Source organism: Miscanthus floridulus, chromosome 6 (genome assembly GCF_019320115.1).
Source record: "Miscanthus floridulus cultivar M001 chromosome 6, ASM1932011v1, whole genome shotgun sequence".
Classification (NCBI taxonomy): domain Eukaryota; kingdom Viridiplantae; phylum Streptophyta; class Magnoliopsida; order Poales; family Poaceae; genus Miscanthus; species Miscanthus floridulus.
The window spans coordinates 127,792,496-127,864,026 of NC_089585.1; the positions used below are offsets into that span (position 1 = coordinate 127,792,496).

Here is a 71,531-nt window from a genome sequence, read left to right on the forward strand (position 1 = left end):
GAAAGCCACTGCGCTGGTGTCCAGAGGACGGACAGCGGGGTCCCCGGGCCTTGCCATCGCCGTTGCGCGCAGGGGCGGGAAGTTGGTGTCGTCGAGCGGTGGCGGGGCAGTCTTGGGCGTGGAAGCTTGCTTTCTGGAGGATGAGTGCCTGCTCTTGCACATAAAGCTTTTATGTCCCCAGCGGCCACAGGAGAAACATCGCACCGGGTCTCTGCAATCCGCCGCAGCGTGGCCAGAGGAAAGACAGCGGAAACATTTACCTCTCATACGCCGCTGTAGATCATCTCTGTGGAGGTGGCGCGCCGATGTGATGTGAGTGGTTGAAGGAGTTGAATGCTCCAAGCTCTTGAACTCCGGGAGACGCCACCAACGTCTCGGGAGCACCAAAGACCATCCGTCCTCGTCTTGTGACGCGAAGCGCGCGCTTGAATGCGCCCCACCGGCCAGCCGCCGCCGCCCGGTGACGGTAGAGCCAGGCGCGGCGGACTGGAGCACTGGACTCCGCACAGCAGCGGATCTGAGGCAGGATTTGGTAGGTGTAGCAGCAATGGAGCAATAGCTTCTGACCGGGTGGTTGCAGAGAGGCGAGGTGAAACTGACTCGCTTGCCCGATGTGCTTCCCGTCGTGTCGAACCCACTGGCGGTGGCCGCACTGGTCACGACGAGGCGGGGCTCCGGCCCCACGACGACCGCGGGAACAGGGGACGCGCCGCGAGCGGCGACCGACGCAGCCGCGGGCGCGCGGAACCGGAGATCCGGCTCCACAGTGGCCGAATTGATGGCCGCCTGGGGTGGGGAGCGCCGGGGGGGCGGACTCGATCTGTGGCCGGGAGCCACCGTACGCCTTGCGCTTGGGGTGAGGGCAGGGTGGGGGGTCCGCAGTTCGGTGGCTGCGGCCGGCGGCGGTGGAACTGGGCAGGTGGGCGGCGTACGGGGGCGGGGGGCGAGCGCGGGGGGGCAAGCTCGATCTGTGGCAGGGGACCATCGTACGTCTTGCGAGTGGGTTGAGGAGGACGAGCGCAGGGCGGGGATTTCGCAGGCGCGCTCGGCGTATGGGGGCCGCGGCCGGCGGCGGCGGATCTGGGCTGGGGGGGCGGCGTACGGGTGCGGGGGCGGGGGAGCGGGGGAGCGGGGGTTGCGTGACGGTTCCATTGGGGATGATAGCATTTGGAAGTGATCGAGTGATATCCGTCAATTTATGTAGACGCTCTATTTTTCGATAAAAAAAACTTTGAGATGTGAGCTTTCTGATGTTGGACTGAATAGAGACAGCAACAGTTGATTGATGCTAGTAACAATTCTGAAAAGAAAAAAAGAAAATATTTTTGTTTCCTCATACTCTGTAAAGACGTTGCTGTAGGAAAAAGTGTAAAGTGTCAATTTTTTCTTTGCTGGCTTGCTGCAATGTCATCAGCCTTATCCTTTCCTTCACAGGTCAGTGGATAGCAGAGAGCAATCATGTGTCTGGGTCCTGCTTATGTATGCAGAGTAATCCAACATTGGCTAGTGTTTATAGTACGCAAAAGGAGTTTAAGACATGGATAGGAGCTGAACACACCCTGGCTAGGCTATCTTATCTGTACCAACTACTAAAGGCAGCCTTCCGAAATGCACTTTCAACGTTTGAAAAAACTTGAGACAAAATCTGGTTGTCAGTTGATATATATTTTTTTCCCAAAAGGAGGCAGAGTTTAAAATTTTGATTGCATAAAGCATTCCAAATTTACTGAAAGAGAATCAGTAAGTTTACAATTGATGCATTTGGGCATACTATCAAACACATTCATACAGACAACCTGTTCGGGAGGTCGTAAACGAATGTGAATTATTTACTGCTGGCTGGTTTGGTGTGAGAGAAAAATACTATTCCTGACTGGAAATTTACGATCGTTTACGAGTAAGCGAACAGGCTTAGAGTCTGCAGAAGAGAAGTAACAGGTAAGCCATGCAGAAACAAACGCACTTATGCGGCCAGGATTATCCGTGAAACCCATGCCACGTGCCAGAACTGGGAGAAATGATTCCGTTAGCTGAGATGTCGCCTGCTTGTGATGTAGCTGTCAAGGCGTCAACGTGACAGCCCAAGACAACACCGGCTCAAATAAAATCGGAGCAACTCTGATAAGGAACTAGGAAGAGACATGCAGCAATGCGCAACCAAGACTGAACTGCAAATTTGCACTGCAGTCCACAAAAATCGCGAGCATTCATATCGCCAGAGCGACTAGGGCCTCGTTTAGATCGTGAAAAAAAGTGAACCTGATGAACAGTACCACTTTCGTCTTATTTAGTAAATATTGTCCAATCGTAGACCAACTAGGCTCAAAAGATTCATCTCGTAATTTTCAACTAAACTGTATAATTAGTTATTTTTTTTTACCTACATTTAATACTCCATGCAGGCGGCTAAAAATTGATGTGATGGAGAGAGAGTGAAAAAATTTGGAATTTGGAATGCATCTAAACGAGGCCTAGTTTAAGAGCTGAATGAACATTTACTACTGCACACTCCGAGTCTCCGATGTTCGTACAGCACGGACGGCTCTAGAGGAAAGCTACGGCAAAAGGGCCACTACGCAGGAGGTTTCGTCTCCCTCAACCTACAGTCCCACACTGTAACCATGGTGGTATCACAGTGGGAGGCTCATTTGTGTCCCCCAATAGTGAAGAAACGACAAGCCATCTTTCCGATCTAGTAGAATTTATGCATAGCCCTGCATCGCTGTCATTGGCTAATCCCCAGAAAACTCATGACGCGACGCAACGTGAAGAGCACGGTAGACCCAAACCCAAAATAGATATCCGAATACCTATAGCCTCCAACAGAGTATCTATATAGAAGACGGTGTCAGATAAGGTATAACCAAAATCTGAGTATCCTCTCTCCTAAAGACTCATTTGTAGAAAAAATTCTCTTATAGGTCTTGTTGTCGGAGAAGATCAAAGATAGGTATTGAACCTTTTGCTCGTAGCGCTACTCAAATGTAAAATGGATTTTGTATTTTGGGTAACCGTTGTTGGAGATATTTAGTGCGATCTGATATCCATAATAACAAAGGGGATGCCAATTCTGAACAGTTCGCGTGCATCGAATCTCCATGCGTCATGGCAGGTTCGTTCACGGTTCTCAATCAAACAGTTCACATAGAGATCCCAAAACATGATGCATTTGCTAGCGCAGATGATCAGTATCAATCGCTATCTTTAACTGTCACCTTTCAGGACTCAGCTATGGATCACTGTTCAGCAACAACTTTCAAGTTTCAGAAAAGCGAAAGCTCGTGGAACATAACCTTAGCTCAGGTAGATATTTAAATCCAGGTTACAATAATATGTCATGCAACAAGCACTACAATTTTGAAATTTTGATGGGCACAGTTGTAGTGGAGCCTGGTATGCACACAGAGATACTTAGTAGGCCACTAAGAACAGTCCGCTTCGATGGCGAGTGTTTTGGTGACTCCAGGGCATAAATCCTCCCCGAAGCTCTCGTCTGACAGGGAGACTGTACAGCTATTGGTGTTCAGACAGGCCTGCCAAGAAAAGAGCTGTTACTGTTACGAAGCTTGACATGGGATATGGTCAACGGTAGTATGTGGATCTCAATGTAGTCATAGTTGATAAACTATTATCAGACAACTCATATAAACCTAATATTTACTTTGAATATAGAATTACCCTTGTATATCTTCAACCCACCCCCCACCCCAAATGGCCCTAAAAGGAAAACCTGATGGTATCGAACTGTAAACCATACTTTAATCCCAGTTGCAACAACACTGCATAGTACGAACTCAGGACTGACACTGATCGAATTCCAAGACTAAGTTCATGTGCATCGATCCAAGTCCACATGCATCAACAAATCTCAAAAAGTCAGAACTAATATCTGGTCCATTGGTTATCTGATACTGAAATCTACTTCATGTGAGTATTTGTGTCAGGAATCGAGAATTTTGTTCGAATTTTACCTTCTCAACAACAGATAAGGAGTTCGGGTGGTGGCAGCTCCCCTTTTGGTATGATCTACAAGTTCCACTAGGGGTTCCCAAGCTCGCAAACTTTACGGAAGATATATTTTTACCCTCGGGGCAAGACAGCTGTGCTTTGGCTGGGGATGTGCCTTCGTTTGTGGCACTTTCATCCCAGGACTAGTCTATGGAAGGAAAGTGCTCTGACACAAAGGAGCACACGCTTGTCACAGCTCTTCTTGAGAATGTGATCCTCGTGGGATCCCCACCCTTTTCCTCAAAGACCACAAGGATGTTCCCTGAGGGATGAAACCATGACCGTGGGATATGGTACCTAGACCAAGCAAAGCAGATTGTGAAATACAAGATAATATAATAAAAAAAAATTACCACCATGAACTTTGCCAAATTCAGTTTCAATTACCATCTCTGAGTTGGTTGTCCACAACCTGTCCTGCACTTGTTTGGATTAAATTCTCCCCTGTAGTTACAACTGGGAGTGCACCTATCATCAATAGAACTAGTCCTGGGCCAATACCTCCCGATGGCATTTCCGTTCAACCAAACCAAGCCTTTCCCCATAGACTGCATGTCTATCCCAACTGGGTCATCTCCTTTTGGAACATCAACATTTAACTAAAAGCATGTTTCATTAGTAACTAAAAGTAGCAGGTTGTGGAGAAGTTCATCTCAAGAATGAAAATCATAGAAGCTTACCTCGTACCATGTCAAAGGTTGGTTTTTCGGTGGCTCAGATTGCGGTATCCACCGTTGGTTACTTCTCTGATCGGGCTTGAATAAACCATAATGTTCCCCTTCCAGTCCAATCTATAAATTAAAAAGAAAAAACACACTTTCATCTCAGTTTCAGGATATATCAGCAGGGGCAAGAGAAATACCATACTCTGTAAATAAAGATGGATCAATTATATCGAATTCATCATGTAATTTCAGATAAATTCTAGAATATAAATTTGCCTAAAAAATTTGAGGAATATCGGTGACAATACCTTGTATGCCCAATTATTTGAAGATAAGTCTATGGTTCCATTTCTCACACCAGAGATGTTCACATTTGTAAAGCCCGCTCCTATCCATTCATAAGAGAATCCTGCATTCTTATAGAGTGCATAAAGTCTTAATCAATATGGTCACTTTGTACTTAAAGAAGGTCTATGTTTCTCCCCTTTTTTCACAGGAGTGCGTCTCACTATAGGTGAATTTGCATCCACAAAGAATCAGTGATTCAGTGTGCAAAGATTTTTCACACAGATAACTCAATGATAATAATGTTTAGTAGCAAGTGCTTACTTGTAAACCAACAGTCATACTTAGAAGGGCAAGTTCATTCTTCCCAGTCCTCAAGTTGATAGGCAATTTCACACTGAAACTTGATTGTGAGCCATTACCATATGCACTACCTGGAGGAAAGAGATATCCACAGCTAGTAATGATGGCAGAGCTTAACAATTAGGAGATAATAACTGTGAAACTAACGAGCTAGTATCTAAAAGTCAAGAGGCACGACAGAAATTAACGGTTGAGCAGTAATCAGTGATGCTGGTAGAAACATGAACTCTACTTCTCAAGGATACCTTTTCACCACATGGGAATATATGGATACTCTGAAAGTTCATATGGGCTAACTAGGACCTAAGGAAACCTCCCAGTGAAAACCAACTCAAAGATTTATGCTACATGGTATTTTTAGCTAGAAAGTAACAATAAAGAACAAACCTATAAGCTCATTATTCAGGAAAGCATGGACACCATGGCCTTTGGAGTCGATATTGAGGACAACATGGCTCCCTTTCGAGGAGTAACTTTCATCCACACTAAAACTGCAGATGACATAAAAAACGAACTTAGTCACAGGCAGGACTGGAAAGTGCAAAGGACGGTTCAAAGCAAAATCAACTTATAGGATTAATGGTTTCGGGGAAAAAAAACCTTATAGGATTAATGGATACCCAGGTATCTCCTATCTGGTCAGTACCTTGGTATTCATTCACTAGGCAGTCGCAGTAAACTTAAATGAAAGAGGCTGAAGTAAACCAACCTTGTTGTGTACCATAGGTAGTCAGTGGAGTCCTTTGTTGTATTAATATGGTCCACAAATCCATTTAGGACAAAGTCATTTTTACCCCAAATCCCAGTTCTCTCCCTGAAAATGCTCCATCGCTCAGGTTTTGATGCTTGCAAACTTTCTGGGACCATGGCCACCATCGAACTTTGAGATTGCACCTAAATATCATAAATCATCAAGAACCAAAAGTTGCGGGCCTTATTTCTTGTGAAGAAAAAAACGCAACTACAGTGTTTCTCCATAAACTCATTACCGTTAAAGTATGTAAACTGGTTACGAGCCTGCAATCCTTTGTCTCTTTTTAGTTATCCAGTTATTCATTATTTATTTACCTGAGAAGAATGTTATCTATTTTATCTAACAAGGCTGAATTTGTTCCTATTCTGAAAAGCGAAGAGCACTAAAAGATCAAATACCTTTGCAGTGTTGAACACCACATTCCTGCAGTCAGGAAGAATACTAACTGACCAAGCAGGAAGATCATATTGCCTGCTACGGAAAGTGACAACTTTGTCATTGGCTGAATCAATGTTTGCCAGGAATGCAACACATCCTCCAGACTGGTCACTGTAAATATCAGCCTGTAAATGAAGATTAACTATTAATCTCAATAGTCAGTAGGATTATGAAAATGTGGGATTTAGGGAAATGGAATTGGGGCTCTTGGTGGGTTTTAACTCTAGCCTACCCCAACTTGCTTGGGACTGAAAGGCTATGTTGTTGTTGTAGGGAAATGGAATTGTAATGTGCAGTAACACATTGCTGAATTACAGTATGCTGAGATTAAACAGATGGCTTCATACCGATCTAATATAGCAGCATTAATCAAGTATATATTAGATACCATATACAACACTAACAATTAAAAATTTAGAAATGTTTAACTTATTTTGATATGTAACTGGGCTAAACATGTTGCATTTAACTGGATTACACTATTAGCACGCAAGTTATAACACCAGGAGAATAAAACTTGCCTCTTGTTTAGGCCCCAGGGAAAGAAACGTTGTGTTTCCATAAAGCAGGGTGTGCTCACACAATCTTATAGATTTGTGAAGATCCCTCAGATGTGCCCACTTTGGAAATCTCCTGAGGCCTGAGTTTCAGATCAATTAACAACATTAATATGGCTTAAGCACAAAGATCATTGATTGGATCCATAGGAGAGCAATAGAGCCAAACCATATTCATCAATTGGTGCATCATAGTCATAGCTAGTTGTAATGAATGGCCCCCCAGTAGTGCGACCAAAATTTGTGCCACCATGATACTTCAAAAGGATAATGGAAAATTATCAGCCTTTGGTAAGTTAAAATTTTGAAACAGGTAGGAGTACTGACTATTTATGATTTGATTATTCCAGATGAACGACCATGGCTAACAGCTAATAGTGTCTTTGACAACTCAGAAACTGGCCAGCTGAGGTGGCATTTGTAGAATGACAGAGAAATGGGAAACACCACACACCCAACATGGGAGGGTGACATTCATATATATAGCCAATATGGCAGGGTATAACAGGCATGTACATGCTTTACATAGCAGGTGCTAATCACACTGATTTGTGCCGTTGCCTATTATATACTTGGCTAATATACACTTGCCTAATATATCTATCAGCCGCCCGCAGTCGAAGCGTCAGGATTCCGGATGCAGAGACTGGACCGAAATTCTTCAAACAGCTGAACCGGCAACCCCTTTGTCATGATGTCAGCGAACTGAAAACGTGACGGCACATGGAGAACTCGAACCTCGCCGAGAGCCACCTTCTCACGGACGAAGTGGATGTCAATCTCGATGTGCTTGGTACGGCGGTGGTGGACCGGGTTGGCTGTCATGTAGACAGCGCTGACGTTGTCACAGTAGACAACTGTGGCAACCTTCAAGGGAACATGAAGTTCCTGAAGGAGTTGTCGAAGCCAACAGCACTCGGCAACCACGTGAGCAACAGCCCGGTACTCGGCCTCCGCACTGGACCGGGACACCGTGGTCTGCCGTTTTGAAGACCAGGACACCAGACTGTCGCCAAGGAAGACGCAGAAGCCTGATGTAGAGCGGCGGGAGTCTGGGCACCCGGCCCAGTCAGCATCGGAGTATGCAATCAGCTTGTCGACTGGCCCAGTGCCGATGTGGAGACCAGCCGACAGTGTGCCCTTCACATATCGAAGGATGCGCTTGATCAGCGCGAGGTGAGCTTCGCGCGGGTCATGCATGAAGAGGCACACTTGCTGTACAGCATAGGCCAGGTCGGGGCGAGTAAGCGTCAGGTACTGGAGAGAGCCGGCGAGACTCCGGTACGCGGCGGGATCAGCGACAGGAGCGCCCGCCGAGGCAGAGAGCTTGGCACGAGAGTCAACAGGTGTCGATGTCGAGTGACACTCGGCCATGCCCGCCTTCTGGAGGAGGTCCACGGCGTACTGCCGCTGGCTGAGGAAGAGGCCGTCGGAGGAGCGAGTGACGGATATACCCAGGAAGTGATGTAGTTCCCCGAGGTCCGTCATGGCGAACTCAGAGTGAAGGCGGGCGATGATACGTCGAAGCAGAGCGGCCGAGGAAGCCGTGAGGACGATGTCGTCGACGTACAGCAACAAGTAGGCGGAGGAGCTGCCCTCGGAGTAGATGAAGAGGGAGGCATCGGTGGCAGAGGCGACGAAGCCGAGCTGTCGGAGAAACGTGGCGAAGCGTTGGTGCCACGCTCGAGGGGCCTGCTTGAGGCCGTAGAGGGAGCGCTGGAGGAGGCAGACGGCTTCGGGTCGTGCTGGGTCGACGAAGCCGGGGGGCTGCTGACAGTAGACCGTCTCATGCAGGTGGCCATGAAGAAAAGCGTTCTTCACATCCAACTGATGGATAGGCCATTGGCGAGATGCGGCGATGCTGAGGACGACCCGAATAGTGGCCGGCTTGACGACGGGGCTGAAAGTCTCGTCGTAGTCGACGCCGTGACGCTGGGTGAAGCCGCGGACGACCCAGCGAGCTTTATGCCGAGCCAAGGTGCCATCGGAGTGGAATTTGTGCCGGAAAATCCACTTGCCGGTGACCACATTGGCGCCAGGAGGACGAGGAACGAGGCGCCAGGTGTTGTTGTCGACAAGGGCCTTGTACTCCTCAGCCATGGCTGCACGCCACTGGGAATCAGCAAGACCCCCCCTGTAGTCGCGCGGAATGGGCGAGGCAGTGGAGCCGGTGGCGACGTGAGCTGCTGGAGGGAACCCGTACCGATCGACAGGCCTGAGGGAACCTGTCTGGAGGCGCGTCACAGGTCGGTTCGGAGGCAGTGGTGGTGGCAGTGGCGGAGCAGCCACCACAGCCGGAGCAGCTGCCATGGCTGGAACAGCTGCCACGGCTGGAGCCGGGGCCGGCTGTTCGGAAACAGCTGGTGCCGTGCGGCGCCGGGTGTAGACCCGAAGGGGTGGGGGAGCGACCGGTGCAGGTGGAAGAACCGGGCCAATCTGGAGGATGGCCGGGTCCTCAGCGAGCTCCTCCAGATGAGCTCGATGACGCGGCTGCGCAGCGTCGGGTTGCGACGGAGCGACCGCTGCTGCGCGTGGCACCGGCGCTGGTGTTCCTGCAAGAAAATCCAGAGAGCTTGGCAGCGCACTGGTGGAGTCAGATTGAAATGGAAATGTCGTCTCGGCGAAAACAACATGACGGGAAAGGATGATCCGTCGTGTCGTTAGGTCGAGACACCGGTAGCCCTTATGGGAAGAGGGATAACCAAGGAAGACACAAGCGGTGGAGCGGGGGGCCAACTTGTGTTTGGAGGTAGCGGTGAGGTTAGGATAGCATAGACAACCGAATACACGAAGAATAGTGTAATCTGGTGGCTGCTGGTAGAGTTGCTCATAGGGGACTTTATGGTGAATGGCTGAGCTGGGGCGCCTGTTGAGGAGATAGGTGGCTGTGGTGAGCGCCTCGGCCCAGTATTTGGGTGGCATGTGAGCGTGGATGAGGAGGGTGCGGCATATATCGTTCAGAGAACGGATGATGCGTTCAGCCTTCCCGTTTTGAGGGGAGGTGTAAGGGCAAGAGAGGCGTAGGTGAATACCGCTGGAGGCAAAGAAGGTGGTGAGGGCAGTATTGATGAACTCAGTGCCATTATCAGCTTGTACAGCTTTGACAGGAAGGCTAAACTGTGTGTGTGCGTAGGCGCAAAAATTAATGATGTGAGTGGCTACCTCAGATTTGCGGACGAGGGGGAACGTCCAGCAATAATGTGTGAAATCATCTAGGATGACAAGATAGTACTGCGCACCAGAAATGCTAGCGACCGGGGACGTCCAAACATCACAGTGTACAAGCTCAAAGGGGAGAGATGAAACTGAACTGGAATTACCAAAGGGCAGCCGCACATGCTTGCCAAGTTGACATGGATGACATAAAGTAGGAGCTGATTTATTACAGGAAATGGAATTATTGTTCCTAAGCAAATCTAGAGTGGCAGCCCCTGGATGACCAAGACGATGGTGCCATAGGTCAGTGGAGGTGGCGAGGTTGGCCTGTGGCGTGGCGGGGACGGTGTAGAGGCCGTCGGAGCTATTGGAGCGAATAATCACGCGTCGGGTCTGCAGGTCCTTAACAGAGAAACCAAACGCGTCAAATTCGATAGTGCAATGGTTGTCACGAGTGAATTGGCGAACTGAAAGTAAGTTGCGCACTAAGGAGGGGACAACAAGAACATTGCGAAGAGAGAAGGGGGAGGTGCGGCCAGGTAAAGTGGAGTGACCAGAACAGGACACAGGCAACTGATGCCCGTTGCCGACAGTGATGGAAGAAGAGGAGGAGGGATGACGAGATAGAAGTATACCATCCGAGTTGTGCATGTGGGAGGTGGCGCCGGAGTCCATGACCCAGCCAGAGTTCTGGAGCGCCATTTGGTTCAAGGCGGTAATGAGGCCGGCTTGATCCCACATCGGTGTTGGTGGAGGTGCAGCGAAGTGCGCCTGCGGGTTGGTGCCCATGAGCCCCTGGTGACGCCCGCCCTGGGCATTGGGGTGTTGCAAGCCAGGGCGAGGGCCCTGCAGCCAGTCGCCATGTGGAGGAGGACCGCCCTGGGGGGCCCAGGGGGTGTAGCAGAACCAGGGCACCATGGGGCGGTTGCCCCCGTGTTGCTGACCGCCACCGCCGCCCTGCTGCCAGGCAGCGCCGCCGCCCTGCTGCCAGCCACCCTGGCCGCGCCAGGGACCCTTCTTGCCGCCCTTGCCTTTCTTGCCGCCCCCTGGACCCTTGGAAGGGGCAGAGGGAGCGCTGGAAGTGGAGGAATGGCACTCGGCAGAGGTGCAGCTAGAGCCGGAGGCGGCTACCATAGCGGAGGCCGCCGTGGTCTTCTCATCGTTGGCGAGGCGCAGTTCCTTGAGGGAGAGCATCTCGCGCGCCCTGGGAAAGGAGGGCAGCACGGTGCCGTTGGCGATGTCGTCGGCGGTGGCGCTGAAGCGCGGATTGAGGCCGCGGAGGAGACTGAGGACGAGCTGCTTGTCGTCGATGGTTTCGCCGACATCCCGGAGGGCAGCGGCCTTGACCTTGATCTTCTGGCAGTACTCGTCGATCGTCGAGTCGCCCTGCTTGAGGGAGTGAAACTCCTCAAGCAGGAAGACGGCCCGGGGTGCGCGGTTGGAGCGGAACAGGGCTTCAATTTCCACCCACAGCTCGCGGGCGGTTTGGTTCTCGTCGGTGATGGCGAGATCAAGAACCGAGTCGTCGACGGTGTTGAGGATCCAACCGCGGACAGTGCACTCAGCAATGGGCCACGATGGATCGTTGGCGGGGGGGGTCAGCAGACTCACTGATGTGTGGGAGGAGACCGAATTTCCCACACAGAGACTTGAAGAAGGAAGCCCACTTGGTGAAGTTGGGATTCTTCATCTCCAGAACCACCGGGATGTGAGTCTTCACATTGACGGCGGTGTAGGGGTGGACGAGCACAGCCGGCGGTGAGCCGTCGGCGGTGACAGACATGGTGTGGACGGCGGCTGCAGAGGTCAGCCGGCGGGAAAGGTGGAGAGGAGAAAGGGGCGGAAGCAGAAGGTCCGGGATCAGATTGATCACGCGGGCTCTGATGCCATGTAGAGATGACAGAGAAATGGGAAACACCACACACCCAACATGGGAGGGTGACATTCATATATATAGCCAATATGGCAGGGTATAACAGGCATGTACATGCTTTACATAGCAGGTGCTAATCACACTGATTTGTGCCGTTGCCTATTATATACTTGGCTAATATACACTTGCCTAATATATCTATCAGCATTGTTGGAGATGCCCTGATGCACATATCTTATCTTAGTCAAGTAATGTATGAGTAATGCAAAGGCATTACCACATAGTAATTCTGAACACTGCCACCTTTCTCGAAAAAACGTGCAACAGCGAATGCAACATCTTCAGGTGGTCTGTGGGGATTGCTTTCACCAAAAGTCTGGAACCTACACATAAATTAAAAGAGACAAAAAGTAGGATCATAAAACTTCAAGTTTGAAAGTGAGAAAATTCAAAAATTTGCACATAATTTGCTTCAAAAAATACTACATTGTCAACGGTGCAACATATCTGTTAGTAACAGAAGTACGCAAAATGCATTACCAGCCTGGCCAATTCTCAGTCCAAAGTTTTGGCTTGGTTGGTGAATTTGGCTGGAATCCATCGCAGTAGAAACCATTACAAGAGTTTATCTGTAAATATAAATTTACACGCATGAACGAATCTGCCAAAAAATGCATAGTAAAGAGTTAAATCGCTCAAGCACTAATCACATAGTTATGACGAAAATATCTGCGGAAGTATTCCTTTGTAGTCCCAACTGTCAAATAATTTTTTTTATGTGATGAATAGCAGAACTAAAACCTCAAGGACCAGAAATTTTCCTCCATTCAACCTTTTTTCCCTACCATAGTGTCTCATTTTTAAAAGTCGATTTCAGGGGCATGTCATCAAACGTAGATTTTTTTTTGAAAAACATGTCATCAAACATAATGTTATTAGCAAAGAAATATGTCACTTGTGTCAGTCCAAGAGCTTGCGACCACAGTTAGATTAATGAAGCAATTCGTGTTTTGACTGTTAGTCTGTTAATAAAACAGCCAGGCTTCGGGTGTAAAAAACTAACCACAGGATCAGGAGCATCAGACTCCTGGCACATAATCCAAGGGACACCAGTGTTTTGAGCAAGAGCCATACTAGCTGCCCACATCGCGTATGGCTTGCCGCCAGGTGCATATGCTTGTTCATAATAATCTCCATACTCATTCTCTATCTGCAATGTAAACTTGTCAACATACAATCTGAAAGCTTGTCTGTTGCTAAAAAAAATCAAAACTGAATGTAAAATACTACATCAACTATTATAACCTGAGCTAGGATAATGTTCCCTCCCTGAGAAGCGAAGAGCTGCTCTTTCTTCATCATATTCATAATGTATGTCGTGAAACTCTTCATATGGCTCTGCATCCAGAAAAATTACTACAGTTAGCACCAAACTAGAATAATTAGCAGAGGTGCACCGTGAAATTCATATGTCTACCGCACCTTGAATGGCTCATTGTTTGTCCTGAAAACCGTTCCTGGCACGTAGTGCAACCACACCGGCACGCCTCTGGAACTCCATAGACAATAGCCATATTAATCGCCAGGGAAACAAAAAAAAAACTCTTAAAAATTACAGCTAATCGCGTAATCTCTACCACTAAAAAGACCCAAATGACATCGTTTTTGCCCCGATAATCCCCGCTTAGCCGCACTAAACGCCCGCACCAGGCGGTTTCCACAAAGAAAAAAAAACCACGCGGCCTCTGCAGAAAAAAAAAGAAAAAGAAATACTCCGAGTCTCCGACACACAAGAACAATTACTCCCACGTCGCACGCCGCCTGCCTCCCGCCGCCCCTCGCCCCATCCGCTGCATGCCCTGGCCGTTTCCCCGCCCATCCACCGCAGCTCTCTCCTCTCATCCCCTCCTGCTCCCCCATACGCCACACCCTCGCTCTCCCCAACGCACGCGAGTCGACGGGGACCGGCAACTGCGCAGCAGTCCGACGCCGCCACTGACCACAAGGCGAGATGGGCAACAGCGACGCCGCATCGCACGCATCGGCGGCCGCCGCGCGCGACGCCAAGAAGAATAAGAGGGAGCTGTTCGCCTTTGGGGTGGAGTCAGGGCGATCTCTCTGGTTCGATTCCTGGTTTGATTTGATTTTGTTTGATTGCACAGCGTGCTGATCTGATCTGAGTTTTTCCTTTTTTGTGTGTGTGTTCTTCCTTTCAGGGGAACCGCTCGCAGCGAAGCTGAAACAGAGCAAGCGCGAGACACGGGCAGTTTCTGTCCAAGGGACAAGGTCTGATCTCATGCCTGGTCTGTACGATACATTAATCTTAATCCGTGTTCTCTTTTCTTGTCAATCTGCGATGATGAGTAAATAGCTCTACAGTGCTTGCTTGTGGTAGCTGATAACTGATATCGCCATGAAGTATCATGGACCTAGCAAACCCATGGAAGCATACTGAATAAAATCCATGTTTTGATTGTGGTAAAACTGAAATCGCATATTCACACTCTTATTTCAAAATAAGATCAGTGTTTGAAAATTTAACAATGGACATATTCTTTCGCTGCGGGTTCTTAATTATGGAAACTTACTGTAATAATCTAAAGATACTTCTCCTGTTGATACTGTTTGATGGATTTTTGTCAGAATAAAGTCCATATGTACACCCTTGTCCATGTGTACTACCAAGCATAAAAAAAAGGAAAATACCTATGAAGATACATATGCGCTGTCACGTACATGCAGCCAAAGAAGCTAGCAGGCTTCTTCATGAATTTAGAAGGAGAGAAGCTAATATGCCGCAGCGCCATGCATGCATGTATGCACCTCGACGTGCAGGCAAAGGAGCTAGCAAGCTAACAAATATGTATACGTTCAAATCAAAGAAGCTAGCAACCATTTGCACCGGCTTATACATAGCACAGTGCCATGCTGTGTGAGGTGCTCAAGATTCTGCATAGCTGATGGAAAACACCATGTGCAAGTGATGCAAGAGCCATATTATCGAGGAGGTGGCCTCAATCCTGCCATCCAGGACCAGGAGCATCTATTACGGGATTCAAGGTATGCGAACTCCACCAATTCTTTTGATCTTGTGATTGATTTTGTCGGACTTATGATCTTCTATTTTCTTGCATTATGCACATGTCAGGTACACTTCTATTTTAGCATACGGTTTTGCTAGGATTTTGATATGATTGAACTGTGGATTGTGGCATCCTATCCAACTGCTCATGAGAGCCACTAACTACCAACCATGTTGGCATGGTGTCCAGCAACACAGACAAACGATGTCTGTGTCATCTCAGCCTATCCAATTTTTTTACACTGAGTTTACTTCAGTTCCAAACATGGTTTTTCACTTGTTTTTATTCATAACAGTTTGGCTAGAAGCAATTTGTTCTGTTACTTGCAGTCAAGCAAAAAGACAATGATGTTACAGTTTATGGATGACAATGCGGGTATCGAAGAAAAAGTTTCTTATTACAATTTACTGCAGGTGCCACGACTAGCTAATCATGGATGAAGTTTCTCTCCATGTATAGAAAAGATTATTAGTATATCATAACCAGTAGTTATAATAATTATAATTGCAATTGCAAGTCATCTTAGAATACATGTAATTAGTTGTTGTATACTCTTTTTAGGTAATAATTATTAGACGGGCTATGTTTGGTTTGATGTAGCAGAACATGTTTAGAGTGTTCATTGGGTCTCTTTGTACAGTTACTATGATCTCAAGGATTCGGGCAACTGATGCTACATTTTTATTTGAACAAATACACACGTGTATGATGCTATACAACAACAAAAAAACCCAAAGTTTAATAAAAATTTCTGTTTGTATTGATTTTGTGTAGCATCAGCTGAATATATCCCCACGTATATATATGAGTGTTCTCCCGTCGCAACGCACGGGCACTCAGCCAGTAGCGAACAAAGAAAAGCTGACCCAAAATTCCACTCGGCGGCGACAAAGGGCCCGATGCGCAGGATCAAGAGCAGCCCAGCGTCTCTAACGACCTTCACGAACCGCACCAGGTCGAACCGGTCTTCGAAGTAATACTGCAATCCAGCGAAATTCATTCACCACGCATATAGAAAAGAAAACCCCATTCTTCAGAAGTATAAAATACTCGGCAGAACAACATTTTGTTGTGGAGCGGCCTGCGAAGTGCGAACCTGGCCTGGGGCGATCTCATGGCCGTTCCAGAAGACGTAGGTCTCGATGCAGTCGGCGCCGCCGTCCTTGGCTTCAGCCACCAGCTTGGGCCACATCTGCGGGCACACGGGATGGCGCAAAGTTAAGTTCAAGTGCTGCTGGTTAGCTGGTACAATGAGGACGCGCGTGCACGGAGGCTTGGTCTAGAGGTGCCGTACGTACCTCGGGGACGCTGCGGGGGTAGTGGATGGAGGTGGAGATGATGAGGCGGCGGCGGCCGGAGATGACGAGGGAGCGGTGGTCGTACGTCACATTGGAGGCGGCGTCGAGCGACGGCACCAGCAGCAAGAGTAGAAGGAACGGAAGGGCCGAGAAGGAGGCCGCGGCGGCGGCCATGGCCGGAGCGGAGCGGAGCGTGTACGGAGCACGATGGTGGCGGAGGTGGTCAGGGCGTCGTCGGGCGGCGGCGGTGGTATTAATAGCTGTACGCGGCGTGGAGTGAGAGCGAAGTGTGGAGATACTGACAGGGGCCTGGCTTTTGGGAAGCGACGACGCGTCCGGAGTGTTTCGGTGGGGAACAGCGATGGGCGGGCGAGGCAGAATTATATTGCATGGGACTGGGGGTTTTGGGCGTGCCGGGCCGGGCCGGGCCGTGGGATTGGCTGCGTCTTTCTCTCGGTGTGCCGTGCCAAGCGTGCGCGGCAGCGTCGTGGACCGCCACCCGCCGGCGCCGTTCGGCCAAAAGTGAGAACAGCCTGTTCCGTGACGACGCGGATTCCGTCACGAAGAGCAACCGCCCGGGCACGACGAGGTGGCCCTTGCCGGCGGGCCTGCTGCCGCCGGTTCCCGCGCCGAGCACACGACAGGATCGGCGGAACGGCCGATGCAGGCAGCCGTTTCAAGGAAAAGTCAGGGCGCGGCCGGCCACAGGCGTCGCGTTTGGTTTGGACGCGCGCAGCGGATGGGGGATGAGTGACACTGACACCGGCACGCCGCACACGGCACACGGCAAGGCATGTGACCTTGGTCTGGGCTAGTCAGAGCAAAGCGGACCCATATCCTGGCCCCAGTGCGCTGCGGCAGTGCCGGACAGCTTCGGCGGTAGTCCTCGTCCCGTCCACGCGTGGCGTGCCGTCACGGCCACACAATGAAGGAAAAAAACGACGCTGCCGTACACAGCCAGTAGGAGTGCTATAGTATACATACTACTGTTCCAAAAGATCGGCGGGCCTTGTTTAGATGCCATCCAAATTCCAAATTTTTTTACTCTCTCCATCACATCAATTTTTAGCTGTTTACATGGAGTATTAAATGTAGGTAAAAAAATAACTAATTACACAGTTTAGTTGGAAATCATGAGATGAATCTTTTGAGCCTAGTTGGTCCACGATTGGACAATATTTGCCAAATAAGACGAAAGTGGTACTATTCATCGGGTTCAAAAAATTTGCAAAGTGAACAAGGCCTAGATAAATTTTTTCACTCTCTCTTCATCACATCAAATCTTTGGACACATACATGGAGTATTAAATGTAGATAAAAAAATAACTAATTACACAATTTAATTATAAATTACGAGATGAATTTTTTGAGCCTAGTTAAACCATGATTAGACAATAATTATCAAATACAAACGAAAATGCTACAGTACCAAATACTGATTTCTAACCTCAATCTAAACGAGACCCTGTTCTTAACTTACCGGGCATCTCCGACGGTAGCCCATATCTCTTTTCCATTCATATTTTTTTTAAAAAGAGAAAAACTTATCTCTAAAATACCATGTATCCCTTTCCCATTTTTTGGCAAATGGCAAACCTTCCCCATTTTTGGCAACTGGCAAACCGGCTTCCTCCGTGAGTAAAAATAAACACATCCGTACTCGCGCGCATCGCCTTCCCTCGACCGATTTTTCCCGGGTGGCTCTCGCAGTGCACGTGCTGTTGGAGTCGGGCGTCGGGCCTAGGTCGCCGATGAGTCCCAGACGCAGCGGCACGTCCGGACCCGGCTCCGGCGGTGTCGTGAACCAGAACGTCCGCACCGTATTGCTGAACCCCATGGCGTAGTAGTACTTGGTGCCGTGGTCGAGGTTGCTGTCTTGCTGATCGAGCATGCAGTGGTGGATGTACCCGGACGTGTAGTTGTAGTATGTGTAGCGTGTGACGGTGACCTCGGCGGCGAGGTCGAGCCTCTTGTCCATGGCGCGGCCGTACAGGATGGTGCTGTCGTTGCCCTCGGCCTCCACGGTGACCCAGGACACCCCCGCCGCCGTCTGCTGGGCCGCGGCCGCGAGGAGCACTATGGCGGCGACTAGCAGCGCGACGGCGCCATGGCGTCGTCGCCGGATGCCATTGCCAGCCACCACCGTGTGCATGGTGGCCACCACGGGACACTAGTTGAGAGAGGAGCACTAGTGTGCATGGTGGCCACCACGGGACACTAGTTGATGCCATTGCCAGCCACCACCGTCTGCTGGGCCGCGGCCGCGAGGAGCACTATGGCGGCGACCAGCAGCGCGACGGCGCCATGGCGTCGTCGCCGGATGCCATTGCCAGCCACCACCGTGTGCATTGTGGCCACCACGGGACACTAGTTGAGAGAGGACACGTGCGTATGTACGTTCCTAGCAGGAAGTCGCGGCGGCGGCGTGGAAGGTTTCGCGCGGCCCTGCAATGCCGTGCGAAAAAAAATATTTGCGGCAAAAAAAAGGCTCGTGGGCTTAATATTTGATTTATGAGAAGTGATTTATAGGATACACTTGGAGATAGATTTCTTTTTTCTTTCAATATCTTTTTAGAAGTTGAAAAATATGGATTTTTTTTAAGAAAAATTTAGGATACTCTCGAAGCTCTTACCTCTTACCTTCTCATCCGTCAAGACTCAATCAAGATCATATTTTCCGATTTTCTGTTCCCCGTATCCGGTATTCCGGTCCGCGTATACAATCATAGTTCTGTTCTGGCATCCGGTGCGGTCCGTTAATTTCCGATGCAGAGAAGTCCGTCCATGTTCCGGTGTTGGTCCCCGTTCCACACCGTTCCCGTTATAATTTCTTCCGCATTTTGTTTTTTTCTATAAAAATATCATGGTCATTTGATTATTTATTGATACATTTCAATTAGGAACAAAACTTATTTTATTATAATCTTGTTCAGCGAGACTTGTTCATAGGCCAACCGACCCGATCATCTGAAAAAACTTGACCCAGTCCACCAGTACATTGAGTTGAGTTTTGAAATCTAGAACAGATTTGGTATTTAAACTAGTCTAAATAAATGTATCTCCATATTATATGCACGTGCCAGTGCAATCATCGATGGGGAATGCCATGTAAAAATATCAGTAGATCTTTTTATGATAATTGTCAGCGCGCGCACCAATCTTTGACACGGCAACTAACTCCATGTCAACTCTAATTAGATATTAGAATTACAAATTTTTATAGATCCACAAAGGAAGTTATCTGTAATAAAGCATGGATAGTATAAAATTATAATATGGTATATTTACAAGTAAATTATGTTGCTTGGAACGGGAGGAAAATATTTATGAAGATTATATTTTAAATTTAATACAAGCTTAATAGAACACTAGAATCATATCTATGTGTTGGATCGGGCAAAAAAAAACAGTACCATGATAATTAAAGTTTGACTATGTGTTATACTATTACCAAAAAGAATACTTTAAGCTAGATATTCGTAACATTTTGTCTCCAGGTAGAGCCGTCCTTATGATTCATATTCAATTAGAACATAATTCAAGTTTTAATGTGATCATGTGAAATCGAAACAATCTAGTTCATAGTGTAATAACCATGTTTATCACAACTATCTAAAGTGAACTTAAGGAAATTATTCTCTATTTAGGGCTACGGGATCCTAAGGTGAAATTCTTTTAGTTTGAGATAAAAACAACTAAATAATCTGATATGAATACGAGCATACAAAATTTTAAAAGTAAAATATTTCCACCAATTATCATACTAAAGCCAATTTATTTGATTTTTAGGAGGTTAGTTTGTTCCGTGAGTTATAACAGTAAGATAAATAATACAACGACAATGCAAGTATGATTGTGTTTTACTGTTAGAAAAGATACTTCGAACCTGACGCTTGTAACATCACTATTACATGAGTCTCTATAAAAGAATGGAGAATTCAAATATAACTGAACTTTTGTTGTGAAATAAAAAATATCTAGTTCGTTCATAAGAACCGTGTTCATTACACTCTGTTCCACCACTTCGTGTCTATGATATACTAAAATAATCTTGCAGTCATGTACGAATTAAAATTCTACAAGAATTTCCATCATAAGACAATAGTTGGATCACAAAGTTATTTCGTGGCCATCCTGATAAGGACGGCACTCCTTAGGATGCACCGGCTGATTCTCCAACCATTATGCAAGGTTTACTACCAGAACTCAAATGCAACAATTACATATAGAGGTCAACTTATGCTTAAGCGATCCTTTTCATATATAATTTTGAGAATTGCTTGCTACCTATTGATATTGTCTTTCCTAGGAATATTAGAGAGGGTCATTAAGTACTTGAAGAGAAGTGTGGAGACGGAGAAGACCAGCAAGAACGTCCAAGTCAAGTCGGAGGCCTAATCCAACACGACCAAGACACACACAGACCCAGTTTCAACGATCCACATATACATGGAAAGATAATTTCATAAGCTAATCAATGGCTTTGGTTTGACATCAAAATTTCACCGGAGTCAAAGGGAATGATTGAAACAAATTAGCATCCAGAATCTACCAGAGTGACGCGTCACCGTCTTTTGGTGCATTGGGTCGTGTACTGTCTTAGAGCCTGTTAGGGGGCGCGTCCAGTGGGTATCACGCTCCAAACACTTCATATTGGTTGAGGTCGCCAAAGTTAGGGTTTGGGGTTTTAATTTAGATCAATTTGTCATCGAACAATCGCTGTCATCGGTTGTGAACCCCCAACTTATTTAGATCAATTTGTCATCGAATAGTCGCCGCCATCAGTTGTGAACCCCCAACTTGAGTGCTTTGATAATACATCAGAAATCGCCACTTCAACTTAGTTCTTCTTTCGAGTCCGTACTCATGTTATTCGTTTCACGGGTAGGGATTAACATTCTCGGCGATATCAACCGGATTATGACATGGTTGATAACTAGAGGAGTCGTGGTGCTAAAATTATAGAGTTTGGGTCTTCTGATGTGAATCATGATCAGTGTGTCATGCTTCAACCAAAACGATAGTTATCTCCACTTAACGGACAATCGGAAACCCGTCCCCATCAGTAAGCGTGGAGGCAGGGCGTGCAATGTAGGTAGAAGAAGAGCGCGAGCAAGAAGGTGGTGGCTACGACAGCGCGTCAGGCGTTGTCCAGTGGAGGGCGACGACGCCCGCAAGGCGGTGCTCTTGCGTCCTCGCGACTCTCAAGTCTGAGTGAATAAAAGAGAGCAACTATCTTATCTTTTTTTAGTATGTTTGGTTGGGTGGCTTAGCTCCGAGATGCCTACCTAGATACTCCCTGTCTCCAATTAACTGTCGCCGTTGATTTCCATACCAAAAGTTTGACTCCATTTGTAGAAAGTACGTGCAACATCTGTATCTTCAAATATATTTTTTAAAACTAGATTCAAATATCTATCTAATGATATATAGAACTATTATCCTGTAGCTGGCTACAAAATAACTTATTCTGTAGCTACTTTGAGTTACGATAATTACTATGTTAATTTACGAGATTATAGTAACTCCTTACTAAGTGGTTTACTATAGCGTTATGGTAAATATCCCCATGTGTTATAGTAACCTAACTATCGTAAATATGTATTGACATTATCGTAAATTAGTATATAAAATTATCGTATATAGAGGTGACTATAGAATAACTTATTTTTATAGCCCACTACTGAATAGTCTCTCCCTCTCCCCCCCCCCCCTCTCTCTATATATATATATATATGGAAGCAAAAACGACAGATATTTATGGAGGGAGGTAGTATACTCTTGAGTCTTAACTTTGGTTGGCTGTTTAGGTGGCCTAAACACCCTTGATTTGGAGGCCTCCAAGCTGGCTCATCTCCCGCTGAGACAGTCTATTCATTATGCACCAAAGATTTTGTACCCGTAACTTTAATATCATTAAGATCGATAGCAGCTAAAGCTCTCTGAAAGGGTTCGACTCGATCCGATGGCCGACGAATCATCCGAGGTTCAACGCACGGCTACAATGCACCCCGCACCACCCCGCACGCCCTCCGCACCCGCACCCCCTCGGCGGCCGGGGATCGAATCCCGCTTCCCACCGTCCCACGCCCCAGCAGTTCTTTTGTTTCTGAAAAAAATCGAGAGGCCGGGCGTGCTCACAGCGCGGCAGTGGCGACTGCACGCGCTTCCTGCGCCGGCGGCAGCCCCTGCGTGCGCTCACCCATGGGCGGAGCGGCAGCGGCGTTGGGCGGTGGCCGGGCACGGCCGGCTGCGGCGGTCGGGACCCACGCTCCCGTGGACGGCGGAGGCGGTAGCGCCTGCGGCAGGCTAAAGCGGCCTAGATCCACTCGCCCTCGAGAGGTCGGCGGTTAGATCCGCGCTCCCGATGGTGGAGAAGATCGTGCTAGGGTCTATGCAGCTGCTCTTGGCACTCCTGCGGACTGTGGAGGAGCAGGCGTCGTCACGACTGTTGCCTCTGGGCATCCAGCTGCAGCTGGAGCAGCAAGGGCACCCCCCCAAAGATCTCTTCTGAAGTGCTGATTGTGGCTCATCTGATGGTCCTTTCGTTGGCAGTGCTAAAAATATTGTGTTTTGATGGATATTTGGTTGGCCTGTGCCTCCAGGTTCATGCACTTTGCGAGCACGCCAGAGGTCCTTGAGTGAACGCCAATGATTTTTGTGTTTTTGGCTACTGCAGCACTCTCGTTTGTATTTGACAATTAGTGTATAATTATGGATTAATTAGATTTGAAAGTTTTGTCTCGCGATTTCTCACCCATGCAATTAGTTTTTTTTTCCGTCTATATTTAGTACTCCATGCATATGCAGATTTGATGTAATAGGTACTACGCAAAAATTTTTGGGAACTAAACAGGCCCTTAGCTATGTCACAGCTAGAAAGATTTATGCGCATGGGGTAAGTGCCAAGCAATTGTTTCAGATACTCTTAGATTGTTTTTTAGCCTTTTGTTTCTTGGCGTGGCTGTTTCCTAAAAATTATGTATCTTTTCAGGGTAAGAGAGATGCTACCTTGGACCTTGCCTCCTTGGGTGCAGCGGCGGATCTAGGATTTTAGTACAGGATATGCCACATACAAAAAAAAAATTATGCAATTTGGTAAAACCATTTTTAAATCGTTAAGCCATATTCCAGTTTGGTAAAATAACATGCATTAATAACATGATAAGCCTTAAATTCAGCGATTAAGCTAGAACACTAGTACAGATTTTGAAATCACTGTCGGTTCAAAAAGGCCACCAGTGTCTGTTTTTAAACTGGCACAACTAAAGTGGCAGTGATGATGGCGCTTATCAGTGCCGGTTCTAAAAAACCGACAGTGATGTGGTTTCCAAAAAACCTAAAAAAATGGGCTGAAAATAGGGAATTATTTTTAAAAATACCAAGAGAGACCTCACCTGGCAGCCACACAGTCATGCGATTTTTCACGCGAAAAACATGCGCTTCGCGGCCACCAGCGCTAGAACGCTAAACCTCCTGCTTCGCATGCTCATCACCTAACCACTCCACCTGTAAGACGCTTGTGTACATTTGGGATATTCGTCCTCCCCATTTTATGTCACTTTGGTTCGAAATGAATATTTAGGCTCCTAAACGAATTCAAATGAAAATGTTGTCAACTAAATAACACGATAAATCTTAAATTTGAAGAGTAAATTGAAAACATTTACACATTATTATAGTTCAAACGCCAAACTTATAATTCAAAAATGTAAAATAGGCATAAAAAGAAAGTAAGAGACTTACAATACTATTTATCTTACAATAAATGTCTCGATTATACCATTTTTATCCACTACAAAGAAAATGTGTCGTTTATTGACTAGACAATCATTTAAAAGATTATCACCCATCTTATTTTTTAAATTTATTTTTACTAAACGGAAAGCATCGTAGAAAATACCCTTTAATCATTGTAATCTGCAGGCAGTTAGGTTTTGCGTGCACGTAGAGCCAGCAGGTAGCAAAAAAGCAGTTTGGGTGGATCAATGAATGATTTCTGGAGCCTGGGGCGGTGGAGCCTAGAATCAAAGATGTACGTATCAGGATCCTCCAAGGCGTGACTATGTGGACCTCCCGTCGTGTGGCTGCGCGGGCCTGAAAAAGGCTGTCTCGGCAAGGCCGTAGCAGCGGCCACTGCGTTATCATCTTCTCCGGTATGTTTTTCTTGTTTTCTTTTTTACAAAAATACATGTATATGTCCTCTACTGGCTGGAACTGCAGGATATGCCAGTGCATACCTGGCATACCCCGTAGATCCGCCCCTGCTTGGGTGGAGCAGGTGTGTAGGATGATTGTATTTAGAGCTTGGATTTCCCTTCATTATCAATTAAGGTCTGGATATTATTAGCTTTGTTCATCTATGTTCAAGCTTAAGTGACATGGAAATTTATAATTGATGGTAACAATCAGAAGCAGAGAAGGTAAATTCAGATGGGAACACAAATGGGATAATTGACCACCATGGAATTTAGGATCCCTTGACTAACGAGAAATAGTGTATTGGATAGCACGAATTTTGCAATGGAAGCAATCTATGTCTAATTCAGGAAAGACATGAGTTATAGTAATTGTATTTGTGGTATTGAACTGAAGTTTCCCTTTAACTGTCTGACTATGAGAACTTTATGCAAAGAAACTAGCCACTCCTCACTAGCATTGCTTGAGCTCTGTTGTCTGTAGATACAATGTTGTGTTCATGATGAGACCGATTCTAGAGTTTGTGATGTGATGACTTGTGAACAGATAATAAAAGTTTGCCCCAACAATTTGAGTACTTATTTTTTTACTATTGACAGCATGTGCATCGGAAATCCTATACGAGTTTTAGAAAATAGCATGGGTTTGTAAAATGATTTGATTTTGGAGTGCCTTGAAATGTTTGGATGCAACAGAATTTATAGTTTTTAAAACTATAGTGTTGCTAAATTAAACTGTGATATGTAAACCATGGTATTGAACGTTCGTGGTTTCTAAAACTACAATTCTTTAATTACACGGTTTCCTAATACTACTTCTGTATTTGTAAGGATTGTTACTTAAGTTTACAGTATTAGTGTCTTTTTCTACTGCATACCTGTCTTCTTAAAAGGTACACAGTTTAGTAGTGAACCAAAACTTGTCTATTTTAGAAGTATACCTATAGGCGTTTAATAGATCTATCCAAGGTTCTTTTTGCAAGTTGAATCGGTTCTTTGTACATTCATAAAAAATATTTTCCTGTGCATTCATAATTTTTTCACACATTTTAAATAGAGTGAAATGCACCATTTTCCTGTATTCTCATCGGGGTCCATGAATTCTCAAAGTGATCATCTCGGTCCTCCATTTTTTCAAGCGGTTCATTCTAAATTCACTCTAGGTCTAATCATGGACTTAGATTCACACTTCGAATGAACCACTTCAAAGGGACCCATATGATTACTTTGAGAATTCATGAACCCATATGAGAATACGGGAAAAGTTTAGGTACCCACGGTGCATTTCACTCTTTTAAATACTTATGTGGATCCTTGGTCTTTCTTTTTTTCCATTTTCCATTTTCCATTTTGAGCTATTAGGTATCAGTTCAGAAAGTATGCCGGATTTCTGGCAAACTGCTTTCTCTGTTTGGCAAACTATTCCATTTGTTGTCAACCTAACTTGTCCCCTTTTCTGTTGCTTTTCAGCTTTGTTCATATAAACTGGATCTGAATGGTATTACCAGCTGTGGATATGATAACATAAGGTATGACTCTAGTCATTTATTTATTTATTTCAAGCAACACAAACAAACGACAATGTTAGCTTTTGTTGTTTGTGACCATATATGCCATATAGAATAAGTTGTCATTGTACCGGTGAACCAACCATGACGCATAACAGTGATATGGAGTTTTGTCCTTCCCTTAGTGAAAAATAGACGCATTAAGAACAATGTAGCCAGGTTTATCATGACTCCCGTGCACACTTCCTAATACAATATGGAAAATATATCAGACATAAATACAAATTAAGAAGTTTTAATTATTCATTAATAACTTAGCCTAGACTGGATAACATTCCTATTTCTACTTTTGTTGTGTACTCCATAATTCCATATACTTGCAAACGTGAGTGCAATTTATGTCCTTACCAACATAATCATTGTTAATGAAAGCATGTAAAATATGTGCATGTGACTCAACATTAAGCACTAAGTCGCCATTCCCATTTCGTCTATAGTTGTACCTGCATAATTTCATTATTATATGGTTACCAGGGCTCAAGAAAGTGCTAGAAACTGGAGTAAATGCCGAATGGTATAAACTAGGGAAAGAAGCTAATCTTACGTGATAAGGTACCAGAGATAATCTGTTTCATCTTTTGTAGTTGAGAGGTGTTCGCATAGCTGGTTTCCGACATGTGAGATTTTACTTGGTACTGCAGGAATTGGTTCTTTGAATATTTTCCACCTATCAGCATGATTGAGAGGCTGCACTACTTGTGCTGATCTTAAACCATGCTGAGCATTTATCTGCCATAAAATTTTCAAGAAGCATCTAAGGTGTTCAGTAAGTGAGCATTTTGAGTTTCATGAATGTAACATGCACACCTTGCCTGTTTCAAAAATTAGTTCCCTGCACTGTGAGAGGATACTGATTGACTTAGGAGCTAGCTGGAACACCTCTTCACCAAATTGAATGGTTGATACCTTATGCTTGTCAAAGTTTACCAGGAAAGCCACACACCCAGAATCTGTTGCAAAAACATGCCCCTGCAATACACCAAAAATTTCTCAGTTAGATTGATGAAAATATAGTAATTTATTGGAAATATAAAAGCCAAGGTTACTCTAATTTCACCTCTTGTTGTTGACCAAACGAGTGATTAGAATATGTTCCCCAAAGTAGTGTCTCTGCAGACTGCTTCACTGCAGTGTGCAGTTCTCTGAGATGAGCCCATGTCGGTTGCTTTCAGTGGATATTATCTAAATATTGATGTTCTAAGGAGGGAAATGTAATTACTAAGTACTTGAATACAACATACTATTATTTCTATTGAATACAATTTTGTAGGAAACTCTTTATTCTTCCAAGTTCCAACTGCCACAAGATGTATTAATTGTACAGTGTCTGGAGAAAATGGCGAGTACTATAGATCAGCAATGCTGCAAATTCAGAACTTCTGCCTGTTGCATGTAGAGGTTCTGCACCAAAGCTACCATAGGACAGTCCTAGAAAGGCTTCTGTGGTGGAAGGATTCTCAATGTTATAGTATGAAGATAGCTACAGTTGTCATCGAGCATCAATTGCTGACTAGATATGCTTTATATCCTGTTCGGGAGGCCGTAAACGATCGTGAATTATTTACTGCTGGCTGGTTTGGTGTGAGAGAAAAACACTGTTCCTGGCTGGAAATTTACGATCGTTTACGAGCAAGCGAACAGGCTTGGCCTTTGTGTGATCTTATACAGTGGCCCTTCTTGATCTGTGCGCCCATGTTTTTAGGATATTTCATACAACAAATGTGCTCTTACTAGTTGTCAGCAATGTTGGGCAAGTTAAATGAAGTTACCAACTTACCATATTCATCAAGAGGGGCTCCATCATAATAGCTTGTTGTTACATAGGAAGATGTAACCCTTCCAAAGTTTGTTCCACCGTGGTGCTACATAAATCTTAACTCATGTGAGAGGAGTAACAGAAGTAGTAAGAGATTCTTTTGAAAATAGTTTTGTCAGGTCTATAGCTTCATTTGTTCTACCATGTAGTAGTTTACAAAGCTCCCTTTCTTTCTCGCTATAAACAGTGCTACTGCAAAGGCAAGGTCTGCTGCTGATCTATATCTTTGATCTTGACCATATAAAGGATAGCTGTATTCAGGGGAAATATTGTGTTAGGTGTTTTACCAAACAAAGTATATGGTAGAAATATTAGAAGAAAAGCATGAGTTATTGCTGCACCGAGAGGTCCAATTTTCTGTCCATAAAGCTGGTTTGTTTGGCGAATTTGGCCCTGGAAATGTTTCCCCACAGATGAGCCCATTGCAGGTATTAATCTAAACCATATCATCAACATTGCACTGATTTTCAAAAATCACATCTCAATTTATAAGTCACTATAATGGTATAAATATGGCCAATGAGTCACTGACAATTGGATCTGGGGCATCATCCTGCTTACACATCATCCATGGAACACCTGTCTGCAGATTTACTGCCATTGCCGCTGCCCAGTGAAGATAAGGTGGCCCTTTTGAATGAAATGCAGCCTCAACCAGCTTATATTCATTTTCAATCTGCAATGTTAATTGAAATTTTAAACAGCATTCACCTTATATATAGAGTTCAAAGGACAAGCGTTCTTTAGTTCCTTTAACTGACCTGTGATATGATTATGGGGCCTCCTTGTGGGTAGAATAGTATTTCATCCTTCATCAGGTTCACTATTTTGGTAACGAACTTTTGCATATGCCTCTGCATGTTATATATGAATAATGTACCATGACAAAACAACAGTGTAAAAATGAAATTAACTCTATCCTTCACTATTTTGGTCATCGATGAGTTTTTCTCTCTTTATCTATCCTTGCCTTTTTCATTTTTTTTATTTTAACAAGAGTTTTCAGCCTAGGTGAAAACATGCTCTTCTCGCACCATGTATGACACATTGACATTTGTAGTTGATCATAAATTGGGTATCTTTTTGTTGCTTGCTTAAAAATTACATTGAAACATTTTTGGTTATATGTAGTGCAGTTGTTCTGTACTACATAAGAGTCAACGGAGAAAAAAAAGAAGGCATGAAGGAAACAAGGGATGATCTTCCTATCTCAGGTATGCAATTTGAAACGGGATACCTTGAAGGGTTCATTGTCAGATCTGAATGTAATGTTAGGGATGCCACGTAACCAAAAGGGTAAGCCTCTGCATGAACAGAAGAAATTCAATTAGGAACTTTGTTTTTTTCCTTGTTTCTTTGTCCTTTGTATGTTTTGAATTACTAAGAATTCAGCAAAATATAACTATGCCTGGGGATAATGGAATGCTAATCTTGCATTTCATGCTTTCATACCCGTATTTCCACTCCGACTCGATGAAGGGGCCTATTCTGAGGCTTACATAGAGACCTTGAGCATGGATTTCTCTGATGAATTTCACCAGATCGTATCTTCCCTCAAAGTGATCCAGCAAAAGAGAATTTGAAGAATCCATTGTTACAAAAACAAAAGGCTCCTATATTAAGTTCTCAATTTTATTTTGGTAGACTGTAACATGTAAGATTGACATATGAAGATTGTATATATCACCTACCTGCCCCTGAACAGGCTCGTGTGCGTTCCAGAAGACGTATGTTTGAATGACATCCAGGCCACCTTTCTTGGCTTTTGCTATGAGGTCCGGCCACATCTGTATAAGGAATGAAGTTTTATGCTTCATATGATTGCTGATATATGAATGCAATATAACATTGTACCTTTTTTTTGAAATGTATACAGTGCTGTAATACTGCTGTGCTTGACTGTTCGAATACTCACCATCTCTGTTTTTTCGCTCCTAATGCTTAAAATGATTCGGTATTTCGTATTGCTAGTTCACCTTGCATGTGAAATGACAATTGTTTCACCAAATATTTACGTGTCTGCCGTTCATATTACATTATGATCTGGTCTTTTTATTTTCTTCTCTTTTCTTGCATGCAGTGGCTCAGAGTTCTATCGACAGAACACTACAATACTTTATTTTGGAGACGCAATCTTCCATGCTGTTAAAGCAAAAGCAAATCCTATATTTTGAAGGTACAAGTGAAGTGCTGAATGGCTAATTTGCATTGGCCTATGGTTTTCAGCTAAATATAGGAGCAGTGCCCTTAAACCCGGCTTGATCCACTTATTTTTTCATCTAGAACAGTGTTTTTCTCTCACAAATTCATCCAGCATTACTCCAAACCATCCAGATTCCTCCAGAATTCAGACAAGCGAACATGCCCTCAGTTGGTCCTTCCTACCGGTCTCACTGCTTGTCAACGTCTTATGCTTATGCTGAAATGATGTGAGAAAAAAATACTGTTCCATGGCTGAAAAGTAGTGCTGAATAAGCTCAAGGGAACAGGGTTGCGCCCTATTAAAAAAAACCTCTCTTGCGCCGACCAGGCAAAGGCAGCAATGCGAGCACTAGTGACCGAGATTTACTCGACGAACGGTGCACATGCATGTCCTGTGACCTCACATCTTACGGTTTCATCGAGCAGTAAAGAGCAATTCTTCTTCTTCTTCTTCTTCTTCTTCTTTTTAAAAAAGCAGCAGTAAAGAGCACCGAGTGTCCGGTCGGTTGCAAGAGTGCAAGTGGCTAGAATTTGTATGGTGCAGTAACTGGTTAAGCTGAAGATATTCAGGATCACGACGAGTTCAGACTTCAGAGAAAGCAAAATCTGGATGCGACAAGATCGATGAGCTTCATGACGATCAAACCTAAACCCGCCTGAGAGGAGATGAAAAAACCGCAAATCGAAGCGGTGCACACACGATGTACACGACGTGTGCATGACTGCATGAGCACACTGCGTCCAATAGGCAACATCCAACGGCGTACGTACCTCAGGCGTGCTGCGAGGGTAGCGCATCTCGCCGGAGAAGAGCATCCTCCTGACGCCGTCCAGGATCAGCGCCCTGCCGTCGTACGTGACCTCTCTGCGGCCCGCCGGCGTGTTGCCTCTTTCGTCCTCAGCGGCCTCCGTCGCTCCTCTTCCCGCAGGTACCTAGCTAGGCTCTTCGTTCTCTCATCGCGTACGTGTACTGGTGTTGCTTATATACTACCGGACCTCTCACCGGCCGTGTACGCTGTGCGCCGAGGTAGGTTGTGAATCGCATAGGAGGCGGTAGGTTGCAAGGCTTGCATACATGCGCTTTTTTTTTCTTTTTCTTTTTGTTGGCGCCAGTGTTAATCAATCAGTTTGGCATATTTCTCGTCCTTTTTTATTTTGTATCCGTCTTCTCAGTTTTGTATCTGGGTTACCGAGGTTTTCCAAAACTTGTTGGTGCGTTTCAATAAAGATCCCACTAAGGGCTTGTTTCGATATATGTGTATCCACCCTAATTCACGTATGTTAAAGTAGAATGAAATAAAATTTAGTTTAATTCTACTTCAATCCATTTTAACACATGTGAATTGAAACGAATACATGCGCATCAAATAAGACCTAGACATGACAGCGTGCGTCTAAAGTAACCAGCGACGGAGCAACGTGAGTGTGGGTCACGGCCCTCCCTGGCAATTAAAGATTTAAAGTACTTCGATGTAACGGAGATTTGCACATAAATAAAAACTTTAATACCATTGCCCCCTCTGGAATTCCCATCGAGCTCCGCTAAAAATAACCACTAAAAATTAAGCTTTTTGCAAAATGCGACCACTACTACTGGTAAGGACGATATCAGGTAGAATTATGGGGCTGATGAAAAATGAAGCACAAGAAACCTAGGACGCAGCTGGCAACCGAAAGCAGAGGGTCCGTGTAACATTTGCCCTTTTATTTTTTTTTAAAAAAAATCACAGTGCCAAGAGGTGCCCAGCTGCCGGTGCCAGAAGCTTCCTCGGAAACCACCAGCACCACCGTGTTCGTCTCGGCTGCCTGGCACCGTCCTCGAGCATGTGCGCAGGTATGAGAAGCTTCCTCGGAAACCACCAGCACCACCTAGGAGTTAAAGGGGATAGATGCCAGTTGCCAGGTGTGTAGGTACCCGAGAAGCGAGCTAAAAGTGTGGGTGGGTGGAGGTAAGGGTGTGTTTAGTTGGTAAGTTGAAATTTTTTGGGTGTCATATCGTATGTGTCGGAAAAATATTGGAAGAGGTTTTTGGATACTAATAAAAAAACAAATGACAGAACCCATCAGGAAATTACGAGACGAATCTAATGATACTAATTAATCGGTCATTAGCACATGCAGGTTACTGTAACACTTAAGGCTTTTCATGGACTAATTAGGCTTAAAAGATTCGTCTCGCGATTTTGCCGAGAACTGTGCAATTAGTTTTTTTTCGTCTACATTTAGTACTCCATGCATATATCTAAACATGCTCTTTTACTGTAGGAGACAAAAAATTTTGGAAACTAAATACGCCCTAAGTATAAGAAAAGAAGATAGTTCTATTGGGTATCAAAGAGCTATTAGCTATATCTATTAGTTAGGATCTAAACACCTCTACAGTTTTTTTAATTGGTTATATTAAATTCTTTTTAAAAATTAACTTACTAATTTAGTCATAGCTGATAAACGATCTGTTTGCTGATGGGTTTTTGAGCTGATTTAGGTTAGCTGATACTAATTTGTGATGAGAAAAAAATATTATTGACTCGTTGGTTTGGGCCAGCGACAGGCTGAAAAAATGGTCCCGGTCCATTCAAGCGTGCCCTAAACCTTCTTCATTCTGGTCTGGTCCTGGCTATCCATTCGGGTTCGGGCACCCTCTGCACGGAAACAAACTACGCGGAGTCGGTCGGTTCTCCTTCCCCATTTCCGTCCTCTCCTGGCACGGGTCGGGGGAAGAATCGAAACCCTTCGTTCCTCTTCTATTCGAACTCGCAGCCAAAGCCCATGGCGGACACGGCCTCGTCCTCATCAGCAGTGGGACCCTCGGCGGTAGACGAGGCCTCTCTCGCCTCGGTGGCGGAGGCGGCGCCGCCGGAGGAGATGACGCTGGTGGTGAAGTGGCGCGGGCAGGAGCAGACGGTGCGGATGGTGGGGGACGATACGCTGGGTGAGCTCAAACTGCGCATCTGCGAGGTCACCGGGGTGCTCCCCAGGCGTCAGACGCTGCTCTACCCCAAGCTCATACTCAAGGACATCGACGACTCCACCCTCCTCTCCTCCATCCCATTCAAGCCCAACGGGAAGATCAGCATGATCGGGTAAGCGATGCGATTCCCCGTCCCTTGCTCCTCCTCAAACCCCTTCCATCTCCTCACTTGCGTGATTTGGGTTCAACGCGTGGTTGGCGTGGAATTGGAGGGTTGGTCTGTGAATATCTGCCGGGCCGCTGGGTACCGGTTGCCGAATGGATCGGAGTTCGGAGAGGTACACCTGGTGGGGATCGTGGGGAAGTGCTCTTATTTTGAGACGGGAGTGTTGAGGTCTGGGGCTAGAATACCCGATCGCTAAACCCTAGCTTGTTTGGACTCCTTTGATTGATCTGTCTTCGTCGTGGTGGTGTACTGGTGTTCGTTATCTAATCGTGGTGCTTGGTTAGGTCTGTGAATTGAGACAGTGGAGTGGAATTTTCTGGGGTTATGGAAAACTCCAGTCCCCTACTTCCATTTTTTGTGTTTGTGATTTGGGAACCTTTTCGTGGGTTGTTCGAGTGGATAGGCGATGATGGCAGAAGCATGTGCTAGGTTCAGTTTGGTCTTTATAGAGATGGGAATAAGATGTTTTAGCTGTGACAGATGTTACTACCTGCTCGAACCATAAACAATTGCAGTTTGATTACATATTCACATTTTGCTGTAAGGTGATGACTGACGAGCAGTTCATTTTGATTTGGATTAGCTTGACTGCACCAATGATCAAACCATTTGTGTAGTATTTGATGTTACTACTGTGATGATGGACAATTCTCCAAATCTTAGTTTGAACTTTCTGGATTTTAGTTTACGCACCATATTGGTGGTTATTTGAGGCCTATTGGTAATGTCTGTCTTCATTTGACATGTTACATATATAATATGATCTGATTTATTATTTCAGAGAAATCTAATCTGTTTAAAATTTGATAGATGGCGTTGGACATCCTAATCTCAAAAATAATTTGGGACTTACTATTAAAAACTTCTCAAACAAACAAATTTTATTTTGGTCAGACCCTATAGTCTACAGATTCCCAAATCTCCAAAATTTAGACCATTGCCCGTTGAATTTTGTTAAGATGCATCTGTGCTCTGCACCTTATGCTTAATCCGTACAGCCATCCTATGAAGCTTTTGTTTTCTGTTTGGACTGTCTTGCGGTCAATTTGTTTGTGATTTTTCTTTGACATAGGTGGACCATGAGTTTGTGGCTATCTTAGACTCTTAGTATACAGTGGGTGGGATGAGACAGTTTGAGGATAAAGATGCATCTTGAGTTTATGGCAGTGAGATATTTGCGCACTTAAGTGTGCATTACTATTGGATGAAAACCTTCATATGTGTAGCAGCTAGGTTTTAGTAAGATTTGGTAAGATAATGCATAATTTTCACTTGAATACCACTCCCAAATTCGATTTTGAGATCCTTTTTAAGTTTTAAAATATCTGATTGTCAGATATTCCTATGGCTTTTAGTGAATCCTATGTGATGCCTAAGGAGTACCTCTCTGAACCATAATAAGCAATTAAGTGGTCATCCTGTCATAGTGAAGTATTTGTTGTGCGCAGTGGACCAGTTGTCTAGTTGTCTTATCTTTACTCAACATCCAGCAGGGTTTTATAATTCATGTAAAGTTTTTTAATCATTCCTTTACTGTGACCATATATCTCAAACAATGTGCTTATGTTTGAAATATCAAATTTTAGACTGTCTGGTTTCCTCCCTATATTTTGAAGGTTGTCATTGTTTCCTCATAGTAATTTGTATGTATTTAAAGTTGCCTCTTCTAAATTTCAGTACTATTGAAGAAGAAATATTTGTCGGCCAAGAAGATGATCCAGAGTTACTTGATGATTTTGACTTTGAGCAGAATGAAGCTACAGCCATTAAGGATAAAGATGTCTACAAGCAAAAATTAAAGCGGCGTGCAAGTCAATATAAGGTACATTTTATTATTTCTCAAGTTAATGCCATATGGTTTGCTTTTTTTTTATACCTATTTTAAAGTCTATATTCACTATGTTATCTGAGCAATGATTACTTAACCATAACTAAGTGTCTCTTGTTTTCTCTACATACTTTTAATACTGGTGTTGACAACAACATGAAGGAACGGGTAGGAGTGTGTGATGCTGCTTTTGTGTTGATGCTGTTGCTTGTTGAGCTCTTACTCGTTACTACAATGTTAAAGTTAGGCAGTGATTGATATGCTTTTTGGTGTATATTCTTATAGATCAAGCTCTTGAATCCATGCCGCAAAGGAAAGAAGCTGCTTGTCCTTGACATTGATTATACTCTGTTTGACCATAAGTCAACAGCTGAGAATCCTATGGAACTCATGCGCCCATGTAAGGGGACGTTTCGGCACCACTGTTAATCTGCTACGTTCCTCTAGTGTGCTGTCATTTAAATTGTGTGCCATAATCGGCTTTACAGATCTTCACCAGTTCCTCACAGCTGCATATTCAAAATATGACATCATGATATGGTCAGCAACTAGGTAAGCTTTTTGGCACCCTCGTCTATCAGCTAATTGGTTATGATTTTGATTTGAAACTGCTAAGGCAAAGTAGTAATAATACTAATAATACCTTTGACCCTTGGACGCAGTATGAAATGGGTGGAGTTGAAAATGGAACAACTTGGAGTTCTTAGCAACCCTGACTACAAAATTACTGCTCTTATGGATCACTTGGCTATGATAACTGTGCAATCCGAAAATCAAAGTAGAAAGAAAACTTTTGACTGCAAGCCTCTTGGTGTCATTTGGGCTCAATTCCCTGAGGTTAGTATTCTATTTCTGTGCTTCTTGTATTACCAATTTAATGTGAAACCGTGTTGGGTTCTCATCCAATTCTTTGCTCACTTGCTGTATCTTCTCCATATGCAGTACTACAACGAAAAGAACACCATCATGTTTGATGATCTAAGAAGGAATTTCGTCATGAATCCACAGAACGGTCTCGTGATCAAGCCATTTAGGAAAGCGCACTCGAACAGGCATGATGATCACGAGCTGGTGAAGCTTACACACTACCTGCTTTCGATTGGAGACCTAGAAGATCTCAGCAAGCTGGACCACGGTAAATGGGAGCCCTTTGTAGATGAGAGCGCAAAGAGACGCAAGCGCTCTTAGCTTCGTTCGGTATAGTGACTTTCAGAAAGAAAAACAGAACACCCATTTTGTTTTGTTTTCAGTGCTATGGATAGCACGCAGATTAGAGTAACGGAATGACCAGGACAACCCCAGGATTTACTTAGAACATATGGGGCTTCAGCCTCGTCAGGTTACAGTACTTCCTGAATCTCTGCTCAGTTAAAACTTGAATCTTACGGTGATTTTTGCCCATCTTTGTGCCCCACGCTGACTTCCGTTCCAGCTTGCCTCTGCAGTTGTCTGCAACAATTTTTAGGCTGCTGAGCCATTCATGAGCATGGCCCTTGTTGGATTATGATGGGGGCCTTGACTGGGCTGAGCTGGGTGTACTTAGTAGTAGGGGTCTTCTTCTGGCTCTTGTAAGGCCACCATAATATCTGAGTGATGGTGCTGATGCTGCAGGCTATATGACGTGTGTAGGAAACAGTGATGGTCCCGGTCTAGCGCGTGCAGCTGTCTGTTCATAATTCAGCGTGCCCGTAGCCGCGAGGACCGCCTTGATAAATACTCGTTGCTTGCTAATATTTACTGGGCAGAGACAGACCTGTGGTAGTATTTGGTGTGACAACTGTATCAAGGGTGGTGGTTGGGGTTTAATACCCGTATCAAATGCCAGATTCTTATTAGCAACATATGCCCGCTTTAGAGCTTCGGTGCTGAAGCTCTGTGGCCATTTAAGTATAATAACCAAGCAAATCTGAAACATTATTTTTGTTGTTAGATAGAGGCCTGCCCAAGGTAACATATCTGAGAACACGTCGTCGTACTCGGCAATTAGTAGCATCATCACTGGCAGGACTTGGGAGTTGGGACTTTGGGCTGATAAGTCATGGCTGAAAGTACCGTCGGCTGATTTATTGTGAGAAAAAAACACACTGTTCGTTCGCTGAAAAAGTGCGAACACGGCAGATATTGGTAGTGTTGGCTTTTTTGTGTGTGTGTGTGTGGAAATTCGGCAGAACTGGGGTTCTGTATCTGGATCCTGGTGGATGATCCATGATGTCGCAGCACTGCCATCTGCGTCGTCACCTGCCATCGGTAATAATAATCGTTTTAATTCTTTGCCCCGTTGCCTCCCAAACCCGCGACCATGAAGCGGTGCCGCAGTGCCGCACTGGTTTAACTTGTGCTTCAGAGGATAGTGGCAGGCGGAACGGGACCAATTTATAATACTGTGCGTAGTATGAAATACCCAATGCCACTGAACTTCCCTTCTCGCAACCAAGCTTGAGGGCGAGTCGCATGTCCAATTTCGAGCTACTGCATTGGAAACGTCGCCTTGGTCTTGCCGATGTTTTCATCCTGATTTTGCGCTGTTCTCTCGTGGTTACGCAATCAGGCTCGTCCGGTAGCGTAATCGGCAAACAAAGAGCCAGCCAGCCTCAACCTCCCCAAGTCAATTCCAGCAAACAAGAAACACCATACAACAGAATTGGTCATTTATGCAGCATTACATGATTGTCCAGTACAGATTACACGCACGATGAAGACTCTCAGGGAAGATACAGGTTTGTAGGAGGGTGGTCAGATTTGGGGGCTCTTTTGGCTTTACAACAGGAGGCAGGACGATCCACGGACGCATACACGGCATGGCAGAGGGAGAGAGATGGTTTTTCTTGAGACGCGCTTGGTTACACGAAATGACTGCAGATATACGGGAGTAAAATATGATCATGTAGCAGTAGCAGCAGCAACTAGTAGGTAAAATGGTTGTCAGGCCAGGAGCCAGAAGTTCTTCTGCCACCGGGTGCTGACGAGGTACCCACCCACGCCCTTGCTCTTCTTCCTCACCGCCAGCGTCAGGCACTCCGCCTGGTTGATGCACTGCTCCACAAACTCCTCGCTGCTGCTCCGTAGGAAGCTGAAACAAAAAGGAATTACAGCATTGGAATTTGCTCAAACAACAGCTGGTTATCACTGAGGTGAAGAGTTCATTTGCCTAATCCAACCTACTGAGGTTAAGATGCCCCTCCACATGTGATGTGACTATGTGACATAGGAGTAGCAGCAAAAGTGTATCTCGCTGGTAGCTGTGTGTATGGTTCTTGCTTTATTTAGGAGAGGTGTATCTAGAAGGACAAGCATGGTATCTGCGATTTATGGATTGCACATGGCCGCTGCATCCTAAAGCGTTGTTTTCACCCAACGGCATGGACCCTAGTATTGAACGGTGGTTAGCAACGATTCTTTACAAATAGTTTGGCCACCACTTGTGAGTAGGGCCTCTCATAATTACATTTTTTATCTTCTTTTTAATAGTAGTATCTTACAGAGAGTATACACTGAGACGCAAACCAACTAACCAAGTGCCATTCAGCTCACTCCAGAACCTTGACCTACTGTTTTTAGGATTATTTACCTGAGAGGATAAGCTAAACCTGATAACAGTCGAATATTCTGCTGGCATGTATAGATATATAAATTACTGGAGTAGTTCTGAAGTCTAAGCTTTGTTTTCCATTTTTAAACGAAACACTACGGATGGGCATCATGAGAGATTCTCTTACCACAGTTTTACTGTCCATAGTTGACCTCTGAGAGCTTCACATTTCCAAGACATATGCAGGATGGATAAGATAGAAAGGGGTACGGTGCTGAGTGCCTTACCAGCTTAGCCAGCAGTAGGGAGATGGCTTGCACTGGCTGAGCACCAGCACGGAGGCCTCCAGCTTCTTCACTTGGCTGAGCACGGTGCCGAGCTTGGGCCCTTGGATCACAAGGGCCTCAACCTCCACCTAACATCATTCACACCCATTTCTCTTCGTGAGCCATCATGACCTTCTTTACATTTACTGATTTTTACAGGCCACAACACAACAAGACAAAGGAATAGTTGATGCACCTCTACTGTCACACTTAAGCAGGCAGGTGCAGAGACAACGAAATAACTATGGCTTTTGATTCAAGCAAACAAAAACCAGGCAGGATGAGATTGCATTTCATAATGCCAGGGTTTATGATTTCAGATTTTAGGGGACCAGGGAGGAAATGAAGAGCTCCACAGTCTGTTGCTTACTTCCTTTGTAGTAGTAGAAATGGAGACCCAGGTATCGTGCTGTTTGTTTGGCTTATAAGCCGTACTTTTTCAGCCAACGAACAAATTTTTTCTCTCACGACAAATCAACCAACAGTACTTTCAGCCATGGCTTATCAGCCAAGCGAACATGACAATATATGGTGCCCTTTTGGTCTGTCTGGGATCTAGATCCTGATCCATGCAGACAAAAAAGTGGATTCTGATCTCATCTATGATCTCCCCAACTGGTTACAAGTCTAAAAAGGAAATCTTAAGGCCTCAGGTGATGAGTGACTTCTCCAGATTACCTAACAACCAGAATCCCTTTTTCTTCAACAAGAACTGTCATGAACCCATGAAGTACACATAGTATTATTGATTCTTTTTTTGGTTGGTGTCATTGTTTTTAATTAACTCCTACTTATTCTCTTGTTGGTGTAATTTTTTCACTAGTTAATTAACTACTAGTAATTCTCTCGTGCATGGTTCCAAGCATATGCTACCAAAAGAAGGCTAGCTGTAACCAAAGTTGGTTCAAATGTGCACTGCTTACGAGTAACGAGTACTAGCTAATTATAACTAAGCTTCCACTAATCAGCAAATGCAAATGCATGTGCTGCAGATGCGCACCTCTGGTCTGGAGGCCTTGCAGAGCGTGCCGAGCAAGTTGGCGAGGGAGGAGGCCTCCTCGCCCCTGCCGCTGCCGGTGTGCGGCAGGACGTGGAGCAGCGTGAGGAAGTCCTCCTTGTTGGTGACGTGGGTGAGCGCCCACATCATGGCGTGCTTGGCGCCCGAGGTCTCGTCCACCACCACCATCACCCGCTTCCTCGCGGCAGAGGCGGCCTCAGCCTGCTGCTTCACGCCGTACCCACTGCCGCCGGCGCCGGCGCCGTAGCCCCTCGCGGCGGCGGCGGCCCGCTTCTTCGACCACCTCCGGGAGCCCCTCCTCCCCGCGCCGGCGCCGCCGTACTGCTGCTGGTCCAGCTGCAGGCCGCCGCAGACCCCTTCGTCGCCGTTGCTCGCGCTCAGCTGCCTCAGGAAGCGGTCCCCCGCGCTGCTCGCCATCTACCAGCTAGCTTCCCGGCCGCCTACTGGCTAGCTGCGTGCTGCGCAAATGCAATGCGCTCGCAACTGTGCGAGTGCGAGCAAAGCAAGCTAGGGTGGCGAGCTGGTGCAAGCTCTGCAAGGAGGAGGACGACGAGTACCGTGTGCGTTGTGATATGGCTACGTGCAGAGGGGAGAGCGCATCGTCGAGAGCTATATGATGGATGGCGAGGTGGAGCAAAGGACAAGGCCGCGTAAAGCAGAGGTGGTCACGAGCGTATTGGCCTAGCAGCGCCACTGCAACCTTATTAAATAATACTCGTAGTCGTAGCTAGATACACACAGTTGGTTTGGCCGTGGCTTATCATAAACGATCGTAAATTTTTAGTCGGAATAGTATTTTTCTCTCACACAAACCAGCCAGCAGTATTTCTTCACGAACCAGCAACGATACGAACCAGCCAACCGAACAGGCTGAGTATATGCTATGCACCTCAGCCGAGGCCTGATTTAGTTCCTCCTAAAAGTTTACACTCTCGGTCTGTTTACTGGTTGGTTTCTATACTGATAAATCGGGCTGGTGCTGATTTATTGGGAGAGAAAAATATTGTACCATGACTGATAAGCCATGGCTGAAACCAACAAGCGAACATGCTGTCTATCCCATTGAATGTTTGGACACATGCATGTAGTATTAAACTAAAAAAAATAACTAATTACATAGATTATGACTACTTTGCGAGACGAATCTTTTAAGCCAAATTAGTCCATAATTTGACAATAAAGTGCTACAGTAACACATATGCTAATGACGAATTAATTAGGCTTACTAAATTCGTCTCGCGATTTACCGATGGATTTTATAATTTATTTTTTTATTAGTATTTAAACACCCTATGCGACACCCCGATGTGACACCCTAAAACTTTACACCTTGGAATTAAACAAGGCCTTAAAAAAAAGGTTGGCACTGAAAGAAGGTACTACCTCTGTCTCAAAAATACTCACTGTTAGAAAAAGTCTCGCTGTCAAATAATTTTAAATTTAATTAAGATTCATATAAATAATAATAACAATTACAATTTCAAATAAACATTATTATATTAATATTTTTAGTAAACCTATTTAGAAACATAAATATTGATATTATTTTTCTATAAATTTAGTTAAATTTAAGATAGTTTGACTTGTTCTGGATCTAGAATTTGTATTTTTTGGACGGAAGGAGTAATGCAATTTTCGGTCTAGTCAAAATCAAACCGTCTTAAGTTGGATTGAATTTATTTGATATAGTACCAAAATGTATAACTGTAAAAAGATTTACCAAGAAAATACATTTTAAGACAAATCTAGTAATACTTATTTAGTACTAATGAGATATATTAATATATTTTTTTATATAAACTTAGTTAAGCTATAGATTATTTAATCAAAATCGTATATTTACCGAGAATGAGGAGGTATAGTGTCAGCAGAGAAAGCATGGGTAAATTAAGCGGAAGAAATGCAGGTGCAAGCAGTACTTGCCGTACTGGCATATATCGTACTATTTGCATTTTGAATTGACCCATGATTTATTTTACAATTTAGTATTTACTGCAGCTGACGCAGTAAAATTTAGTAGAACGAGGGAGAGATCACAGAATCTCTGGCGCTGGTAGTACAGTAGAGTATAACGTGATTCGTGTGTTTGAGGGTAGATTCGTCTTGGCCTACCAATTTCACATGCGTACGGATGTTTTTTGATCGGTGCCCGCCGAGGGAATACGGCAGGTTTCGTTGGTATTGTTAGCTCCAAAACCCCGATGCATTGGTCAATACGGCATCCAATCTCGAGCTCTCTGGCTCGCAATGTGCGGGATTCTTGGTCGGCCGTATCTCCACACGTACCATGTATGTTATGTATGCGCTCCAAATTCGCTTTTACTATTGTACTACTCTACAATCTACAGTGCCAGTACCAAATAGATACAGTTTTACGTACTCCATGTGCATGTGCTAGCTAGCTACCCAAACCTACGTGGCTCCGTATGCGTTTCAGGAATTTCAGACCAGGTTAGGAGAGGAGCAAAGAATAGACACTGTTCTCAACAGGTCTAAAATTGCCTAGAGATAACCCCCCTCGCTAGATTTTGGCGGGACCAGCCTACGCAAGATTAACGTCAGTGACGACATTTTCTCGCACGATGCTGCACACGACGCGCATCTATTCTACGGTATTCCTATGAATATGACCCTATCCTATTCTTATCCCATGCTAGCTAGCTAGCGGCCGAGAACGTGCCACGGCCGGATGCCCCCCGCTCTGGCCATCTGCATGACCGCATGGCAACAGCAGGCCATGGCTTTCACAGCGTGTGGCACAGCGCGGATTCTCAGGTTCCTCTCACGATTTCTTTTTTTACTTTCTGGGAGGACCATTGCATTGTTTCATCAGTTGCCGAGCGTGACATGATGTTCCCGCGACCTGCAAAAGATGGTCGCAGCGCCATGGGCGGCCACATCCGCCGGGCAGGAATCCATCGCAAATGGCGCCGGAAAGCACCCGAGACGTGCCGCCGGTGCGGCGCACAGCGCGTGCATGCGGATGCGGGGGTGCAGCGGCCAGCGGGCATCTATTGCGAGGCCTACGATTGTACGCTGGGGTTTACGTACATTTCACAATGCTCAGTTGATCTGCACGTGACGAGCTACGGCCTATTCCATACGGCCTACCGGCCGGGCCTTTTTCTGGTTCTGGGGCCCTCAGAAAGAGCACCAAGAGGGAAACCAGAAATGGAGGCCGTCCAGTCCAGTCCAGAGCTGGGCGCGATCACGTGTGCGCGAACCAGGACCCGTCCCGTCGATTCGTCAGGCATTGTGCGTTTCCCGTGGAAACTGACGGGACGGCGTGGGCAATGGGGTGGTGTACCGGTGGGTGCACGGATCGGACTGCAGCGAGAGCTGACGACCCTCGCTCGTTAATGCCACAGCTCTGTGATGAGTTGGATTCTACTCCGTACTTATATATCTTGATCCTAGGGATTCCACTTCCACAAATCCTTTGATTCGAGTAGAGATCGAGATGTTGCATGGGTGGGATCTAGTGTCTATCTAAACGATTCTTTCGCTATTGCAGGTGCTTTTGGAGCAACAACCCGAAGGGACCGTGGTGTGTACATGTACGTAAGAGTACGGTAGTAGTATATACTGCCACTAATGGAAGATCTGACGAAGCCGAAGACGAATCATACGTCAAATCAGGAGGAGAGGACAGGACAGGGAGTGGCCACATATATACAGTGCTACCCCGTGGCCCAATTTTAATTTATGATTTTTCTACGGGCACAATCAATCATTTCAACGGGCCGTGTCTGTGTGCCAAAGCTCCCGTCATTGCGCCACGCCTGAAACCACACGCATGCCGGCTGCCCGGCCGTCAGACCACCATCTACAGTTCGTCACCAAGACACCGACTGGCGACCGGTCCTTCGTCTAGACGTCTAGTCATCCGGCGGAAATACAGCGGACGACTCCGTCCGATCTCCGATGGGATCGTACGTACTGAAACTATTACAACCAGAATAGCCGAGTTGTCGGGTTGCTCTTTATATCCAAATTAGTCGCCTACTCCGTAATATAGAATCTAAAGTACCTCTTGACGTTAAATCAAAATTACCCACTCTGCTATTTAAAATATATCAATACTATTGATTTACTATTGTTATAAAAAATACTACTCCGTACATAGATATTTTTTTTAAAAATGAATATCTTGAGCAGTGGAGGAGGTTGGTGTAGACCAACCGCGTGTTAGGCTGGCTGGATGTTTAGTGTTTTTTTAAACAAAAAAAAACCTAGCATGAACAGTGCAAACCAGCTGCTACAGTGTCTTTTTTTTTTTAAGTCGAACAAACTGCAAAGTTGGCTATCACCTGTCTGGTTTTTTAGATTCCTTTGTGGTAAAGAATGATTATTAGGATTGAATATAATATTCTCTTGAGGTTAGCACACTTGATCCATCTCACCTCAAATTGATCCCTACAACGTACGACGGTTCGAAATAACGCGGAACGCTTTAATGTTGCACTAACTAGGCCGGGCAGAGGCTGCTGGCCTGGCGCGCGCGCGGTACCGTGACGGCGGCTGCGGAAGCACGGCGGGCGTCCGTCCGCTGGCACGGGCACCGGCAGTGTCAGCGGCGGATGGATGGAACGGGAGGCCGCCCAACAGCTTGGCGCCAGTAGCACGGGTCCGAGTCGTTGTGAAAGATGACCACGGCTCCTGTTTCTTATGCCGCCATGGCGTGTCCCGTTGCTGTCTTCCATGGCTGCTCCTGCTCCCGTACTGTCGTCTGTCTTGTTGCTGTTAATCCAGATATCGTAGTGTGGTAGTGTAGTAACCTGCTATAACACCGTAACACGCGAGCGGCGGTGAGGCCGAATTTTTTATTTTTAGCTTTTCTTTTGAAAGTTTTTTATAAATACGTTTCTAGAGGAAATATTTCAGAATCTGGACCCTTAGCTCGGCGTCAGCGTTACATGTCTCGCCGTCAGCGTCCCTGGCGTCGAGCTCTTGGGCTCGAAGCGGACGTGGAGGTGACATGGCAGGAAGCTCGGCGCCAGTCACCCTGGCGCCGAGCCTTTATTACGTATGGGACCCGCCCCTCTCTTCCTCTCCCTCTCCCTCTCTCGCCTGAGCAGAGCAGCGCCGCCGCCGCCGCCGCCCGCACACGTGCCTCCACCGGCCGCCCTCGTCCGCACGCGCCGTCCGGCCGCGCCCCGCTCCCCTCGCCGGTCCCTGCGCCCATGCCGCGCCCTCGCCTCGCCCGACGTGCCGCCCACGGCCGCCTTGGTCGCACCCCGCCACGTCGCGCCGGTGCCTTGACTGTGACCGTGACCGTGCCGCCCCCGCGCTGGTGCCTTGACTGTGACCGTGACCGTGCCACCTGCCCCCGTCGGCCTCGGCCGCGGCTGCCGTGCCGCCCGCGCCCGCCGAGCCGGACTCGCTGCGCGGAGCGCCGGGCATCCCGCGCCCGCTGCGCGCCACCGCTGGCCCCGGCACCTGCAGCGGCCGGCCGTGCCACTGCCGCCCCGGCTCGTCGGCCTAACCCACCCCCGGCGTCCGCTGCAACTCTGTCGACGTCCACGGATCAGTCGTTGGAAAGGTAAAAATTGTGAATATGCAATGTACCTACTTAGTTGGCATTTGTTATTTACTAGTTAATACGATGACTCAGGTAGTTGATTTAGTTAATGATCTAGTGAGATATATATGTAGACAGATAGAAACATAAATACATAGGTACATAGATATAGTTAGATAGCTACTTAGATAGGTAATTACATATTTAGTTAACTAAATAGGATCTAGCTGTTATCTTATTTACTTAGTTTGTAGTTAGAAAGTACTTGTTAGGTACTATGTACCATCTAATTTGGACTAAAGGACATGTGTTTTGTTATGTGTTTGAACTAGATAGACAACCTAGTGACCATATATTATGGAGGCACCGTTGAATACGATCACTATGGATATGTTGAGTTTGTTGACATGCAAAGCATGCCTGTGCTATTCAATGATATGCCTTCATTTAGTGAGATGGTTGCAAGGGCTCGGAAGAAGCTGCATTGCCTTGGAGATGATGGCATTGCAGTTGATGGTGTACTACACCTAGATTCTCCTCCCAACATCCTCAGGCGAATGATCCCAATTGGTTGTGCGGATCAGAAGAACTATGTGAGATCGGCTATGAAGAGCCAGCTGCAATGTTTGGACATGGTTGTGCATCGGGTGTTAGTTGATCCCATCCCTCATGGGTTTTCCCCACCAATGGGTCAGCAGGCACACATCGACCCTCTGTGACAGAACCGACCAATTATACGAAATTAAGTAAGAAAATCATCCACCAGAGCAGACGATTGACAAACTTAAGCCCGTATAACCCGGTAGTCCGTGAAATCACGAAGGATTTCAAACCAACTCGTGTCCCAGCCATGATCGTAATAAGTTTAGCGGTCACCATCACATATTACATAAAAGTTCGCGGTCTCAGATACATCAGAGTTTAAACATAGTTATTACAAACCAGTTCGAATAAAAGTAGCGGAAGTCATTTGTTCAAACCACACACACACTCACGCGGAGTTTAAATATAGTGCCAGCGGATGATCATCTCCAACAAAAGCATCAGATGAGACGTAAGGAATGACCATGCCCATGGTCCTAAGCATCACCCATCGCAGGATAAAGGCAGTTGATACAGTAGCCATAGTACATCTGCCCATCTGCAACAAGTGGGAATAAAACCCTGAGTACGAGAAGGTACTCAGCCAGACTTACCCGACATAACCGAAAATAATTGACACCAAGGATTATGAAGGGCTTTATAGTAGGGTAGCTGACTCATTTGCAGAAAGAAGCATTTTTAGCATTTCAAGAACCTTTCTAAAAGCATTATTGCCAAGTTAATTATTATTACCTGTCAACTAGATTTGCACCTATTCTAGAGTAAACATGTGATTAAGCAGATAATGATAACCAATGATCATTAAGCAACTTCCATACTGTCATATTCACTATAACTGTCCAAGTGTTCCATAACATTTACTACGATGAAGTAACTCAAGTCAAGTGCTCACTATCCAGGAGCGATGGCGATTCGAATCGATTCCTAACCAGCTGGTGATTTATTCCTTACACAAACCTCACTCACCCGCTAAAGTGAGATATTGATCACCGAGTCAACTTTCCAGGAATCTCGAGTTTGCCAGGAACCACATGTACCCGGGGGCCGACCGACTGCACTTTGGTCTTATCATCCCGCCCCCATGTCCTACCACACCTGCTCCGGTACAGTGCGTTGCGGGCAATCTACTCGGCCCGAAAAATCTCCCAGCTTCGCGGTCGGAAGGTACTTTATCCGGCCAGCTAAATGTAAGGCATGCGTTCAACATGACTCAAGGCCCAACAACGGTCGGTCCTTAATCGACACAGACGGAAACACTACAGTCCAGAACTCTGCAAGTCTCCGTCCGGTCTCAACTTCATTTAACACTTAGTTATACCATGACTTCATAGTCATCCAAGCAGATCCAGGTAACCACCTATAGCTCGCAGGTGACAGGAAATCACCTGACTTCTACCGGTCTAAGCCAGCTAAGCATTGACTCAACTGCGGATACCAGGGTAACAAGGATATAGTATAACAAAGGTAAGTAAGGTATAATGCAGCAACGGTTGCAAACAACTCCTGAACGTAATGCATCAATTAAAGTAAAGCATTTAATTAAATAATTGCAAACCGGGAGAAAATGCTCCGGGGCTTGCCTCTCTCGAAGGAGCTCGGACGGTGATCGGGGCACTCCGGAAGTTCCTCAACGTCTTCCTCGTCGACTTCTGGCACTTCCTGCTGCTGCACCTCGAGCTGCTCCTCGGGCTCCTCGGGGATGACGACTGGGTTCTCGGTTTGCGATCCTATATGATGCAATGCGCGTAAGTGATTATGCAACGGTGCATCGAAGGAGATGCATGCAATGGATATGTTGAAATGCAAGGTAGTCAACATCATCTAAGAACTATACTACAAGCACATGTCATCTACTGCATTCTCTTCTACTACTAATATGTTAAGTTAACCTATCTTATGAAATGCTTCAAAGATACACCAAAGCTTTACTACTTTCTTAATCACACTTAAAGCAACACTTGCTTAAACCCTAATTAATAATAGGTTTGAATAGCAACCTATATTTCTGATGCTCCTAAAAATCTGAGAAAATTGCAGTAGCATACTACTACCCTAAACAGACTACCATAAAAATTTCATGGCATTTGGATAAGTAAACTATCCTACACAAAAATGACAAGCTATAGCATGAAAATGAGCATGAAATTACTTTGTACTATGAAAAGTGTCAAACAACAGAATTAATATTTTTCCTAGGTTCTTCATAGCATATAATCACTGTACAAAAATCATCAGATGCATGTTTTATGCAACTTTGGCTTTTTAGCAAAAATAACAAAAATCAGCCATAAAAGGGACTTGAACTACACCTCAAAATTTTCCCATAGCACATGCATGAAACCTATTTTCCTTAGGAAGTACATGACATAATAAGATGAACAAACTTGAAATCATATTTTTCTGAAGCCTATATATTTTTATACACATTTTTCAAGTTATCAGCAATTTACATGATTAAATAAAATCCTATAGAAAAGTATCTCAAAAATGACATGCAATAATTTTCCCAAGTAGATCTGGTGATAAGGAACCTAGAAAAATTTGTTTCAACAAATTTGGAGTAAGTTTGATCATCCTAACATTTTTCAAACCATTTTTGATTTCAAATAACAAATAATAAATGGAAAACAATTCACTTAAGCGCTGCTGGGCCGGCCCGAAGGGACCCGACGGCCCACGACACAGCGCAGCCCAAGCCTGGCTCTCTTTGGCTCGGCGACTGACATGCGGGACCCCCGTGTCATTGACACGGAACAGGGGAGACGGCACACATCGGCGCGGCGATGGCCGAGCTCACCGACGGTGATCTCCCCGACGAAACCGACGGCACCGGCATGTTCCTAGTGATGATACGCACCTACCCATACCCTTTTCCCGACCGCTACCACTCTCTAGCTATGACTACATCGGCAATGGCGGACTGCGGCGAGGTCGCTGCGGAACTTCGGCGACGGCGAGTCCCCATTGCCCAGACCAAGCTCGGTATGAGCTTCATGGGGTCATGGTGACGCTATCCAAGAAGAGAAAGGAGAAAGGAGACGCCCCCAATGCTCCAGCCACGGTGAGCCCAACTCCGGTGAGGTCGAAGCATGGCGGCTGCGGACTCGGCGTAAGCGCCAACGACACAGCACGATAGGCTCGACCAGAGGGAGGAATAGGTACAGGAGATGGTGGGAAAACTATGGGCAAGATGTAGCGAGGTGAAACGCAGCAGCAAGCGCACGAGAGCTCGACGGAGTTCACGGCGGCAATGGCGTTCGACGCGGGGAAGAAGAAAGAAAAAAAAATGCGAGCTCAACTAAGACTCACCGGCTCAACCGCGAGGTGGACGCGCTAAAGGCAACTACGGCAGCGCTGTGGCTAGCTGAAGGCGGCAAGGATGCAGTGGCGAGGGAGATGGCGGCCGCAACGCTCTCGGTGGCAAACAGAGGGCGCTGCGCTCGGCTTCCACGGGTTCTGACGAGGCGAGACACGGCGTAGGCGAAGCAAATAGACGAGCCAACAGCCGCGTGGCGATGTCGTGGCAGCGACGGTCTGACCTGCGGGGGCGGCGATGGCGTACGGACTCCACTTGGCGCACTTGGCCTGACGGCGGTCGGCCACTCGGCCTGACGAAGGCGACCATCAGACCCGCGATCAGAGCCTGACGGCGCAATTTGACAACGTTCTTTCTACTAAACCGTGAAGTATTAGCTCATACCATCTACACAAGAGTTGTAGCTCTAAGTACCATCTGTAATTCATCTTAAATGATCAAGACCTAATTCGCAAAGGATAGAGAGTAAAATCATGCCAAAGTCGGGTTCAAGAAACTGAAAACTGAAGTTTATACTTAGAAATTTCTAAGTGTTGAAATCAACCCAAATTCTGACTTGTGGGACCATTTTGAGCATGTTGTGCACATTTTCATGACTTGGTCACAAAATAACTTTTGTTCCTTATGTAATTTGCTACAACTTTGTTTTAGGTTGCTCTGACATGCAAACATTCTAAGTGGTATTTTTTAAACAGTCAAACCAAAAAGTCCTAGGGTCAAAACAAGTCAAACCATGATTTGAAATCGTAATCAGGCAAAATGATCAACATGAACATGGTTCCTAATGACTTTCTAAGCATAGCTAAGATGTTTAACAATATATTTAGCTATACCACACCTTGGTCATACAATAATCAAGCACTAAAGATACTAAAACGATGAAAAACACTTGAAATGATACATTTGTTTCAAAGTCATGTTTCCCATGTTTCAAGTGACATATGCTCATGAATTGATGAATGATGCTCATGAATATGAAATGCAAGTGCAATTAGGCAAGAATAACACCAGGGGTGTTACAGCCCTCCCCCCTTATAAAAATCTCATTCCGAGATTTGGGTTACGAACCATTTGTTATAAAATTCTTCATAAGCTTTCTGTAGATACTCTCCTGTTTCCCAAGTTGCATCTCCCTCATCATGATGATCCCACTGTATCTTGTATGTTTTCACCACACTATTCCGAGTAGCACGTTCCTTAGTGTCTAACACCCGTACTGGTTGTTCACGATACACCAAATCTGATTTGAGTTGGATACCTCGAGGTTCTATTCTTTCTTCCGGAACACGCAAACATTTCTTGAGATGTGATACATGGAAAACTGGGAAAACGGTACTCATTGTCTCAGGTAACTCTAACTTGTAGGCTACTGGACCTCTTCGTTCCAAGATCTTGTATGGTCCTACGAATCTCGCGGCAAGCTTTCTTCGGATTCCAAACCTTTTCTTCTTCATTGGCGTGACTTTCAGATAAACATAGTCACCAACTTCAAACACAAGGGGTCTCCTTCTTTTGTCTGCATAGCTTTTCTGACGTGATTGGACAGCTTTCATATTCTGCTGAATAATATGAACTTTCTTCTCGGCTTCTTCTACAAAGTCAATGCCATAATATCATCTATCACCAGGCTCGACCCAATTTAGTGGTGTTCTACATTTTCTGCCATATAAAGCTTCGAATGGGGCCATCTTGATGCTTTCTTGATAACTATTATTATAAGAAAACTCAGCTAACGGTAACCATGACTCCCATGATCCCTTGGAAGACAATACACAGGCTCTCAACATATCCTCCAAAACAGCATTTACTCATTCAGTCTGACCATCTGTCTGAGGATGATAAGCGGTACTGCGAATTAAACTAGTTCCTAAGCCTTTGTGTAAATGTTCCCAAAAATGAGCCGTAAACTGTGAGCCCCTATCAGATACTATGGTCTTTGGTATACCATGCAACCTCACAATTTCTGCGATATACTTCTCGGCATATTGAGGTGGTCGATAATCTGTTTTGACCGGCAAGAAATGAGCGGTCTTGGTAAGACGGTCCACAATTACCCAAATTGAATCATGTCCTTTTTGAGTAGTGGGCAAACCCGTGATAAAATCCATACTGATATCGTCCCACTTCCAACTAGGGACTGATAAGGGTTGCAACATACCGGCAGGTTTCATGTGAATGGCTTTCACTCGACAACATGTGTCACATCTGACGACATATGCTGTAATTTCTTTCTTCATTTTGGTCCACCAATAACGAGATCTTAGTTCTTGATACATCTTACTACTTTCGGGATGGATAGATAGCTTAGAAAGGTGAGCTTCATCCATGAGTTTATTCCTAAGCTCTCGATCCTTGGGAACCACAAGACGGTTGTCAAACCACAACACGCCCTGTTCATCCACTTTAAAGTGTTGAGACAGCTTTTCTTTTATTTTCTCTTTGATGTGGAATATCCCCTTATCAGTTTTCTGGCCTTCTATTATCTTACTCTCCAAAGAACAACTAATCTGAATACTATGTAACACAGCAGGATGCATTAGATCGAATCCATCTTCAAGTAATGGCTGCACATTCGAGTAATGTGACTTTCTGCTCAAAGCATCTGCCACTACATTGGCTTTACCAGGATGATATTGCACATTCAAGTTGTAATCTTTGATCAATTCCAACCATCTACGTTGTCTCATGTTTAGCTCTGGTTGGGTAAAGATATACTTAAGACTCTTGTGATCCGTGAAAATATTGCACACATTACCAAGTAGGTAATGTCTCCAAATTTTTAGGGCGTGCACAACTGCAGCAAGTTCAAGATCATGTGTTGGGTAGTTGACCTCGTGCTTTCTCAATTGACGTGATGCATAAGCTATGACTCTCCTTTCTTGCATAAGTACACAGCCTAATCCAATTTTTCGATGCGTCGCAAAACACATCAAATGGTTTCTCAATATCTGGTTGTGCTAGAACAGGAGCAGTGGTCAACAGTTTCCGCAAAGTGTGGAAAGCTGCGTCACACTCCTCCGTCCACACAAACTTGTGATCCTTCTGTAGGAGGCTTGTCATCGGTTTGGCGATCTTCGAGAAATCTGGTATAAAGCGACGGTAATAACCCGCTAGTCCTAAGAAACTTCTAACCTCAGGAACTGTGGTCGGTGCTTTCCAATTCATAACTTCTTGCACCTTACTTGGATCGACTGAAACTCCATTCTCTGACAGAATGTGACCAAGGAAAGGAACTTCCTTCAACCAGAATTCGCATTTGCTAAACTTAGCATACAATTGATGATCTCTAAGTCTGGTCAAGACAGTTCTCAGATGCTCTTCGTGATCTTTCTCATTCTCGGAGTACACCAGAATGTCATCGATGAATACTACCACAAACTTATCCAATTCTGGCATGAAAACTGTATTCATCAAGAACATAAAATATGCAGGAGCATTTGTCAAGCCAAAAGACATGACAAGATACTCATACAACCCGTATCTGGTGGAAAATGCAGTTTTTGGTATATCCTGTGGCCTAATCTTAATCTGATGATAACCGGATCTCAAATCTATTTTTGAGAACACCTTGGCCTTGGATAATTGGTCAAACAGAACATCAATATGTGGCAAGGGATATTTATTCTTGACGGTCACAGCATTGAGTGGCCTATAATCTACGCACATTCTCAACGTGCCCTCTTTCTTTTTCTTCACAAACAAAGCGGGACATCCCCATTCAGACTTGCTTGGCCGAATAAACCCCTTTTTCGACAAATCTTCTAATTGCTTCTTCAGCTCAGCTAACTCATCTGGAGGCATCCGATAAGGTCTCCTTGAAATCGGAGCTGTTTCGGGGACTAGCTCGATTCCAAACTCAATCTCCCTATCCGGCGGAAGACCAGGTAGCTCATCCGGAAATACGTCTGGGAATTCACACACTATCGGAATCTGATGAATAGGTGTGACTGCCGTAGCACATGTAACACTTATAAGGTCTGTCCTTCGAGGCAATGGTACTTGAAAAGTACCCTCACCTAGGGGATCCTTAAGGGTAAGTACTCGACTTCCAGTATCTATGACTGCTCCCCAATCCTTCATCCAATTCATCCCTATAATGACATCCAAGACTAACCCAGGCATAACTATCAAGTTCACTCGGAACTTCCTGCTACCTAATTCAAGGGTTGCCCCTCGAACCATCCGGTTGGTCAAAACATCAGCCCCTGCTGAACTTATACGGTAACCATAACCCAATTCTGTGCATAGTTGTTCGTGTTTCTGTGCAAATGCTTGACTCATAAAAGAATGCGATGATCCAGAATCAAATAGAACAACTGCATGGTTTTCGTTGATAGGAAACTTACCAGCAGTGATGGGCTCTCCCTCTGGAATTTCATCCACTGTTGTACTATGCACTCTAGCATTATAAGTCTGCTGCTTCTTCTTGGGCGGGTACGGACAAAACCTCGAGAAATGACCGGGTTGATCACAGTTATAGCAGGGTCCTCTTACTGTCCCGGCAGATCCCACAGTTCCCTTGGAACTGCCTTGTACCGCAGTTGCGGCTGCTTTGTTGGGCTGTACTGCCATCTTGTACGGCTTTTGAGGTCCACAGAAATTTTGGCTTCTTGGCTGAGGTGGCCTGAATCTAGCAGCCAGGTGCCGATGGGCGATAATGAGGACGACCTCCCATAGGTGCCCTAGCTTGAGACGGCCCACCTTCGAAGGCTCTCTTGCGTGTCTTGGCTGCGGTGCTGGCGTTGTTATTCTTCTCCTGCTTCAGACAGTCGCTGATGAAGTCGTTGAATCTGACGCGGTTGTTGATACCAACATGCTTCATCATTTTTGGATTAAGACCCATCTTAAAACTGGCTATCCTTTTAGCATCTGTGTCAACCATGTCGGGAGCATAGCGACACAAGTTGTTGAAGGCATGCAGGTATTGCGTCACGGTTTTGGTGCCCTGGTTCAATGCCAGAAACTCTCCCAACTTCATCTCGGTCAGTCCGGGTGGAATATAGACTCCACGGAAGGCCTCAGCAAACTCTCTCCAAGAAATTTGAGCATTTGGAGGGAAGGTGGTGCGATGGTGCTTCCACCACATTCCCGCCGGTCCTTGCAATTGAAGTGCAGCATATTCCGTTTTCAGCACCTCAGTCATTCTCAACACACGGAATTTATCTTCCATCGTGTTGATCCATTCCTCAGCATCGAGTGGCTCTGTTGCTTCCTTGAATACTGGTGGCCTAGTGTCCATGAAATCTTTGAAGCTGCTATATTGGTTCACTCCCATGCCACCACCTTGATTGTTACCACGTTGAACGTTGTTGGCGATGGTTCTGAGAAGATCCTCCATGTTCTTCTGAGATTGTTCCGTGTTGCGCTGACTCCCGAGCAGCTGTGCGAGGAACATTTCGGGGGTAAACAGGGGAGGAGGTGGCAAATGCGGTTCATGGGGAGGTTCATTGTTGTTGCTATGGTTTCCACCACCACCACCACCACCGGTCCCCGCACCGTTGGCACCGGGCTCAGCGGCCTCATACGTGGTTCGACGAGTGTTTGTCATCTGCATATTTCAGCAACAAGTACAATTGAGTGACGCTGTAATAATTGCGAGTGAAGGAAAAATTATGCCATACTGAATTTACTGGAGAGAATAAATTCACACAATAAAAACAGAGGCACAACAATCGCATTCCAATTAAAACAACAGCACTTAATCGAATTACTTCAACGGCAAACATTGCGTCCATACAATCACATTGCCAGCATACACACACTGGACTTTTTATGCGTTCAGATATTGCATTCTAATATCAAGTTCCAACCATATGCCAAGTCTCATACATTCGAAGCAACATACGATAGATTACATGCCAACAAAAGAAAGGTCATCACGACAAGACCTAGATACTAGCGCAAAGCAACTAGCCTACTCCTCGGGGCCATCGTCGGGATCGGAGACGTCACCATCGCCCCCAGGTGAAACTGCAGGCTCGTCCTCGTTGTCGTTGTCAACGTCCATACTAGCGACGTTCGGTGGAGCATATGGGCCAACCCCATTGTAAAGCGCGTGAAACTCCTCGTGCAAGTAGCCGTTGTATTCCTCTAGCTCATCGACCCTCTGCAGCAGAAGGTTTCTTGCGTTCCAGGCTTCATTCCTTTCTTGAACCAACTGTCCAATCATGCGATCTGCATTGTTGTTGGCTTGAGTCAACGTATGCACTCGCTGCATAGCTCGATCACCTCTCTCAACCGCTTGGTCTCGCTGTAAGTTCATATCAGCCAACTGCTCTTGCAAGCTAGCTATAGCTCGTGCCTGTCTCTTCTTCTGCTTCTTCCCTTTGAGCTTATCCTCACTACGCAAGCCAGTCAAAGTCCAGTAGGTACTCTCGAGACCCTCATATGCTCTGATGGCGGCGAACATAGCACTCATTGCCTGGTTGTCGCTAGCCTGTCCCTCAGCTGGACCTCTGACCAATGCACTTCCCGGAGGCTGAACCCAAATGGCATCACGAGGATCATCCCTAGGAAAAGTACCAGCTAGAGCTGCAGCAAGCTCACTGGAAAATCTGCTCATAATGTCCCTGATGACACGGAAGGCTGCTCCCTCTGCACCCTCAGCTGGGGTGCGACCCTCAAACTCAAAATGCCAACCATCCCAATCTGGAGCATCACCGAGAGCAGGAACTGTGATCTCCACCACTGCAAGTCCATCATCTGCTAACTGGCTCTCATTCCAAGAGTACACCGGCTCTTGACCCTCTGGGTACCCCACATCATGGAGCACTCTCCAAAGCAAGGTCGGCATGCCAAACTCGCTCAAGAAGGTGTCCATGGTGCGGTGCTCCCTCAGGGCCAACGGACGTCGGGGTGCTCTTCCTCCGGTGGACTTACGGGCGGTCTGCTTCGTGCGGGCCATCTGTAGCAAAAGTTCTCTTATTACTTCGGGGAAACATATTTTAGGTGATACACTTTTATCAAAATGAGATAATCAATTTATAAGGGGAGGTATGCATGGGATGAATGAGATGCACAAGTAACATGATGTATGTACGGGTCGTACGTTCTCACAAACTTAGGAAATAATAATTTCTAACGACGAATTCGGTGGCATAACAACGATCTCTCAAATACGTAGTTAATATGTTCTACACGACAGCGTTGTTATGTACCTGCAGAAGATCCATTTCAGCCCAATTCCCAATGAATGCATAAAAGCAGTAAAGTTTTATCTACACGCTCTACACGAATCCCCAGATACGTGTACAACGGTAGTAACTACCCGAACCATCGTCCTATTGACGGCATCGCCTCCATAGACAGAAGACCCATACATGAGATACCTTTGTAAAACATGCGTAGAACATGTAATTACTCCAGCATCATATAAGCATTCACCCTAGATCGGCGGTGTATCCGATCATGCTCTCACAACTCACACTTACCGAGGCGTAGAGGCAAATGATCCATTCATTACCACTCAAACAAGTGGCACTCATACAATAGCACGCCGTATGAGCGACGAAAGAGAAATATGATGCAAGAACCCCAGTCAGTACTTAATTAAGCCACCTAAAGTCCTTAACTGGGCATAAAGGATATGATCACTGGCACACTTTATAGTTTTAAAATCACGTTTTCCAAATGTCTTTTTGTTTTAAATACACTTGTGAACAGTGACACGCTAAACCATGCTCTGATACCAGCTGTGACAGAACCGACCAATTATACGAAATTAAGTAAGAAAATCATCCACCAGAGCAGACGATTGACAAACTTAAGCCCGTATAACCCGGTAGTCCGTGAAATCACGAAGGATTTCAAACCAACTCGTATCCCAGCCATGATCGTAATAAGTTTAGCGGTCACCATCACATATTACATAAAAGTTCGCGGTCTCAGATACATCAGAGTTTAAACATAGTTATTACAAACCAGTTCGAATAAAAGTAGCGGAAGTCATTTGTTCAAACCACACACACACTCACGCGGAGTTTAAATATAGTGCCAGCAGATGATCATCTCCAACAAAAGCATCAGATGAGACGTAAGGAATGACCATGCCCATGGTCCTAAGCATCACCCATCGCAGGATAAAGGCAGTTGATACAGTAGCCATAGTACATCTGCCCATCTGCAACAAGTGGGAATAAAACCCTGAGTACGAGAAGGTACTCAGCCAGACTTACCCGACATAACCGAAAATAATTGACACCAAGGATTATGAAGGGCTTTATAGTAGGGTAGCTGACTCATTTGCAGAAAGAAGCATTTTTAGCATTTCAAGAACCTTTCTAAAAGCATTATTGCCAAGTTAATTATTATTACCTGTCAACTAGATTTGCACCTATTCTAGAGTAAACATGTGATTAAGCAGATAATGATAACCAATGATCATTAAGCAACTTCCATACTGTCATATTCACTATAACTGTCCAAGTGTTCCATAACATTTACTACGATGAAGTAACTCAAGTCAAGTGCTCACTATCCAGGAGCGATGGCGATTCGAATCGATTCCTAACCAGCTGGTGATTTATTCCTTACACAAACCTCACTCACCCGCTAAAGTGAGATATTGATCACCGAGTCAACTTTCCAGGAATCTCGAGTTTGCCAGGAACCACATGTACCCGGGGGCCGACCGACTGCACTTTGGTCTTATCATCCCGCCCCCGTGTCCTACCACACCTGCTCCGGTACAGTGCGTTGCGGGCAATCTACTCGGCCCGAAAAATCTCCCAGCTTCACGGTCGGAAGGTACTTTATCCGGCCAGCTAAATGTAAGGCATGCGTTCAACATGACTCGAGGCCCAACAACGATCGGTCCTTAATCGACACAGACGGAAACACTACAGTCCAGAACTCTGCAAGTCTCCGTCCGGTCTCAACTTCATTTAACACTTAGTTATACCATGACTTCATAGTCATCCAAGCAGATCTAGGTAACCACCTATAGCTCGCAGGTGACAGGAAATCACTTGACTTCTACCGGTCTAAGCCAGCTAAGCATTGACTCAACTGCGGATACCAGGGTAACAAGGATATAGTATAACAAAGGTAAGCAAGGTATAATGCAGCAATGGTTGCAAACAACTCCTGAACGTAATGCATCAATTAAAGTAAAGCATTTAATTAAATAATTGCAAACCGGGAGAAAATGCTCCGGGGCTTGCCTCTCTCGAAGGAGCTCGGACGGTGATCGGGGCACTCCGGAAGTTCCTCAACGTCTTCCTCGTCGACTTCTGGCACTTCCTGCTGCTGCACCTCGAGCTGCTCCTCGGGCTCCTCGGGGATGACGACTGGGTTCTCGGTTTGCGATCCTGTATGATGCAATGCGCGTAAGTGATTATGCAACGGTGCATCGAAGGAGATGCATGCAATGGATATGTTGAAATGCAAGGTAGTCAACATCATCTAAGAACTATACTACAAGCACATGTCATCTACTGCATTCTCTTCTACTACTAATATGTTAAGTTAACCTATCTTATGAAATGCTTCAAAGATACACCAAAGCTTTACTACTTTCTTAATCACACTTAAAGCAACACTTGCTTAAACCCTAATTAATAATAGGTTTGAATAGCAACCTATATTTCTGATGCTCCTAAAAATCTGAGAAAATTGCAGTAGCATACTACTACCCTAAACAGACTACCATAAAAATTTCATGGCATTTGGATAAGTAAACTATCCTACACAAAAATGACAAGCTATATCATGAAAATGAGCATGAAATTACTTTGTACTATGAAAAGTGTCAAACAACAGAATTAATATTTTTCCTAGGTTCTTCATAGCATATAATCACTGTACAAAAATCATCAGATGCATGTTTTATGCAACTTTGGCTTTTTAGCAAAAATAACAAAAATCAGCCATAAAAGGGACTTGAACTACACCTCAAAATTTTCCCATAGCACATGCATGAAACCTATTTTCCTTAGGAAGTACATGACATAAGAAGATGAACAAACTTGAAATCATATTTTTCTGAAGCCTATATATTTTTATACACATTTTTCAAGTTATCAGCAATTTACATGATTAAATAAAATCCTATAGAAAAGTATCTCAAAAATGACATGCAATAATTTTCCTAAGTAGATCTGGTGATAAGGAACCTAGAAAAATTTGTTTCAACAAATTTGGAGCAAGTTTGATCATCCTAACATTTTTCAAACCATTTTTGATTTCAAATAACAAATAATAAATGGAAAACAATTCACTTAAGCGCTGCTGGGCCGGCCCGAAGGGACCCGACGGCCCACGACACAGCGCAGCCCAAGCCTGGCTCTCTTCGGCTCGGCGACTGACATGCGGGACCCCCGTGTCATTGACACGAAACAGGGGAGACGGCACACATCGGCGCGGCGATGGCCGAGCTCACCGACGGTGATCTCCCCGATGAAACCGACGGCACCGGCGTGTTCCTAGTGACGATACACACCTACCCATACCCTTTTCCCGACCGCTACCACTCTCTAGCTATGACTACGTCGGCAATGGCGGACTGCGGCGAGGTCGCTGCGGAACTTCGGCGACGGCGAGTCCCCATTGCCCAGACCAAGCTCGGTATGAGCTTCACGGGGTCATGGTGACGCTATCCAAGAAGAGAAAGGAGAAAGGAGACGCCCCCAATGCTCCGGCCATGGTGAGCCCAACTCCGGTGAGGTCAAAGCATGGCGGCTGCGGACTCGGTGTAAGCGCCAACGACACAGCACGATAGGCTCGACCAGAGGGAGGAATAGGTATAGGAGATGGTGGGAAAACTGTGGGCAAGATGTAGCGAGGTGAAACGCAGCAGCGAGCGCACGGGAGCTCGACGGAGTTCACGGCGGCAATGGCGTTCGACGCGGGGAAGAAGAAAGAAAAAAAAATGCGAGCTCAACTAAGACTCACCGGCTCAACCGCGAGGTGGACGCGCTAAAGGCAACTACGGCAGCGCTGTGGCTAGCTGAAGGCGGCAAGGATGCAGTGGCGAGGGAGATGGCGGCCGCAACGCTCTCGACGGCAAACAGAGGGCGCTGTGCTCGGCTTCCACGGGTTCTGACGAGGCGAGACACGGCGTAGGCGAAGCAAATAGACGAGCCAACAGCCGCGTGGCGATGTCGTGGCAGCGACGGTCTGACCTGCGGGGGCGGCGACGGCGTACGGACTCCACTTGGCGCACTTGGCCTGACGGCGGTCGGCCACTCGACCTGACGAAGGCGACCATCAGACCCACGATCAGAGCCTGACGGCGCAATTTGACAACGTTCTTTCTACTAAACCGTGAAGTATTAGCTCATACCATCTACACAAGAGTTGTAGCTCTAAGTACCATCTGTAGTTCATCTTAAATGATCAAGACCTAATTCGCAATGGACAGAGAGTAAAATCATGCCAAAGTCGGGTTCAAGAAACTGAAAACTGAAGTTTATACTTAGAAATTTCTAAGTGTTGAAATCAACCCAAATTCTGACTTGTGGGACCATTTTGAGCATGTTGTGCACATTTTCATGACTTGGTCACAAAATAACTTTTGTTCCTTATGTAATTTGCTACAACTTTGTTTTAGGTTGCTCTGACATGCAAACATTCTAAGTGGTATTTTTTAAACAGTCAAACCAAAAAGTCCTAGGGTCAAAACAAGTCAAACCATGATTTGAAATCGTAATCAGGCAAAATGATCAACATGAACATGGTTCCTAATGACTTTCTAAGCATAGCTAAGATGTTTAACAATATATTTAGCTATACCACACCTTGGTCATACAATAATCAAGCACTAAAGATACTAAAACGATGAAAAACACTTGAAATGATACATTTGTTTCAAAGTCATGTTTCCCATGTTTCAAGTGACATATGCTCATGAATTGATGAATGATGCTCATGAATATGAAATGCAAGTGCAATTAGGCAAGAATAACACTAGGGGTGTTACACCCTCCCATTCTAGAACCTGATATGGATGTGGAGGTTGCACCTACGGTTCTCGATGCTCAATCTGCCCCCAATGTGGTAGTTGGAGATGCTTGTCAGACTCATGTTCTTGTGATAGATCCTCCTCATGAGTTCCCTTTGACACAGAATCATCCGAGTAAGTGTCTTAACCGCATGGTTTTTGGGAGCTTAACCCTTACTTACATCCATTTTTTTATTCTTTCCTTATTTCTCTACTTATATTATAGGAGACATTTCTGAGAATGTGGATGTGCCCCCTGTTGCTGTGCAAGTGCACTTTAGAGATGGATTCCGTGGCTCCATTAGTGTTGAAATTATGCATGATTCAGAGCCATATGAGATGGCAAGGGCTCTTGATTCTGATGATGATCGCCCTATTGGAGAGCTAACAGAGAGTGATGTTGAGATGCTGAGGCGTATCTTTCCCGGCCGCTGTGATCCAAGATTTCACGAGTTCAGCAATCTTGCTCATTCTGATCAGGCGTGTGCAGAAGGACGTGATAATGAGCTCCTAGAAGCTTCTAAGGCCGGCCCTAACATTGTAATTGAGAATGGGAGGGTGTTCAATGACCTCCTTGCATTGAAGAGGTGGTTGCAGGCGTTTGCAGTGATACAAAAGAGATCTTACAAGGTCTTGCATTCATATGTGGAGCACCGTTATACAATTGTGTGTGACAAGGAACACTGCCTATGGAGGGTTTGTGCAAGGAAGCAAACGGTCATCAGAAAGTGGAAGATCACAAAAGTTGTTGGGCCACACAATTGTGCTGACCATGAGCTAACACTGAGGCATCGGTAGTTGATATTTACCCTCATTGCCAAGCGGTTGATGGGAATATTGTAGTGAGAACCCAACATGAAGGTGAGGACAATTATCAGGACCGTTGATACGTTGTATGGAGGTTATGTGATAACTTATGGTAAAGCTTGGAGGGCTAAGCAGTGAGCGTGGAAGATGATATATGGGGACTGGGAGGATGGGTATGAGCAGCTGCCAATACTTTTCAGTGTAATCAAAGTGATGAATCTAGGCATGCATTATGAGTGCATCCCAAAACCAAATGCATGGAAGGATGGGAGACAGATATTCTTCCGTGCTTTCTAGTGCTTCCCTCAGTGTGTCAAGGCCTTTAGGCACTATCATCCCGTCTTCTCCATTGATGGTACGTTCTTGATTGGCAAATATTAGGGCACACTTCTTATAGCCATATCCTGTGACATGAACAACAAGTTGGTTTCTTTGACATTTGCTTTGGTTGAGAAGGAGAACAATGATAGTTAGGGATGGTTCTTGAAGCTAGTCTGGATACACATGATTGGGCCTGGTAGGGAGGTTGGAGTTATATCTGATAGGCACCAGGGCATACTTAATGCCGTGCGAGAGCAGATAGAGGGGTATGCACCTTTGCACCATCATTGGTGTACTTGGCACCTTGCCAAGAATCTACTCTGGAAGGATGGTGTGAAGGGTAACTTTGATCTGTTCTAGGAGGCTGCTCGATAGCTTGAGGACAAGTACTTTTAGAAAAAAGTTGGAGCAGGTTAGATCCGCATCAAATGCAGAAGGTAGACAATGGCTCACTGGTTTGATGAGGGATTTGGAGAAATGGATGAGAGCTCACGACACTGGTGGATGGAGGTACCAGTTTCAGTGCAGCAACATGGCGGAGTCATTCAATAAGTTGCTATTGGAGATACGTGGTATGTCCATGAATGCAATCGTTCAATTCACCTTCTATAAGCTTATTGCGTGGTTCAACGATAGACACGCCCATGCATTGAAGTTACGGAGTGATGGAGAGATATGGGCTTCGAAACCGAAGGCACACCTAGAGAAGGCAAATGAAAGAGCTGGCACACATGAGGTTACATGCTTTGATCACGCCATAGGGACTCATCAGGTCGAGCATAGGGGTGGTACAACGTCCGACGATGAGGCCCAATAGTCGAGGATGCATGTGGTTGTCCTCCAAGATTTAAAATGCACTTGTGGTAAACTAAGGCAGTACCACTTTCTTTGTTCCCATTTGGTGGCAACAGCTAGGCATTGCAACTATAATATCGAGAGTAGGATACCTCAAGAGTTCAGTGTCAACACGCTTGTGCACACATGGAGCCCCCGCTTCGTGCCTTTCCGAGACCATAGAGAGTGGCCTCCATATGATAGGCCAAAGTACATTGTGGATCCAGCTTACCGTTGGAACAAGTGTGGATCAAGGAAGAGGACGAGGCACATGATGGTTATGGATCAGATACCCAGAAGAATGAGGCGTGGGAGAGGAACCCCATTTGTTACTATCGATGGGGAACCCTATGGGCCCCCATAGACCATACTACAGGGAGGTAGGCCTTGGTAACAAGGCCTACAGCCCAATCACTAAGAAGAATGCGGAGCAAAGCAACGTGCAAAACTGAAACTCTAACTCAAACTATACAAGAAAAGGCGCCCGAAGCGTAGCTTAGGACTCTGACCTTATATCCGAATAGGACACAAACAACGCCTCTCAGCGCCTGGACTATAAAGGGCTAGCGAGGGTTCCCATTGTAGGAGGAGGACGGATACGTGATACTCAGAGCAATACAACGCAAATAGGCTAACGCCAAAACTGGACGTAAGGTTATTAATCGACCAAGTCGGGGGCCTGAACGAGTATAAATCGTGAGTCTCTTTGTGTAACCGCCGAATTCCGCTATTCGCTGAAGCCCGAACAACTGTCCCGGGTACCCCCATGGCAGGCTATCGGTGGTAAAACATTGATAGCTGGCGCGCCAGGTAGGGGCTTTTCGACGATTTTTTTCTCAAGAGTTCGGTGAACCTCAACCTCAAGATGACCTTTTCGGTGGGAACAACCTTTGTCTTCGAATCCTAGATCTGCAAGGCTGACGACGACGGCAAGCTTCGTACCCGTCTCCGAGAAGAAAAAGAATTCGATGATGAAGTTCAATACAAACTCGCCGAGAAGATGACAAAACTCTCAACTTCGGATACAACTCGAAATAAGGAAGAAAGCGGATACGAAACTGACTCTGAAAAAGAGATACAACCCGATTCCAAGACAATCTTCACGGCACAAGAGCCAAGCCTAATTGGACTCGGAGACACAACAACGATCGCGAAGGGATACGACCCATACAACTTAAAGAAGAACTTGGTAACTTACAGACTGCGCAACGCGGCATCAGTCTATCAACACTTTACCCAAAACAAGATGAACTCAGCAAGAAGAATACTCCTAGAGGGAGCACAAGAAGGGATGATCATGATAGTGATCCCGCAATATTGTGTGGTGCATTAGCCAGGTCCTTTCACCTCAAGCAAAGTCTAGATTGGCACGCGCGTTGAAGAACTACCTTATCAAGAGGGAAAAGAACTCAGATCCAGTTCAGAAGCTACAGATAGCTCAACCAAACGAAGGATGGAATACCGTACAAGAAGAGCTCAGAAGAGGTATACTGTATACATGGCGGAGCAGTTAGAACAACCTTTGGAACCACCATAGATACCAGATATAAAATCTTCAGACGAATTAGAAGGCAACATCTCGCCAGATGAGAAAAGCGACATCAACGAAAATGATGAGCAAAGACTAGCAAAGCTAAAGAAGAACAAATTGAAAGCTGGAAGGAGGAACTGGGCTAAACAAAGGAAGCAAGTCTGGAATAAATACAAAGCGGAGCTAACGGAATACAACAGAAAGAAGGCAGAAAAAGAAGCCATAAAAAATACAAAAAGAGAAAGAATTGAAGAATTAACAAAGGAGTTGTACACCCTCACAAATAATGGGAAAGCAAAGGAAGACCAGAAGAAAGAAGTCAGGGGATCAGAAAAACAACCCGGCGAAGAAATTCCACAAGAGCCACAAAGGGAGCAGCCACCCAAAAAATCGAATTTTCAAAGGATAGGACCAGTAGAAAGTGCTGATATCAATGGAAGGAAGGAACACTACTCAAAGCAACAAGAAAGAGACAAACCAAAATTGAGCCAACGCTACCAAGAAATATCAAGAAGATTTGACGAAGAAGATGACTACGGAGAGTCTGAGTTAAAAGAAGATAGGTCTTATTACAAAAGTGCAAGATCGCCAGATTACGAAAGAACAGAACCATACGACAGATTCCCTTGTTTCATAGGAAGACTACAAACTTTAAAGCTACCGCACAAGTTTAAACCAGCAAATCATTCCAAGTATGATGGCAAAGTCAAACCAAGACAATGGCTAAGGGTTTACTCCTAATCTATTGAATTAGCTGGAGGAGACGACGACATCAAGGCTCTATTCTTCCCAATGGCCCTTGAAGCAATGCCGCTATAATGGTTTGACAAATTGAGGCCAAGATCAATCAGGTATTGGGAAGACTTGCAAGAAGCTTTCTGCAACAACTTCGCAGGCATTATTACCCATCTAATGACTGCAGCCGAATTGAAAGGAGTAAAGCAAAGGAGAGGAGAAAGTCTAAGGGAATACTATAGAAGATTTGGAGAATTCAGGGCTCAAGTCCACGACATTACTAATAGGGAGGTGATAGAGGCCTTTGTAGAAGGAATCTAGGCAAACTGGCAATACAAGGACTATTTCAATGAGAACCCAAGAACAAATGAATGCTTCAAGAGGGTTGTTGAGAAGCTAATTTCGTCAGAAGAAAGAACTCGGCATAGATTTTCTAGGGACAACCCAGAGAATAGAAGACCCGATTACAGACAGCAAGACAAAAGACCAAGGCAGGACAATATGGTGGCAACCACAGACAACAAAAGAAGATACAATGGCAATGGCAATGATAGCAATGGTAGCAATCACAATGGCAACTACAACAATAGCAACAACCGTAACGACAGCGGTTACAACAGTAATAGCAACTATTAGAGTAACAACTACCAAGGAAGAGCACCGGAAAACATAGAAAATATGCCGTGTCACATACACCTAGGGGCCAGACACAAGTTAGTTGAATGCAGCACTTTTTAGCGGCAATTCATGAAGAGAGAAAACAGGAATCAAAACAACTCGGAGCCAAAGCAAGAAGAATCCAAGAAGGAGGAAAAGAGAGCTGAAGGAGATTATTAAGAACCCCAACGCCAATTAGCGGTGATATTTTCAGGTGTTCCTAACACATGAAACAAAAGACAAGAGAAACTAGCTCATCGAGCCATTATGGTAGCTAAACCAGCCATCCCAAGATATCTAGATTGGTCAGAGTACCCCATCCACTTCACAAGAGAAGACCAATGGACCAATGAAGCAAACGTAGGATGCTACCCACTGGTACTGGGTCTGACTATCGCAGGAGTAGCAGTAACTAAAGTACTCATCGATGGAGGAGCCGGGCTTAACATAATTTTCATAGATACTCTCAAAAGGATGAATCTAGATTGTGAAGGTCTAATGACACCCACAAGCACACCATTCTACGGAATAGTACCCGGCAGAGCAGCTATGCCCCTCGGACAGATAACCCTACCCATCACCTTTGGCACACCAGACAAATACTGAACAAAATTCATCAAATTCGAAGTTGCAGACTTTGAATCATGCTACCACGAGACCAGCTTTAACAAAATACATGGCAGTACCACATTATCCATACCTACTGCTCAAGATGCCAACAACAAAGGGCGTATTATCATTGAAAGGAGATCTAAAGAAAGCACATGATTGTGACGTACAAGCAGTACAAATATCCGAAAGAATACTTAGCATCATCACTAGTAATGAACCACCAAAAGACAAAGAGGACATGATGCTATACATTACAGCAATCAAGAACGTTGTCAGCACAGCAATTGTGATTGAGAGAGAAGAACTCGGACACGCATACAAAATGCAAAGACCAGTCTATTACATAAGCGAAGTACTAACAGAATCAAAAGTGAGATACCCACATGTGCAAAAACTACTTTATGCAGTGTTGATATCATCAAGAAAGCTAAGACAATATTTCCATGAACACAAGATTACAGTGGTAACCAATTTTCCACTTCAAGACATTCTACGCAACAAAGATGCAATAGGTCGGATATCAAAATGGACAGTAGAACTCAATGCTCTCAACCTAGACTTCAAACCAAGAACAACAATCAAATCTCAAAGCATTATCCGACTTCATTGCTGAATAGACAGAAATCAGTCAAAAAGAACCCGAACCAATACTTGATCATTGGAAAATGTATTTTGATGGTTCCCCAAAGTTAGAAGGAGCTGGAGCAGGAGTACTATTCATATCACCATAAGGGAGACAGTTAAAATATGTGCTACAAATACTTTGGCAGGAAACTAACAATGAGGCAGAATACGAAGCATTAATACACGGTCTAAGAGTTGCAAGCTCACTTGGGATCAAAAGACTACTTGTCTATGGTGATTCAGCTGTAGTAATCAATAAAGTCAACAAGGATTGGGATTGTACAAAAGATAATATGGATGCATACTGTGCACAAGTCAGAAAATTGGAGAAAAATTTCTAAGGGCTCGAAATCCATCATGTACTAAGAGATTCCAACGTTGCAGCAGATGTACTAGCCAAATTAGGATTAGATAGAGCAAAAGTACCACTCGGTATATTTGTGGAAGAACTCACAGCCCCATCCATCAAACAACTCGGAAACACAAAAAAAGAGAAGGAGACAACAGATCCAATGGAAATAGATCAAGCAGAAGAACTAGACCAGTCAAGACAAATCATGGTCATACAAAGTAATCAGAGACAAACATACATTGATTTTATCAAAGAGAAGAAACTACCCGAAGACAAAGCAAAAGCAACTCGGTTTGTACGAAGAAGCAAAAACTACGTTCTGGTGGGGGATAAACTATATAAAAAATCAGCATCATCAGGAGTACTGCTTAGATGTGTTCCGACAGATAAATGAAAGGAAATCTTGGACAAAATCCACTCAGGATGCTATGGAAATCATGCAGCCTCTAGGACACTAGTCGGCAAAGCATTCAGAACTGGTTTCTATTGGCCAACAACACTCAAAGATGCAGAAAAGCTCGTCAGAACATGCAAGAATTGTCAAATGTTTGCTAGGCAATCACATGTGCCGTCTCACAACTTAATATGCATACCGCCGGCTTGGCCATTCTCATGCTGGGGGCTGGATCAAGTCGGACCACTCAAAAAAGCAAAAGGAGGCTTCGAATACATATTTGTGGCAATCGACAAATTTACAAAGTGGGTTGAATACAAACCTTTGGTCAAATACAGTGTAGAAAAGGTAGTGGAATTCATACAAGACATCATGCATAGGTTCGGCATGCCCAATAGAATAATCACAGATCTTGGTTCACCATTTACAGCAAGAGAATTCCAATACTAGGCAAGAGATTATGGGATAGAAATCGACTTTGCATCAGTAGCACACCCGTAGGCCAATGGACAAGTCAAAAGAGCAAATTGACTCATATTACAAGGTTTAAAACTAAGATTATATGAAGATTTGAAAGATTATGGTGGAAAATGGATCGATGAATTACCAAAAGTAGTATGGGGTCTAAGAACCTAGATCAGTAGAGCAACTGGATACTCACTATTCTTTCTGGTCTACGGATCAGAGGCTGTACTACCAGCCGACTTAATATGACTACCTTCAAGAATAGAACAATATGAAGAAGGCAAAGCAGAAGAAACAAGGCGGTTAGAAATTAATTCAATAGAAGAAATAAGAGACAGTGCAATCATACAAAATGCAAGATATCAGCAAGTGTTACGAAGACATTATGACAAAAGTACTCAACCCCGATCACTAAAGCCAGGGGACTCAGTACTATGACTAATCCAGAAGAAAGATGGACAACACAAACTACTCAGTCCATGGGAAGGACCCTTCATTGTGAAGACAGCAACAGGACCCGGCACATATGAGTTGATGACTCCAGATGAAATACCTGTAAAGAACACTTGACATATCAGCCAGCTCAAAAGATTCTACAATTAAGTACAACAGATTGTACTCAAGTTTCAAGAGAAATAAAACATAGATTATTCAAGAAGAACAGCTTCAAATATGAGCCCTGTCCAACAGACAGAACCAACCTGTAATCAGGTTGGGGAAAAAGGGGCTTCCCTATTAACAGCCAACCTAGAAACAGTTGCGCTACACGAGCAATCTTGTCACTCAACCATATGGAGATGGTCTGACTGACGGCCAATGGCCAAATAGCTTCTTGGGTAAGGAGACCCAAGCTAGCATTTGTCACTCTACCATAAAGAGATGGTACGACTGACAGCCCTGTCCAACGGATAGAACCAACCCGTAATCAGGTTGGGGAAAAAGGGGCAGCCCTGCAAATAGCTCAACCCAGAAATGGTTGTTGCTATACGGGCGCAATCACTTACCCCAAGAGCTGGTACGATTGCTTACTTACCCTACAAATAGCCAACCCAGAAATAGTTGTGCTATACGGGTCCGGTCGCCTACCCCAAGAGTGGTACAATCGAATACTTTGCCCAAGAAGTGGCACAAGCACTCCAACAACTCGGTCGCCTACCCCAAGAGTGGTACAATCAACTACTTCACCCAAGAAGCGGCACAAACACTCCAACAACTCGGTCGCCTACCCCAAGAGTGGTACGATCGACTACTTCGCCCAAGAAGGAGCACAAACACTCCAAACAACTTGATCGCCTACCCCAAGAGTGGTACGATCGACTACTTTGCCCAAGAAGCGGCACAAGCACTCCAACAACTCGGTCGCCTACCCCAAGAGTGGTACGATCGACTACTTCACCCAAGAAGTGGCACAAGCACTCTAACAGCTCGGTCGCCTATCCCAAGAGTGGTACGATCAACTACTTTGCCTAGAAAGGGACACAAGCACTCCAACAACTCGGTCGCCTACCCCAAGAGCGGCACGATCAAATACATTGCCTAAGGAGGGGCACAAACACTCCAACAACTCAATCGTCTACCCTAAGAGTGGTACAATCGACTACTTCGACCAAAGAGCGGCACAAACAGTCCAAACAACTCGGTCGCTGACCCAAAGAGCGAAACAAGCTATGGCAAAGTAGAAAAAAGCCACAAGGAAAGACAGGGCGAAACTAGTCCATATTATTCAAAGACATCTAAGAAGAAAAGAAAGATAGGACGAAGCCTGCTCACATCTTAAAAATTCAAAGACAAAGTATATTACAAGGACATCAAAAGAAGTGTCTTGAAAACTCAGCCATTACAGAAGCTTCAGTAATCCGCTCAAAAGGAGCATCAGGGGCAACAACCTAGACATACGAAACCACATTGTTGATGCACCGGTAAAAGCCACCCTTCACAAAATCATAAAACCGAGAAAAAAGCATTGGTAATCCCTGCTCAGCAAAGACCTGAAGGAACAAGAAGAAATTCTCAGAACTCCACCATGAAGTACTCAGAGGCTTATCAATCTCAAGATCGCCGATCCTAAGTCTTTTTAGTACTAGCAAGAACATGAAGTCTGACAAAACAATAATTTATACTGAGTTGTTTGCATGAGAGCCAGACAAAGCACTCGAAGACAGTCTCTCAAGACGATGTTCTACACATACCGAGTTGTTTACATGGCGCAAACGAAAGCCAGACAAAGCACTCCACCTACCAAAGAGTCATTTCATGACAAATGGAAACAACTCGTCTACTCAAAGCAACAAAGGCAAATAGTACCCAAAAGCAAGATTCCTGACAAAAAGTAAAAGAAGATGCTCACTCATGGCTATACAAGACCCATCCATGACTAGCAAAAGACAAAGATCAAAGAAGTACAAATCAAGACCCTTCTTCTGGCTTATTTCCAACAGAAAAGAACCCAGAGAAGGCTCGGGGGCTGCAAGTACCTACCACAGAAAAACATATTTTCAAATTTTTTGACCCTCTAGCTTTTTTGTACCAAAAAAAACAAGAGGCTCAGGGGCTACACTCAATGAGTGCAATTTTTGCAAAATTGCACTCGCTGCACTCAAAGGAAAAAGAACTCGGAGGACATCAAGCAAAAGTGCACATCAGCCAAATGAAGAATCAAAGAAGACCATCTCAAGATTTCACTTCAAGAAGGACCCGGATCAAGACTACAACAACTCGG

General features: G+C 45.1%; 3 protein-coding genes and 1 pseudogene across 6 annotated transcripts; 1 reads left to right on the plus strand and 3 right to left on the minus strand.

The window, feature by feature from the left end:
* Positions 1-3,139: 3,139 nt before the first annotated feature.
* Positions 3,140-16,812, minus strand: LOC136456929 (beta-galactosidase 3-like). Of its 3 annotated transcripts, XM_066456940.1 has the most exons (19): positions 16,481-16,812; positions 16,279-16,374; positions 16,049-16,161; positions 13,582-13,648; positions 13,405-13,497; positions 13,163-13,309; positions 12,640-12,728; positions 12,377-12,482; positions 7,240-7,327; positions 7,035-7,153; positions 6,474-6,638; positions 6,031-6,215; positions 5,709-5,812; positions 5,283-5,392; positions 4,982-5,089; positions 4,689-4,799; positions 4,396-4,607; positions 3,972-4,305; positions 3,140-3,533 (listed from the first exon to the last, which is right to left on the minus strand). In XM_066456940.1, the coding sequence occupies exons 1-18, from the start codon at positions 16,652-16,654 to the stop codon at positions 4,152-4,154; spliced, it is 2,241 nt and encodes a 746-aa protein (XP_066313037.1). In that variant the 5' UTR covers positions 16,655-16,812; the 3' UTR covers positions 3,140-3,533; positions 3,972-4,151. The 3 variants fall into 3 exon arrangements, with proteins under 3 accessions (XP_066313037.1, XP_066313038.1, XP_066313039.1); XM_066456941.1 differs by lacking the exons at positions 3,140-3,533; positions 3,972-4,305 and having other exon boundaries at positions 4,477-4,607; positions 4,696-4,799; XM_066456942.1 differs by lacking the exons at positions 3,140-3,533; positions 3,972-4,305; positions 4,396-4,607 and having other exon boundaries at positions 4,696-4,799; positions 4,982-5,082.
* Positions 16,813-18,697: 1,885 nt separating this feature from the next.
* On the minus strand, positions 18,698-31,341 carry LOC136461204 (beta-galactosidase 7-like; annotated as a pseudogene).
* Positions 31,342-32,902: 1,561 nt separating this feature from the next.
* On the plus strand, positions 32,903-37,014 carry LOC136459549 (ubiquitin-like domain-containing CTD phosphatase). Its single transcript, XM_066459392.1, has 6 exons — positions 32,903-33,347; positions 35,079-35,223; positions 35,515-35,629; positions 35,718-35,781; positions 35,892-36,066; positions 36,172-37,014. The coding sequence occupies exons 1-6, from the start codon at positions 33,034-33,036 to the stop codon at positions 36,415-36,417; spliced, it is 1,059 nt and encodes a 352-aa protein (XP_066315489.1). The 5' UTR covers positions 32,903-33,033; the 3' UTR covers positions 36,418-37,014.
* An 838-nt stretch (positions 37,015-37,852) lies between these two features.
* LOC136459551 (uncharacterized) lies at positions 37,853-40,737 on the minus strand. 2 transcript variants are annotated; one of them, XM_066459394.1, is made up of 3 exons: positions 40,085-40,729; positions 39,046-39,173; positions 38,014-38,299 (listed from the first exon to the last, which is right to left on the minus strand). In XM_066459394.1, the coding sequence occupies exons 1-3, from the start codon at positions 40,517-40,519 to the stop codon at positions 38,152-38,154; spliced, it is 711 nt and encodes a 236-aa protein (XP_066315491.1). In that variant the 5' UTR covers positions 40,520-40,729; the 3' UTR covers positions 38,014-38,151. The 2 variants fall into 2 exon arrangements, with proteins under 2 accessions (XP_066315490.1, XP_066315491.1); XM_066459393.1 differs by lacking the exon at positions 39,046-39,173 and having other exon boundaries at positions 37,853-38,299; positions 40,085-40,737.
* Positions 40,738-71,531: the final 30,794 nt, after the last annotated feature.

What these genes read in the sequence shown, in the direction of transcription:
- LOC136456929 (XM_066456940.1), bottom strand. Translation starts at nt 16,654, where the DNA reads ATGGCCGCCGCCGCGGCCTCCTTCTCGGCCCTTCCGTTCCTTCTACTC. An exon ending in CAAACAATGAGCCATTCAAG is followed by an intron (nt 13,498 to 13,581) that starts GTGCGGTAGACA and finishes TTCTGGATGCAG; the next exon opens with AGCCATATGAAGAGTTTCAC. An exon ending in TACCTATGGTACACAACAAG is followed by an intron (nt 5,813 to 6,030) that starts GTTGGTTTACTT and finishes TGTCATCTGCAG; the next exon opens with TTTTAGTGTGGATGAAAGTT.
- LOC136459549 (XM_066459392.1), top strand. Translation starts at nt 33,034, where the DNA reads ATGGCGGACACGGCCTCGTCCTCATCAGCAGTGGGACCCTCGGCGGTA. An exon ending in GGGAAGATCAGCATGATCGG is followed by an intron (nt 33,348 to 35,078) that starts GTAAGCGATGCG and finishes TCTAAATTTCAG; the next exon opens with TACTATTGAAGAAGAAATAT. An exon ending in TATGGAACTCATGCGCCCAT is followed by an intron (nt 35,630 to 35,717) that starts GTAAGGGGACGT and finishes TCGGCTTTACAG; the next exon opens with ATCTTCACCAGTTCCTCACA.
- LOC136459551 (XM_066459393.1), bottom strand. Translation starts at nt 40,519, where the DNA reads ATGGCGAGCAGCGCGGGGGACCGCTTCCTGAGGCAGCTGAGCGCGAGC. An exon ending in GCAAGGCCTCCAGACCAGAG is followed by an intron (nt 38,300 to 40,084) that starts GTGCGCATCTGC and finishes TTTTTGTTTCAG; the next exon opens with CTTCCTACGGAGCAGCAGCG.